The sequence below is a fragment of the Eleutherodactylus coqui genome, chromosome 7 (assembly GCF_035609145.1).
Source record: "Eleutherodactylus coqui strain aEleCoq1 chromosome 7, aEleCoq1.hap1, whole genome shotgun sequence".
Taxonomy (NCBI): domain Eukaryota; kingdom Metazoa; phylum Chordata; class Amphibia; order Anura; family Eleutherodactylidae; genus Eleutherodactylus; species Eleutherodactylus coqui.
The window spans coordinates 107,974,529-108,046,617 of NC_089843.1; the positions used below are offsets into that span (position 1 = coordinate 107,974,529).

At 42.0% G+C, this 72,089-nt stretch overlaps 1 protein-coding gene and 1 long non-coding RNA gene across 2 annotated transcripts; one reads left to right on the plus strand and one right to left on the minus strand.

Annotated features, from left to right (window-relative positions):
• The first annotated feature begins 11,407 nt into the window (after positions 1-11,407).
• Positions 11,408-12,084, plus strand: LOC136573374 (uncharacterized). Its single transcript, XR_010785878.1, has 3 exons — positions 11,408-11,684; positions 11,771-11,912; positions 12,055-12,084. It is a non-coding gene; the product is annotated as an uncharacterized lncRNA (long non-coding RNA).
• Positions 12,085-13,840: 1,756 nt separating this feature from the next.
• Positions 13,841-15,681, minus strand: LOC136573375 (uncharacterized). Its single transcript, XM_066574671.1, has 2 exons — positions 15,615-15,681; positions 13,841-14,908 (listed from the first exon to the last, which is right to left on the minus strand). The coding sequence occupies exons 1-2, from the start codon at positions 15,659-15,661 to the stop codon at positions 14,014-14,016; spliced, it is 942 nt and encodes a 313-aa protein (XP_066430768.1). The 5' UTR covers positions 15,662-15,681; the 3' UTR covers positions 13,841-14,013.
• Between the last annotated feature and the right edge of the window lie 56,408 nt (positions 15,682-72,089).

Here is a 72,089-nt window from a genome sequence, read left to right on the forward strand (position 1 = left end):
TTGGAGCATCTGTTCAAGATAATAAAGGCACCATTACCATCATTAACAATCACACATCTTACAATACAATTAGTTTACAGTTGCTAAATGAGGTGACGGGCCAACCTGGTGAAAACACATTTTTCCATCCCTGCCCTACTCACCTAATAGCTTGTCACATTCTGGAGGTTCCCCTGTATATTCCATCCACTTACTTCCATATACTGCAGCCCACTGTCTGATGCTTATTAGGTACCATCTTGATGATGAGACATTTTTCTTTCATTAGGTATATGTGGCATCCAAATTTGTTTTATTATGCCTGAGGAAGAATTCTTAGAGAATCCAAAAGCTTGCAATAAGATCATTTTTTTTGTTTGCCATTAAAAGGTATCATATATACAGGATTACTTGGTTTCTGTTACTGAGAACAATCACTTTTTTCTTTCAGTTTTACATCTACAATATCTCATGATGCATCAGCGGAGCATTAGCTGAGGCTATACCACTTATGCCTGCTGGGGAGTGTAATTATAATGCTTTTCCATATTCACCTAAATAAGCTACAAACCATAAGTAGACAATTGAAAGGATGAGTTGTGATCTCCTCTATTATAACTGTGTGACAGGAGCTATATGATCATCATCAATAACTGTGATAGGAGTGCCTGTATCCCCCTCTAGGCAGTTTCTGTGGTAGGTTCCATGTCACAGCATAACACACACTGTGAAAATAACTAGTTTCTGAGCAAATAAACCCAAGTATATTTGAGCTGGTCAGAATTGAGAACACATGACCATATGAAGGAAAAGATCTGGGAGTATCAGATAGAAAGAAATAACTAACCAAGGTAACTCAGCTATATATATTGGGCGGATAGCTACATAATGAATGAATAAAAAATCACCAGAGTGGCCCTTTAAAAGGTCTGTAATTAGATCAGCCATGCATGCTCACAGTGTTTCAGTACTGTAACATAAATGTGCCTGTGTCTGAATGGTCCAACTGCTGATGAGGTTGACATCTGGCAGACAGGACACTGGATGAGAGCAAATCAAACTGCTATGTGACTAGTGTCCAGGCCTGAAAAAACAAAGATGGCCAAACCACTAACTGATGCACACTGTGTATTACTATGCATCAGTAGTCTAAGGCACCACATGCTGATGTCACTGGGCAATGCTATTCACCTGTTAAATGAAAGCAAATGTAGTATTTTAGACTAATAATGCATACTAATGCACAGTGTGGCAAATGGGCCTCTATATGAATTTAAAGAAGACAAAAATTATGATGACTGCGAAAAATGGCCAAATTAAAATCAAAATTGACAACGAGGCCATAGAACGTGTGTGAGACTTCATCTTCCTCAATTCAAAAACTGACCAGGATGGAGAATAAATGCTAGAGATAAAACGTAGGATAGCATTGGGACGAAGTGCGATGCTAAACATGGACCAAATCTGGAAAAGTAGGGATACCGGCATAGCAAGTATACACAGGATAGTGCAAATCATCGTTTTCCCCATAGCATGTATGGATGTGAAAGCTGGACTGTGAAAAAAGCTGATAGAAGGAGGATTGATGCGTTTGAGCTGTGGTGCTGACGAAAGCTGCTGCGTATGTCCTGGACGACGAAAGTAACAAACAAAGAAGTCCTGAATCGTATAAGACCTGATATATCACTGGAGGGCAAGATGACCAAACTCAGGCTCACGTATTTTGGCCATGTAATGTGAGCAGAGTCGCTAGAAAAATAAATGGCTGATACTGTCAAAGCTGATACTAGCATGGATATCACACAACTGAAAGAAGCAGTGCAAAAATGAAAAACATGGAGGGCGCTAGCCTTTAGGGTCGCCGAGGGTCAGAAACGACAAAACAGCTAACAACAGCAACAATGCACAGTGTTCATCAAGTAGTCAGAGAAGCTGGTGTGGCTATCTTTGGTTCTGGACTGGATGGTTGCTTAAATAGAGATATTCCACCTATCTGGTCATTACATTAAAACTACTAACAAGTAAAGTCAATAACATTGGTTTTCCCATGGTGATGGCACTTGCGAGGGGTGGAACATATTCAACAGCAAGTGAACAGTTAGTTCTTATTGTTGATGTGTTGGAAGCAGAAAAAAAAACCAGACAAATGTGTTACTTGTTCCAGTGGATGGCTCCCTACAGCCCCCTGCCATGTCAATGCTAGGCAGCTGGATGTCTTGCCCCCGGCTGCCAATCTGTAGCTATTCCAGTGACTCTGACCTGGGGGGGGGTCTTCACATGGGAAAGTCCCCACTGCCTTGCAGGGGTGAAGAGTGAAGACCAAGGGATCCCTAGACTCTGCACCCTAGTTTAGTCAGTACCAAATGGATTGCAACTACAGAAGCCTCATCTACAATACATGACTGTAACAGAATGTAAGGCTCTGAGCGACTTCTCATGGCTAGACAACTGGGTCAGAGCATCTCCAAAATGGAAAGTTGTGTGAGATGTTCCCAGTATAGAATGGTTAGCATCTGCTAAAAGTAGTCTATAAAAGGACTTAGGCCCAATTTCCAGCTGGTTTAGAAAGCATAAAATGCCCCTATACTCACCTCCTGCACAACGCCTCCAAGCCAATCTCTTCATTCTCTAGCTTTCTTCTGGGTCTTACGGGGTCAGTAGGGGCACATGGTACATGGCGTGAAACATGATTGGTGCTGGTCTATTGCTGGCCTGAGGTCAGGGATAGGCTAGTGGTAGGTACATATCAGAAAGAAAGGAGCATAATGAACTGTAATCTGGAGCAGCTTGGGGTGCTGTCCAGGAAATGAGTATACAGGTGTTTGTTTTTTTTAAACCATAAGAAAATGGGGCAGATCAAAAGTGGCAGCTTTATCTAATAAAAAAAAAAAGAAAAAACAGAAAAAAATGGGGTTCCTGCGCTGCTTTGCAAGAAACAAAGACCGGTTCTTTTTTCCCTCTCAGAGAATTGCAGCGGTCAGTAATGATTCATATTAAAGACATTTATTTAAACATAGCAAAATAAGGTCAAAAGCCTTATATAAAATGAGTATAATAAATAAATATACTTGCAACGTAAAAAGTACAATGCGACGCGTTTCGACGTACTGGACGTCTTTCTCAAGCATACATCACTACAAAACAAGCCAGGGATAGGCTAGTGGTAGGTACATATCAGAAAGAAAGGAGCATAATGAACTGTAATCTGGAGCAGTTTGGGGTGCTGTCCAGGAAATGAGTATACAGGTGTTTGTTTTTTTTAAACCATAAGAAAATGGGGCAGATCAAAAGTGGCAGCTTTATCTAATAAGGGAGCAGAAAAGGAGACACTATTAGTAATCGGGACAGAAAAGGCAGCATTTTTAATTATGGGGTGAGAAAGTTGGCATTATTGTTTTTGGAGGCAGAAAATGAGAATTTTTAATTATGGGGCAGTAGAGGCAGCATTATTACTGATTTTACTGTGCAGAGGGCACTAAAAGCACCACTTCCTGTGCAAAGCCTAATTACTGTCTATGGCACTATGTAGGGGAATGGAAAATATAGGGAAGGTGATGGAAAAGCAAGGAACCAAAGATTTCTGTGTGCCATAGTTGTGGTTGGGAGGAATCATTGTGACGGTCTAGGCTCGGATAGAGAAAAAAGATAGAGAGAATGGAACCAATCAGATGATACCACCTGTGATCACTGGAGGTAACTGCACTGCAATCGATGTCACTATGTAGAGATGGTAACTGACTATAATTTAGAGTTATATTATTGCTATGAAGCAAGCTCTAGTATTGTGAGGGGATACAAAAAGTTTTGCTTAGTGCAAAAGGGGCATGACCTAAAAATTTGCTACAAGGTTACTGTGTTGCAGGGGGTTTCCATGTACAGGGAAGGGCATAGAGGAGCCTTAATAATTGACTGCTCTGTATCATGGGCAACCTTAATCTGGCTTTGCATATCCAAGTTGTGTAGCTAGTCTTCCTTTAACTTTGAACTTGCAAACTACATTTCTAACTGTATCTCTAGGAACATATAGTACATTTACTATGTTTTTATATTCTATTCATTGTTTGTGCAAGGCAATGTTCTCTTCTCTTAACTTTATGAACCACTCTACTGACATTGCTTGCTAAAAATATGGCTATCAAACGTCATAGTCAGCAAAATGCTAGCCAGTCCACTAGTTTCTGCTTTATCTCAAGCACACCTGATGCAACTAATGAAGCCATTGAGTACTTCTATCAGGTGTGCTTCAGACAACACCTGATTTGCAAATGTGTGCTCTTATGAGGGATTCTGGTCAGAGGGTTGAATAATTATGAGACTGCGGTAGTTATGAAAAGTTGCATTTTTATGCATTTAGAGAAATCCCTTATTAGATTACCTGTGTTAGGCTATTTAAATTATTTTGGTTTAATGTTTTTTTTTTTTGCAAACAACTGAAAGTTTTTTATGTTGGAAAATACACTTAATTTGCAATGGGGGTTGAATAACTTTGATGACAGCTGTGTATATAGTATATACTCAACTTGCCCTAAAGCATAGTGCTAAATAGTCTTTTAGATGCCTGGTTCCTATTGTTAAAGGGACCCGGATAAGATTATAGAATTGTGATACAGTGTTTTCTACTAATGTTTGTGAGTACAGTAACACGGTGGAGTTTTGAGATTTAGTCATTACAAGGCATTATTATGAACCTCTTCTTTCGAGGATCAGTTGCCATACATTTGCAGTGAAGCGGATAACTGCTTAGAAGATTTCATCCACTTGGCAATTACCTTTCAAAGTAATTTTAAACCTTTGAATACTTTATTCTATTGTTGTGCAGTGTTTTCCTTTTTATTACTTTAAATACACAGACTGGACCTCTTTTTAAATGCCATGTAAATAATATATCTTTTTATTTGTATATCGCCAACTTATTCTGCAGCGCATTTAGGTATTTTTTATTTATTACCCCCCACCAAGCTGGGCACTCATTTCACCAACCTCGGAAGGATGGAAGGCTAAATTGACCTCGAGCCGGCTACCTGAACCAAGTGGAGATTGAACTTTCAACCTTCAGGGTGTGAACGTAGGACTTCATTTCTGCTGCCTTAATATTCTGCGCCACAAAAGACTCTATACTAAGTCTTCTGGTGTTACTGTGACAGAGGGCAATGAGGACTTTAAGGACATCTCCTACTCCAAAGGCCCTTTTACACAAGATGATTATCGGTCTCCCGCAGGGTTTTGAATGATAATCGTCCAATGTAACAGCATGCTGAAACTGAATGACTGGACGGGAATCATCCAGTCATTCACTTTTAAGCAGCTTAAGATCCAAACGACACATCATTCGGTGTAAAAAGGAGCCATTCGGTATTGAATGGCTGCTGCTTACAATGAATAGCAAGGGGCGGGGAGAGTGCAGCGTGAGAACTCTCCTCCAACCACCCCGCCACCCTTCTGGCTATGCTGTGAGCGATCCAGCGATACTCGCTCCTGTGCAGAGCGAGCATCACAGGGACGAGTGTCGGGCATTGTTTGCCCAACACTTGTTATGTGTAAAAAGACTCTTAGAGCAAGCTGTTGCGAACAGATCCTGTTCTTCGAGCAGCCTCCTGACTATAGACAGAATCAAAGGACCCATGCTATTTAACTCTTTGATTGCTATGACCTTTTATCGCAGCATGATTAAAAAGGGCTCCCCCACTAATCGGCTTACCAGGTTCTCCGGTGACTTGATCAGAAAGTGGGATACTCCTCTGCACTCAACCCAGGGGACCTAAAAAGGAACTTGGTTTGTTCTGTAAGTCTGCTCTTTGTGCACACTGAGGGTATTTTCAAATATTGAGGAAATGCTACAGATTTTGCAAAGCAGAATTGGCTTCAAAAAATATGCATCTACTGTGGATGGGATTTCAAAAAATCTAATCCACATGCTGCAGAGAATATCCAAAGCGTAAAGTGATCAGACTTTAAATCTACAGCATATCAACTCATTCTACAGAATTTTAGTGTAGATTTCCCCTTTTTAAATCAAAATCTGTATCAAAATCCACATGTTACATGGAAAACTGACTCAAAATCCACTGTGGATTTTCTACTGTAAAAATTCCACTATGTATGAATGTAGCCTAAGTGTTGCCCCAACAGCATTCTGTGACATAGCAACACAGAACATAATGTATGAGCACATAGGAGTATGCTAATACATTATGAGTTTAAATCAAAGTTGTAAAGTAGTTCACCGTAGCAGAGGAATCAAGTATTAATTCAAAGTATGCCTTCACTGCACTGACTCCTAAAACTTAACATTTATTTCATTCATTTGAAAAATTAGAAGGCTACAATGACGAACAAAACATAAATCTTCACACAAAGAATCACCACCCCTGTTCTAAATCCTAATCGACTTGTACTTTCCAAGGGTGGGAATATAGATTGTGTGCTCCCTCTCCCTTAGGAAGTATATGGGCACCCGAGCAATCATATGGGTGACTCCAGTAAGGATTCTGAGTAGTCCTCATCCGACCCAGACTAAGCCAAGTGGCGGTATTTGTTAATTCAGCCAATTAGGCATTTGTTAAACTGCCAATTAGGCAAAAATGATTACAAAGACTATTGGAGCTATATTTACCATTCTGACATATAGTCAGACAGCGATTCAATTAAATGTTATTTCATTCTATGCGTTTCTGCTGGTCGCCCGACTCATCAAGAACTTTCATGAACCATCATGCCTTGCATAGCATAAAGCCACTGTTAGACTCAAAATAGTTACTTTGAAAACAAAATTCCAGTGGTCAAGAGTACCAACTGGAAAATGCAATGAAAAATATAGTTTTGGAATTCAATAACTCCCTATTATGGTAACTCCTGTCTCAGGTCTAATCAAGGCTACCTCTAATGGAAGCAATGCCCTTTCTTGTAAATATAAGAATCCTAGATTCAAAGTCCAGAACTAGAGGAAAATCCATCTAATATGCAGGGAACCTGAGAAATTGCCCTCATCCCCACTGTTGCTAAGGTATACTATACTATACTATAGCAAAACAGCCAGGAGATTATTGTGAGGTGCACCAAAATAATAAACAGGAAAACCAGCAAAGCCTCCAGCCTTGAAGGTAGACTGGAGGCATAAGTTGTAAAGTAGTAATCCCTTAAAAAAACTAAAAAGATATGCAATAAAAACATTGAAAAAAGTCTGCAAAAAATATATAAAAAGTGATTTTGTATAAATATTTAAGTGTAAATACATTACATACAAACAAAAATCCTCTACTCATTGGCATCCACGCAACCATTTTAACCTGAAGAGTAATTTAACAAGTTATTCAGTGTGAGGCACGAATAGTGTAAAAAAAGAAGCAAAAAAGTGCCCAAACATCTCTCTTAACATTCCTACAGTATGCATGTGAAATGATTATTTTGTTTAGCTGTATATCACTTTCATAAGTTAACATTAACCCTTTCCAATCCCTTTATTTTTTCTCATCCATTCTCCCCAGCTCCAAATAAATTGGAGCTGGGGAGAATGGATGAGAAAAAATAAACTTTCCCTTCACCCTCCTGAACTGACAGAGTTCAGGAGGGTGCAGGTGCTCATTGCTCTGTGGGGGGAATGCAGAAGTAATACTTTCGCATTCTCCTTTCTGCCTCCCGACTTGGTGATCATGTGACCGCTGGGGTCAGGTGGCACCCAGCGGTCCCATGATCACCGGGCTGGGAGGCAGAAGGGAGAATGCAGAAGTATTACTTCCGCATTTCCCCCACGGTGTAGGCTCCCGGCTCGGCGTTCATATGACCGCTGGGGGTCAGATAACACCGGCGGTCACATGATCGCCGGCTGGAATCTCTCTGCATTACATAGCGCTAATTGAGCGCTATGTAATGTGTAAAGGAGAAAGCAGAAAGGGTTAAAAACCCTTTCTGCCTTCTCCTCAGGGGTCCTTGATGAGGATCAGTGCAGGAGTGCATCTCCACCCGATGTGTCTGATGATCGGGTGCAGATGCACTCTTGCACTGCAGTGTCGGACCTGTCCCACCATCGGAGCTGTGGAGGGAAATGATGATGTCGGGGCAGGCCCGACATTGGATTGGAAAGGGTTAACTATAAAAACATTAAGATTTCATCTATATATAAAGGTGAAAGACCTCACTGACTGACTCACCACTAATTCTTTAACTTCCTGGTTTTGTACAAGCATGAAATTTGGCATGACCATTATTTGGGTTCTATATAGGAAAAGTAAAGGGGTCACAACTTGCTTATTCAATGCTAAGTGCAAAAGTATTGGCACCCCTATGTAATGTACCTAATCTAATTCAATAACTTTCCGGTGTCGTACAAACATGAAATTTGGCATGACCATTCTTTAGGTCCTAAATAGGAAAAGTAAGGGGGTCACAACTTGATTATTCAATGTCAAGTGCAAAAGTATTGGCACCATTATGTAATGTACCTAATCTAAGTCTCTAACCTACCGGTGTCGTTCAAACATGAAATTTGGCATGACTATTCTTTAGGTCCCAAATAAAAAAGGTAAAGGGGTCACAACTTGATTATTCAATTCTATGTGCAAAAGTATTGGCACCCCTATGTAATGTACCTAACCTAATTCTCTAAATTCCCGATGTCATACAAACATAACATTTGGCATGACCATTCTATATATTCTAAATAAAAAAGTCAAGGGGTCACAACTTAAATATTCAATGCTAAGTGCAAAATTAAGTACACCCCTATATAATGTAACTTCCCAGTGTCATACAAGCGTGAAATTTAGCACGATCATTCTTTAGGTCCTAAATAGGAAACGTAAAGGGGTTGCAACTTTATTATTCAATTCTAAGTGCAAAAGTAAGTGACCTCCTATGTAATGTAACTAATGTCACACAGCTGAACCTCACAAACATTAAATTTGACATGTCTATTCTTTACATCCTAAATAAGAAAAGTGAATTGGTCACAAGTTGAATAATCAATTCTAAGCATAAAAAAATCCGCAATACATGAGATAGTTCTTTTCTCAGAAACCTTAATGCCTAAGGAAATGATTTGTATACTGAGAAGAATCTACCTAACATCGACGTGTATATACTGAAGACAATCTAATGTTCCTCTATGTGTATATACTAAAAAGAATCTAAGTCACCTCTGTGTGCATTTACTGAGCAGAAGAAAGCGGTCATGAACTGCAGGCATGGAGCATGGCTTTACGGCTAAGAAGGGGCTGCAACCTCCAGTCTGGGGGTAAATTTAAATAAAAAGGGGTGTTACCTTTAAGGGTAAAAAGTGAGGAGAGTGGGAGGGGTGGCACATTCTGCAGATGGACATCGGTACATGCAGTCTGAGGAAAATCTAATGCTCCTCTATGTGTATATATATTTTATTCCTCGGTTCCTCTGAAGCAACCACGACTTCATAAAATCTTCCGTGTGAACAACACGTAAACACCTGTACCAAATTAACTTGGGTGGAGCCGGGTATATCAGCTAGTATATCATGTGAACAAGTTTTATGTATTGGAGAAAATACATACATATAATATATAAAATCACATGATAAAATAGCTCAGAATCCTTTGATTTACTACATCTTTTGTATTTGCAGTGAATATTTCTAAAACTCAGTAATGAAATATATTACAGCCCCATATAATAGTTATTGGTAGTTACATCCTGTTTTTATTCTCTGATGTAATTGTTTTCTATTCCTGATATTGAATATTTTACTTTTTATTCTGTAACTTCTTAGTGAATTTAGGCGGCTTAAACATTTTTAAAGGTACTTCAGAAAATTAAGTTTTCTATGCTATTTTACCTCAAAAGGGAGTTGAAGTTGTTGCATGACCATTATCGACCTTTGTAGGTCTTCTAAAAAGAAAAAAGAGTTTGTTATTCTTTTCCTATTAGCCTGGGTTCACACAGGGCGGATTTGTTGCTTATTTCCCGCGGTTGGCCGTTGCATATCCGCATTGCGGCCATTCCGTCGCGGTTGCAGTGCAATGCAGTGCGAATGTGTTTGGCCAAAATCCCGTTCTCACAGGGCGTAAAATTTTCCGCAGAGCCGCAGTGCGGATATGCAACTGCGTCGCGGTTTTGAAATATGCAGCATGTCCAATCTTTTGACGGTTCCGCAGCGTTTTTTTTTACATAGGGCCCCATGAACGCAGCTACAACCGCAATGAAAACCGCTATTGCTTGTTTTGCAGCGGTTTTCATTGCGGTTCCGCAGCAGATTGTTCGCATGAAAAAGAGGGGCAATAAAGTTTGTTCCCAGGAAGTGGTTCAGCGGCCATTTTAGCTGCTTGGCGCCATTTCAGCCAGGACTTGATGGAGACTGGAAGCAGGGAGCAGGAGCTCTGCCGGCAGAACCCCCCCCAAAGCGGCACCAGAGCCCCCCACAGCGGCACCACAAGAGCCCTCCACAGTGGCACCAGAGCCCTCCACAGCGGGCGTGACCAGAGGCCTCCACAGCGGGCGGCACCAGAGCCTTCCACAGCGGGCCCAGACCCCCCCACAGCGGCACCAGAGCCCCCCATAGCGGCACAAGAGCCCTCCACAGCGGGCGTGACCAGAGGCCTCCACAGCCGGACCAGGGCCCTCCACAGCGGCACCAGAGCCCTCCACAGCGGGCCCAGAGCCCTCCACAGCGGGCGGCACCAGAGCCCTCCACAGCGGGCGGCACCAGAGCCTTCCACAGCGGGCCCAGACCCCCCCACAGCGGCACCAGAGCCCCCCACAGCGGCACCACAAGAGCCCTCCACAGTGGCACCAGAGCCCTCCACAGCGGGCGTGACCAGAGGCCTCCACAACCGGACCAGGGCCCTCCACAGCGGCACCAGAGCCCTCCACAGCGGGCCCAGAGCCCTCCACAGCGGGCAGCACCACAGCCCTCCACAGCGGGCCCAGACCCCCCCACAGCGGCACCAGAGCCCCCCACAGCGGCACCACAAGAGCCCTCCACAGTGGCACCAGAGCCCTCCACAGCGGGCGTGACCAGAGGCCTCCACAGCCGGACCAGGGCCCTCCACAGCGGCACCAGAGCCCTCCACAGCGGGCAACACCACAGCCCTCCACAGGGGGCCCAGAGCCCTCCACATCGGGCGGCACATCGGATAACGAAGGTAATGCACTACTTAGCCTATCATTGCTCTTTTGCGTCCTTTCTCTTTTGCATTGCAATGCATTTTTCCCGCCTTTTTCCTCCCTTGCTTTGCTGCACAATTTATGGCCTTTTCATCTTTTGCATTGCAATGCATTTTTCCCGCCTTTTTCCTCCCTTGCTTTGCTGCACAATTTATGGCCTTTTCATCTTTTGCATTGCAATGCATTTTTCCCGCCTTTTTCCTCCCTTGCTTTGCTGCACAATTTATGGCCTTTTCATCTTTTGCATTGCAATGCATTTTTCCCGCATTTTTCCTCCCTTGCTTTGCTGCACAATTTATGGCCTTTTCATCTTTTGCATTGCAATGCATTTTTCCCGCCTTTTTCCTCCCTTGCTTCTTTCCCCTTCGGCATCTGACGCGAAGATGTGAGCCTCGTTGTTATTTTGTGCAAATTGAAATTCTGCGCCACTGGGCACTAATGTTGTGTATGTAATGAAATGCAACCATTCTCTGTTTACTCACAGGACGAAAAAGATTTTCGGTTGTCGCAAAGGATATATCGGGAGTATGGCGTGGTACCAGCGAATGGGTATAAACGTTGCCAGGATGATAACATTGGTGAGTGTAGTGTGCGCTGACACAACCATATCCACCCACTTGGAATGCTATTCAACTTTTTTTCTTCTTTCTTCCCCCCCCTTCAGGTTGAAAGTAGGCCTGAGATATGGGACCCAGCCGAGACGGGCTACAGCGACCGAGATTTAAAGGCAGACGCCTGGCTATCGGTATGCACTGGCATGTATCCCGATTGGGACTCCGGAACTGCTGCCCTCCACAGTGAAATACGTAAGTTTACACTCCTGAAACTGCTTTGTTGTTTCTTCCTTGGATGTACTCAGAACTGTACTGCATCTAACAACACTCTTTATTGCAGGTGTCGGTGGTACTGCTTGTACCCTGTTTAATTGTCCTTTTTCATTATTTGCAGTTAAAGATGTCAAGAATCGTTGGCGGTCGGTTCGGGACCGTTACAAGAAGCATGAAAAAGATTGTGAAAAAAGTGGCATGTCGCCTTCACAAAAGAAATGTCCATACCAGGAGCAACTGCGCTTCCTCCGAACTAGTCGAGTGTTGCGCGCGTAAGTGCAAATAACTCTCCTAGCTCGGGTTCGATGTGGTGTCATTTTGAGGTTCTAGGTCTCTAATGTTACTCTTGTTTCGCCAACAGATCCAGCGGGAACATTGGGGCCGCGCCTCCCACGGACACCACCGCTTCACCTGACAAAGATGGGCCGGGACAGGAGCCGTGTGACGATGAGTCCAGAGAAGGTACCCCAGCCTTGGAGGACAGCCAGCGTAGCACGCCCGATTTGAACCCCACTTCTGTTTCTCCAGAAGTGGGGGAACAAATTGTGTCGTGTGGCAATACTACTGCCCCTGCCAGCAGAGCATGTGTTAGCAGGGTGGTGACTTCCGCGCGGGCCAGCCGCAGCGTTGCAGCTGGCCCGCGTCGGAAGAATAGCAAGGCAGATGCCACCCAAGAGGCGCTGTCTTTATTACGCCGTTCTGAGACGGCCGACCAGTGGGACACAATGGGTACAGCCATTGCGTCCCGCCTTCGTGAACTCAGCTCAGAGCGGCAGTGGACAATTCCGCCAGTTCTGTACACAGTGCTAGAGATTTTCGGATCGCCAAGAGCCATTGCCGATAGCACTGCCATTATTGTGGCAATGAAAAATGCAGCCTTTCCTGTTCAACACTCAAACCGCATGCTGCCTGCACCCCAATCTTTCCCTGATCAACCGCCCAGGGTTTCTAGGACACCGGTATACCCCATGCACCATGGCTCTCCTGACACTGGCTACGGCGACACTGCCTCAGGCGGTTCCCCATCACAAGCGTCATTTCTATCACTCATGAATAGCCCTCTGCAACAGACATCGCAACAGTCCACCTCACGACTGTGCACGCCACCAAATGCATCTCAATGCATTATAGGAGAAAACTCTTTTACTTATACGACATTGGAGTAATCGCAAACGTTGAGTTTGGGATAACTGCAATGTCCTACAGCAAACCATCGGAAAGTACAGGTTCCGTGGTGCTGTTGCCGTGTCTGCCAATGCACGGATTATGCTGGTGTCCCAGAAATCCAACGGATGGTCATGGGAACGATTGGGGTTGCAAACATCGCTCACTCCCAGCTAAGATGTGCTCTGCGGCAAAAGAGGCAAGGCGCACTAATTCCATTACGGCAGTGGCACGCACGTAAATTTCTTTGCGGCCTGTGCTACTGTACGAGAAGGACTGCCTTTTTTTTTGTTTTCAATTTAACGCTGCCTTACTGTCCTCCAAGGTTGGGGTACATCACTTCTCTTGACTCATAGTCCTTTCTTTCCCTATATTTATTTTCATGTCTGTCTGTTTCCATGCTCGCTCTATGTTTGTAACAGGAGTTCGAGCATGGAAAAAAAAAATGGTGATGACAACAGGGCCATTCTGCGTGCCTGTTGCCATCATCATTTTCGCTTGCGGCATGACCGGCAAGTGTGGCCAGAGCTATACTGCTTGTGGATTGGCCAGTGAAGGAGAAAGTTAGTTGTATTCAAGTAGTGGTAATTGGTATGTGCGCTGAAAAAAAGTAGACGGCTCAACTAAAAGATATGTTTATTTTGCACAAAATAAAAAACCATCATTGTCTAACCAATTCCGTTTCTTTACAATGCAGATTATATGTTTTGTGCGCCAGAAAAATTTGGAGAACAATCTTTTTTGTGAAATATTAAAACATTTTATTATGAAAACTGTTTAACACAATTTTATTGAAGTTTTTAAATTAAAGGTGGAGGAGTGTCCTTTTGTGCCTTCAATAAAATACGTATTTCTCTACGCAGTTTGGTTTCCGCTTCCTTCTGGGGCTGGGCGCCGGGGGAGGGTCACACTGCAGTTAGGGCTGCACACCACCGACACAGGAGAACTGCCATGGCACGGTGCCTTCGTGACTAAGGAAATAGTCAGTGAAGAGTTCGCGTACCTGCACTGCAGTAGCAGGCGTCCTACCTCCCCCCCAGTTGATGACCGTGTCAAAGGCAGGATCAAGTTCTTCGACATCTACCTCTGGGCGATAGTCCCGGAGGTAGTTGTGAAGAACACAACATGCCTTGACAAGGTCATCAACTGTGTTAGGGTCTACTAACAGTGTAGTCCCTAGAACTCTCCACTGACTCACCATAATCCCGAAGGCACACTCAACCACACGACGTGCCCGGCTCAGCCTATAATTAAAAATCCTTTTCCGGGCATTCAGTCCTCTCCGCGGGTATGGGCGCAACAGGTTTGGCATCAACGGGAAAGCCTCATCCGATACCATCACAAAGGGGACTGGATGTGTGGTTCCCGGGAAAGGTTGTGGGGCTGGGAGCGTGACGCCATCTCGGAGAATTTGCATCCCAATCTGTGATGTTCGCAGCACCTGAGAATCCCCAGTGCTGCCATAGGCGCCGACGTCGATGCAAACAAATTTGCTATGTGCATCAGCCACGGCCATCAGGACAATTGAAAAAAATTTTTTGTAATTGAAGAATTTGGAGCCTGAGTGGGCTGGCTGAAGCACACGCACATGTTTGCCGTCGACGGCGCCTATGCAGTTAGGAAATTTGGCAACATCTTGAAAGCCTGCTGCAACACGTTGCCAAGTGTCCTCGGTAGGTGAAGGCATCACGATGGGCTGCAACTTCTGCCAGATGGCGCTGCATGTGCACCTCACAATTTCGGTGATGGTTGATTTACCAACACGAAATTGGAGATGCAGGGATGCATAGCTCTCTCCTGTGGCCAAGAAGCTGAAAAGAAGCAGAGAAGAGAAAAAAAAATTAGTACACAATGAAGACTTGCATTACATCAACACTTCTATGTATGCAGTATTCAGATATTGTTCTCAACACGAAATAGATCGGAGAACGCAGAAGAATTCGTGTGAAGGAAATAAGATTTGCAATTGAAAGGTATACATGGGATGTGGGGGGGGGGGGGGCCGTGAAATTCTCACTATCCATTCCACACATGGTTCAGATTTCCATTCTCCCCATCCCAAACAAAAGGGGAGGGAGAATGAGAAAATGAAAACATGTTCCTGCTACACTCAGAAAGGTAACTTGGTCCCGTTCACTGCCGGTGCACAACAAAGGTTGCCCAAGTTTGCTGGTCTGGTAAGTTCAACAATGTAGCTTCTGACAATGTCAATGAAGTCAACCAGCCACAAGATGATGCTGTTCTAATGCCACGCACGGGCAAATAAAGACCCACCCGTCCCGGTGAGATCGGGGTAGCCGTGCAGGTGTCATGATGGGCGTGGTGCTAATAACAGGGGTGCTTGATAGCCCAGCTGTGAAAAAGCAGTGTGACGTAATGCTATAGCATTACGTCCTACTACCGGAGCAATCAGTGCATAAAAAAAGGTACCGCGCAAAAATCACAGAACCAAAAAAAAAAAAGGAAAAACAAAAAAAAAAAAATAACTACAGTGACACAATAACAAATGTAACTTACCGAAGGGTGATGAGCAGCCTTTCTTCTGCAGTGATCGCCTTCCTCATCTGCGTGTCCTGGTAGGTCAGATCCCAGCGCACCAGCTCCAGAAGGCGGTCAAAGGCCTCCAGAGGCAGGCGACAAAATGAGATGAACTTCTCAGGATGGCTGCAGAGAGAAAGAGAAAGGGAGAGCGGGCTAAAATTAATAACAATTCAGAGTGCAACATCAAACCTATTCCCATGCAACACTTCACTTACTTTTTAAGATCGTGGTAGAGGCTCGCAAAATGGCCCTTCGTCCCCCTCTCGGTTAGTAGGGGATGAACCCAGAAACGTCTCTGACGCCGGGAAGCACGATCAGTCTGAAGAAGAATAAGCACATGAATTTTTAAAGCACATTAACATGAATTAAAGCACATGAATTTAAAGCACATGACTGCAATTACACTCTAGTCCGCAGTGCATAAACAAACAACAAGGAAACTAAGCACACAATGACCACAAATCGCTCATCTTTTCAGATTGTTCTCTATCCATCATAAGCACAAATGTAATCAGTCTGCGTCGGTATGCGCGGCTCAGACGGACTGTTGCTCGGTCCATGTCTGCAGAGAAAATGGCCACAAATACAAAGCTCTTCCTACCCTATGCAGAAATGGGTGGGATCGATGACCTCACAGGAAACAGTTTTTTTAAGAATCTGCACCTAGTAAAATACGCAGGCAAATCTGCAAGAAAAACCGCGCCTCTCCAAAAATAACCGCTGCGGTTTTTTCCGCAACAAAGGGCCTGCGGATTTACCGGCGGCAGAACCGCAGATAAATACGCGGTCAAAAACGCGTCTTAATTGGGCATTGCATGCGGATTTGCCGCAGAAACGGAAAGGTTGCGGCAAATCCGCAGCGGCAAAACCGCGACCTTTCAGCAACAAATCCGCCCTGTGTGAATCCGGCCTTAAAACGGATTATTATGTGTATGTTAATCTTCAAAATAAACGATTTTTACTACCGGCTAGGAATTATTTTAGTTCATCACTAGAGATGAGCGAACGTACTCGTCCGAGCTTGATACTCGTTCGAGTATTAGCGTGTTCGAGATGCTCGTTACTCGTAACAAGTACCACGCGATGTTCGGGTTACTTTCACTTTCATCTCTGAGACGTTAGCGCGCTTTTCTGGCCAATAGAAAGACATAGAAGGCATTACAACTTCCCCCTGCGACGTTCAAGCCCTATACCACCCCCCTGCAGTGAGTGGCTGGTGAGATCAGGTGTCACCCGAGTATATAAATCGGCCCCTCCCGCGGCTCGCCTCAGATGCATTCTGACATAGTTCAGGGAAAGTGCTGTCTTGCTGGAGTTGCTATAGGGAGAGTGTTAGGAGTTATTTTAGGCTTCAAGAACCCCAACAGTCCTTCTTAGGGCCACATCTAACCGTGTGCAGTAGTGTGGAGGCTGCTTTTTGCAGTGTTGCACTTTTTTTTTTTTTTTGTATATCGGCCGTGCAGAGCATTGCGTCCTGCAGTAATTTTACATTGTCCAGGGCCAGTAGTGGTGAGGCAGGGACAGAAGACATATTTAGTGTATATAGGCAGTGGGCCTTTCCAAAAACATTTTGGAAAAAAAATCTATTTGGGCTGCCTGTGACCATCCTCAGTGTACTGGGTCTCTGCTGGGGGTAGTTGTCCTAATTCATATGCAGCCAGCTAAGCTGTTACAGCAGGCTTGCGCAAAATTATTTCCTGGCTCTGCTGTGCGTTCCGTAAGCGAAGTCAGCCTCCAACCACAGGCCAATAAGCGGCACATTTAATTACAGCGTTCTGTTTCTGCACTACTGGTAATACAGCATGCTGAGGGGTAGGGGTAGGCCTAGAGGACGTGGATGCGGGCGAGGACGCGGAGGCCCAAGTCAGGGTGTGGGCACAGGCCGAGCCAGTGTGGTGGCCAGGGGTAGAGGCAGGGCCAGACCGAATAATCCACCAACTGTTTCCCAAAGCGCCCCCTCGCGCCATGCCACCCTGCAGAGGCCAAGGTGCTCTAAGTCTAAGGTGTGGCAGTTTTTCACAGAGACGCCTGACGACCGACGAACAGTAGTGTGCAACCTTTGTCGCACCAAGATCAGCTGGGGAGCCACCACCACCAGCATGCGCAGGCATATGATGGCCAAGCACCCCACAAGGTAGGACAAAGGCCGTTCACCGCCTCCGGTTTGCACCACTGCCTCTCCTCCTGTGCCCCAACCTGCCACTGAGATCCAACCCCCCACTGAGGACACAGGCATGAGTGCCTACCGGCCTGCACCCACACCCTCACCTCCGCTGTCCTCGGCCCCATCCAGCAATGTCTCTCAGCGCAGCGTCCAGACGTCGCTAGTGCAACTGTTTGAGCGCAAGTACGCCGCCACGCACCCGCACGCTCAAGCGTTAAACGTGCACATAGCCAGATTGATCAGCCTGGAGATGCTGCCGTATAGGCTTGTGGAAACGGAGGCTTTCAAAAGCATGATGGCGGCCCCGCGCTACTCGGTTCCCAGTCGCCACTACTTTTCCCGATGTGCCGTCCCAGCCCTGCACGACCACGTCTCCCGCAACATTGTACGCGCCCTCACTAACGCGGTTACTGCCAAGGTCCACTTAACAACGGACACGTGGACAAGCACAGGCGGGCAGGGCCACTATATCTCCCTGATGGCACATTGGGTGAATTTAGTGGAGGCTGGGACAGAGTCAGAGCCTGGGACCGCTCACGACCTACCCACCCCCAGAATTGCGGGCCCCAGCTCGGTGCTGGTATCTGCGGCGGTGTATGCTTCCTCCACTAAACCACCCTTCTCCTCCTCCTCCTCCTCCTCCGCAACCTCTGTCTCGCAATCAAGATGTGTCAGCAGCAGCACGTCGCCAGCAGTCGGTGTCGTGCGGCGTGGCAGCACAGCGGTGGGAAAGCGTCAGCAGGCCGTGCTGAAACTACTCAGCTTAGGAGAGAAGAGGCACACGGCCCACGAACTGCTGCAGGGTCTGACAGAGCAGACCGACTGCTGACTTTCGCCGCTGACCCTCCAACCGGGCATGGTCGTGTGTGACAACGGCCGTAACCTGGTGGCGGCTCTGCAGTTTGGCAGCCTCACGCACGTGCCATTCCTGGCCCATGTCTTTAATTTGGTGGTTCAGCGCTTTCTGAAAAGCTACCCACACTTGTCATACCTGCTCGGAAAGGTGCGCCGGGTCAGCGCACATTTCCGCAAGTCCAAGATGGACGCTGCCACCCTGCGGACCCTGCAACATCGGTTTAATCTGCCAGTGCACCGACTGCTGTGCGACGTGCCCACACGGTGGAACTCTACGCTCCACATGTTGGCCAGACTCTATGAGCAGCGTAGAGCTATAGTGGAATACCAACTCCAACATGGGCGGCGCAGTGGGAGTCAGCCTCCTCAATTCTTTACAGAAGAGTGGGCCTGGTTGGCAGCCATCTGCCAGGTCCTTGGAAACTTTGCGAAGTCTACCCAGATGGTGAGCGGGGATGCTGCAATCATTAGCGTCACCATTCCTCTGCTATGCCTCTTGAGAAGTTCCCTGCAAAGCATAAAGGCAGACGCTTTGCACTCGGAAACGGAGGTGGGGGAAGACAGTATGTCGCTGGATAGTCAGAGCACCCTCATGTCTATATCTCAGCGCGTTGAGGAGGAGGGGGAGGAGCATGAGGAGGAGGGGGAAGAGACAGCTTGGCCCACTGCTGAGGGTACCCATGCTGCTTGACTGTCATCCTTTCAGCGTGTATGGCCGGAGGAGGAGGAGGAGGAGGAGTATCCTGAAAGTGATCTTCCTAGTGAGGACAGCCATGTGTTGCGTACAGGTACCCTGGCACACATGGCTGACTTCATGTTAGGATGCCTTTCTCAAGACCCTCGCGTTACACGCATTCTGGCCACTATGGATTACTGGGTGTACACACTGCTCGACCCACAGTATAAGGAGAACCTTTCCACTCTCATACCCGAAGAGGAAAGGGGTTCGAGAATGATGCTATACCACAGGACCCTGGCGGACAAACTGATGGTAAAATTCCCATCCGACAGCGCTAGTGGCAGAAGGTGCAGTTCCGAAGGCCAGGTAGCAGGGGAGGTGCAGAGATCAGGCAGCATGTACAGCGCAGGCAGGGGAACATTCTCCAAGGCCTTTGCCAGCTTTATGGCTCCCCAGCAAGACTGTGTCACCGCTCCCCAGTCAAGGCTGAGTTGGCGGGAGCACTGTAAAAGGATGGTGAGGGAGTACGTAGCCGATCGCACGACCGTCCTCGGTGACGCCTCTGCCCCCTACAACTACTGGGTTTCGAAGCTGCAATATATAATAAAAAAACTATATCAGGACAGCGCCCACAAGGGAGTTTCAATAGATATAGCCCGAGGGGCTAGAAAAAAATGTATGGATGGACTTACCCGGTGTTTAGCAGGACCCTGCAAAGGGACCCACTAACACCCCTTATCCACGTTAGCTTCAAAAAAATGAACTACAGATGTAATTTTCTCCCGGAGATCCTTTTCATCCTGTCAGGCTAGTGACTAGGAGAGCCAGCAGTGTCCATAAACCGCATCCTTGCAGGGATCCGTGCACAAAGTAAAATGTAAACAGGAAAAAAGGGGGGCACCGCGCTCCTTAAGGAAAATATCCTCCGGTATCCACAATCGATATAACAAACGTTTATTCTAATTATTGCTAATTTTCCTTGATTTCTTGAAATGGTAACAACATCAAATCCGACCCTTCTGTGTCCCTGCCTGACTTCCTCTGTATGAAAGCCATCAACAGGAACTCCGGATGAGATCAGCACTTCAGGAAATTAAAGTTGTCTTTCCAATCCGTCCCTCTTATCTGCTCCAGTTTCGAAGCTGGACACTTGGCCTGAACTCGCGCTGTATGCCCTGGAGGTGCTTGCTTGTCCTGCGGCTAGCGTCTTGTCAGAGAGTGTGTTTAGCGCGGCTGGGGGAATCATCACGGATAAGTGTACCCGCCTGTCAACCGACAGTGCCGACAGGTTTACACTCATCAAGATGAACAAAGCCTGGATTTCCCCAGACTTCTCTTCTCCACCAGCGGACAGCAGCGATACCTAAGCAATACGTAGGCTGCACCCACGGATGGAAGCATCGTTCTCTATCACCATCAAAAACGGTGACCTTTTTGCTTCATCAATCTGTGTATTCTACTCACTCCTGCTCCTCCTCCTGAAACCTGACGTAATCACGCCGAACGGGCAATTTTTCTTAGGCCCACAAGGCTCAGTCATATAATTTTTGTAAACAATTTTTATACGTTTCAATGCTCATTAAAGCGTTGAAACTTGTACCTGAACCAATTTTTATTTTAACTGGGCTGCCTCCAGGCCTAGTTACCAATTAAGCCACATTAACCAAAGCGATTAATGGGTTTCACCTGCCCTCTTGGTTGGGCATGGGCAATTTTTCTGAGGTACATTAGTACTGTTGGTACACCAATTTTTTTGGGCCCTCGCCTACAGTGTAATCCAATTAATTTTTTGCCCACCTGCATTAAAGCTGACGTTACATCAGCTGTGCTGGGCACTGCAATGGGATATATTTATGTACCGCCAGTGGCTTCCTGGGACCCACCCATGCTGTCGGTCCACATGGACTTCCCATTAGGGAGATGTACGTGCCTGTGTATACTTATAAAAAACTCAAGCCTGACTGGGGCATGCAGTTTGGGCCGAAGCCCACCTGCATTTAATCTGACGTTAGCTCTGCTGTCCAGGGCACTGCAATGGGATACATTTATGTACAGCGGGTGGGTTCCAGGGAGCCACCCATGCTGTGGGTGCACACGGAATTCCCATTGCGGAGTTGTACCTGCCTGTGACTATTTATAAAAAAACGCAGTCTGACTGGGGCATGCAGACACCTTGACAGAATGAATAGTGTGTGGCACATAGGTTCCCCATTGCTATGCCCACGTGTGCAGCTCCTGATGGCGGTGGCACAGGATTATATTTCTCATTGCTTCTGTACAGCATTGTGGGCTATCGTCCTGCCCCTTTTAAAGAGGGTCGCTGCCTAGCCGTGCCAACCCTCTGCAGTGTGTGCCTGCGGTTCCTCCTCATGGCAGACGCACTTATAAATAGACATGAGTGTGGCGTGGCATGAGGGCAGCTGAAGGCTGCGCAGGGACACTTTGGTGTGTGCTGTGGACACTGGGTCGTGCGGGGGCGGGGGGGGGGGGGGGTTGGGCAGCATGTAACCCAGGAGAAGTGGCAGCGGAGTGTCATGCAGGCAGTGATTGTGTTTTGTTGGAGGTAGTGTGGTGCTTAGCTAAGGTATGCATTGCTAATGAGGGCTTTTCAGAGGTAAAAATTGTTGGGAGGGGGGGACCCACTCTTGCCGCTATTGTGGCTTAATAGTGGGACCTGGAAACTTGAGATGCAGCCCAACATGTAACCCCTCGCCTGCCCTATCCGTTGCTGTGTCGTTCCCATCACTTTCTTGAATTGCCCAGATTTTCACAAATGAAAACCTTAGCGAGCATCGGCGATATACAAAAATGCTCGGGTCGCCCATTGACTTTAATGGGGTTCGTTACTCGAAACGAACCCTCGAGTATCGTGAAAATTTCGTCTCGAGTAACGAGCACCCGAGCATTTTGGTACTCGCTCATCTCTATTCATCACTCTAAGAATGGGCTTCATGGTTTTATTTAAGTCATCTTCAAGAGAAATTTTCTTTCTTCTCCTCCTTGTCTTTATCTTTCTTACCTTTCTTTACCTTTTTCACCTTATGTACTTATTTTCTAAATGTTCTTATGGACAATCTGGACAACCTCGAGTAAACAAAAGATAGGAGGAAAATTTATTAGAGTGTGTTCCAAACAGGATAGATTCAAAACAGCATGACAGATCCATGCCGCTCTAATGGAAACAAGAAAGAAAAACATGTGAAATCGCAACCTTTAAGTATTGCCTTGTAGCCAATGGCTTGAAGGGATGTGTGGCAGCTTAAAAACCAATTTCTTAGGGCCATTAATAAAAATTATAGGTTCTCATTGAACCATGAGTCAGTGGAAGAAGGTTCTTTTCACAGCCAAATCAAAGTTTGAGGAGTCTGACTCCATGATGCAAAAGTTATTTCATCATGGGACAGGTGAGCACACACTTTATGCTCGCATCAGACAATCATGTAGGAGGTTCCATTAAGCTCTCGGGATGTTTCAAAGGTGGTGTAGTTGATGACTGACTAAGAATTGAAGGAATCATGGCCTCCAAGTAATACCCCAACATCAAGGGGCTTGGAGAATGTCAGACGTGTTGCAGCACACGATTGATAAAATGAATACTACTTTTATTATTTTAAAGCATTCACAGCAGTTTTTTATGTAGTGGCTGGACAACCTCTTTAAATTCGGGAAGATCATAATAAATAGAAAAACATATAATTCTTAAATGATTTCTATTACAGCAAAGCACGATATAACTAATACTTAAACAGGATCGAGTACCGAGTGTTTTATAATATTTTAGCACTGGTTTGACCCAGAAATATCAAACAAAACTTTTTTTGTACTTCTTTTCAGGCATACCTCTATCATGACTGCAGATTCCTACTTATAGGACAGTAGTGCCACATTTGGCTGGTTTGTGATTTTGGTGTGGATTTTCACTGTTCTTATTTGTAGAGTTGTGTTCAGATCCTTTGTGATCTAAATAGGAATTATATGGACTAAAAGGTTTAATGAAGACCAATTACTCCTGTCTTGTGACTAACCCACTTTGCTTTGTTCTACAATAAAAGTGTTAAGCATTTTAGATCTTAGGCCATGTTTTCTTTGGATGTGAGTCACTTATTGCACATGTGCCAAGCCTTGTGCTGTCATGAGCTTAGCTGTCAGGGTATGTTTAATGGCCAAAGGAAATCTTAGTCATGATGCATCATGACGTCTGCACTGCACCAGTTTATTATTGCTCAGTGTCTTGGTTACAGCCACAGAATAAAGATGAAAAGAAAGGCAAATGGAAGTGTTAAGAAAGCTGGAAATTATTTAGACATCTTGTATAGTGAGTGCTGAGTGCTCATCCAAGTTACCACTGGGTTCAGTGAATATATCTTTATTTAGTCAATGTCATCATCTTCAGTAATGCTGTACATTTTCAAACATTTATAGGTGATATGTTTAGGACAAACATATTTGAATTAGTAGCACATTTTAAGAAATCTTAAAGCTAAACTGTTCTAAGGAAGTTACACAACTTTATTAGTGTTAAATACACAGGTAATAAGAACATAAGGACACAGAAAATTAGAAAACAGATAACAGATTTAAACCAGGTCATGACATGCTTTAGATTGATTTATGACAGTCATAAGGGGACAAACCCTATGACATACTATATAAATTAATTTTGAGGACAAAGGTTAGGGATTGCCTTGTATTTAATAGAATTTGTTGGGCAATGGGACTGACAAAGGGGAGAGATATTAACTGGACAGCAGAGTTGAAGGTGCATTGGAGAGATGAAAAATTGTCAGATGGGAGGCTACTGGGAAGAGTGTGACAGTAGTCCAAGCAGGAGATGATGAGGATATGGTCTAGCATTTCTGTTGACCCAAGGTTGAGGAAAGAGGAGATTCAAGAAATATTTTTGAAGTGGTGAAGTGGTGATAACAGGAGGTGGGGAGGACTTGCATGTGCAGTTTAAAAGACAAGGTGTACCGTATATACCGGCGTATAAGACGACTTTTGAACCCCGAAAAATCTGCTCTGCAGTCGGGGGTCGTCTTATGCGCCGGTAATACAAAAAAAAAAAAAGTGTAAAAAAAAAAAATTTTATTACTCACCTCCCACGGCGTCCTGTCGCGCTCCGGCAGGATGTCGCTCGCTCCGGCAGGCTGTCGCTCGCTCCTCGTCCCCGGCGCAGCATAGCTTTCTGAATGCGGGGCTTGAAATCCCCGCTTCCAGAAAGCTAATACACACGCCGGCAGCCATGACAGCATTGAATGGCTGTGATTGGCTAAAGCACACGTGGCTTCAGCCAATCACACTATTCAATGACATCATTGAATGGCTGTGATTGGCTGAAGGCGCACGTGTTAGCAATCACACCCATTCAATGATGTCATTGAATAGTGTGATTGGCTGAAGCCACGTGTGCTTTAGCCAATCACAGCCATTCAATGATGTCATGGCTGCCGGCGTGTGTATTAGCTTTCTGGAAGCGGGGATTTCAAGCCCCACATTCAGAAAGCTATGCTGCGCCGGGGACGAGGAGCGAGCGACAGCCTGCCGGAGCGAGCGACATCCTGCCGGAGCGCGACAGAACGCCGTGGGAGGTGAGTAATAAAATTTTTTTTTTTTTCTCCACTGAATACCGGCGTATAAGGTGACAGTTGGGGGGTCGTCTTATACGCCCCGTCGCCTTATACGCCGGTATATACGGTAATTGAACGTTATTCTGAAGCAGCAGACTTATTAATCTTTGGAAAGTGAACCCATTAACTGTAATAGATAGTTCTAGTGTAGGGGGGATGAGATGTGGGAAACATAATAAATTCAGTTTTCTCCATGTTGAATTTTAGAAAGTGAGAGGAGAAGAAGGAGAATATACTATATAGATACTTTGGAATTCTAGATAACAGAGGAATAATGTCTAAGCCAGATAGGTAAATCTGAATGTCATCATCGTAAAGTCGTACTGGAAGTCAAGGACTTCTATCAGCTGTCCAAGGCCAAAAGTGTAACATAGTAACATAGTGTGTTAGACCAAGAAAACGAAATATGTCTATCCAGTTCAGCCTATTTCTTCCCCAATGTTGAGCAAAGAAAGGCAAAACATGAAGAAGAGTAGGGTGTCTCAGGACAGAGCCTTTGTGTACAATAAAAAAGAGAGGGTGAGACAAGGAGTTGGTGTGTGAATGTGAGACACTAAATGTTCAGTTGGTGAGATATGTAGAGATCATGGGGAGGTCCAAGTCTATCATGGTAAGACCTTAGAACATTTGTAAGATGAGGGTGTGGTTCACTTTGTTAAAGGCACAGGACAGGGCAACAATGATAAATACAGAGTAATGTTATGAGGGTTTGGTAGTTAGAAGATTATTAGTGATTTTGGTTACAGAGGTTTTTGTATAGTGATGGAGTCAAAATCCAGATTTCAGCTGGTCAAAAAGTGAGTTAGATGCGCCATAAAAGGTCCATTCAATTTGGACATGTTGCTAAAGTTCTTTTGAAGCAAATGGAATAGCAAGATAGCTAGACAGAAAGGACAGATCAAGGGGTAGCCTCTTAAGAATGGGTGTGAGGGTTGTATGTTTAAAAGAGAAGCAGAGAATTCCAGTGGTAAGTGAGGAGATTAGTAGACAGGTTTGTGCTGGGATAAATACAGTAGTAAAGTTGGGGATGAGATGGGATAGTAGTGGGCCAGGTACACAGCTAGTGAGGTGGGATTTGGAGACTAGGATGGAAAGCTTTTCATCAGTAATAGTGGAAAAGCAGGTCATGAGGGAGAAGCACAGAGCAGTTTGCTAAAGGTATTATGTGGACTTTCCTATGGGTTGAAGCTTTCTCTAATCTTGTCAAAGGATGAAGTAGAGAGTTAAAAGTGTTAAATAATTAGGGTTGTTGTGAGACAAAGAAGATATGACAGTAGCAAGGCAGTTCTGTTTAGTAGAAGTGAGTGCAGACTGGGAATTAAGAAATGCCACTCCAATCTATTCTCAATTGTGATGCATAGCTTATCCACCTCTCCACTCATTACTCCTCTGCCAATCCATACTCTGAGTACCTATTTTCCTGACAATTTAATGCAAAAAAATAACAATATCATACAAGGCAGTCTACAACATTTCTACTCCATACATCTCTAACCTAATCTTTCAATATGTCCCCCCCCCCATGTAATCTCTTGTCCTCATCAGACTTCTTCTTTGATCTCCTTTTGTCTATTCTTTACGAAATCACCTTCAAGATTTTTGCTGTGCATACTCTGGAACTCACTACCTCAAACAATCAGATTCTCTGTTACATTAAAAATCTTCAAAACGAATCTGAAAATCCAGTTTTAGAATAACCTACAATCTACAATAACCCTGATGCCACTGGACTAGCAGCTACTACACTACAATATGAGCAGCTTTCGCCTCACCTATTGTCTCTTTCTCCCTTCTTTTGTAGATTGTAGGAGTATTCATATGAAGGGTACTCTTCCCTTTGTACCAGTCTGCTTGTCATTTAGTTCATATTTATTGTACTTATTTTTATCTCATGTGATGTACTTACCTCTTTTTTCATGCACTCCTTGGAAGCCCCCCCTCCAGTAGCCCCCCTCCTCACTCCTTGGAACACGCTCTTTCAGCAGACGGGGATGTTTGAATCCTCGCCTGCTAAAAAGAGCTTCAGAGCAGTGCCGGGAAGCCAAGCAGCTAAATGGGCCAGCAGTGAAGAGGTAAGTATATATATTTTTTTATTTTTTAAAACAAGCTAGGGCTTATATTTCAAGCCCTTCCCCGAAAATAACTGCAGTGGTTGCCTGCACCCCATTGCTTTCAATGGGGCGGCAGCAGCGCCAGCTCCATTGAAATGAACGGAAGAGCTTTGTGATCCTCTGCCACAGCTGTGGCAGGGGATTCTTTCATCCCCGCTGCAGTGCCCTCATCACTGAACACTGTGACAGTGCTGTCACAGTGTTTAGTCATGAGGGGACCTTCGTGGAGCAGCTGCTCCAGTGAACGGGTAAAGTTTCATGCACAAAATCTGCCCATTCACACGTGTTCCGAGGTGTGAGGAGCGCATTTTTTTTCGCGCACACAAATACACGCTCATGTGGATGATGTCTAAGGCAGATATGACTCAAGGGATTTTAATGTGTGACTTAGCCCAGAATGTACCACTTTCAATTATACTTAAAGAATGTTGCTTTACATAAATGATTAAAGTTCTATGTGTAATATATGAATAAGGTTAACTGATGTTGATGGCTAGGATTTCAATAAAACAAACAAAGAGGAGCTCTCCAATTCTAAGAATATACACATAAAAGCATAGCAGATGACTATTAGTCATACACATTAACAGTACTATTAACATGTGTTTTTTATTTGACAGTTGTATTTTAGAGGAAAGAAAAACTTTGGAAATAAGTTTTATCTATTTTCTATTTCATTCAAGCATGCTAATAATAGAAATTCTATAAAAAGCAAACACTCTAAATAAAACAACATTAAAAAAAACAGTACTTTCAAAGTTATTCAATGATGTATTTTACTTTGTGTATTGGATCCTCAGCATTTTCAATACCTCTATTTGCTGTCTCAGATATTTGGACAGATTTACTAATGTGATTGTGCCCAGATCCCATCATGAATTGCGCAAAAATTACATCAGGTTTTGGAAATATTTATAAAGCAAATGCACCAAAAAAAAAATCCACCACTCAACAACGGAATGAACCTTAGTTAGAAAAGGGCGTGGCTTTACAAGATAGGGTGTGGCTTAAATGTGATAGTGTGCACTAAAATTGCAGCAAAAAATGTTATAAAGTTAGACAGAAGTGTCTGAAGGCCCAGCATTAACCCCTGTGATAAATTTGGTGCTTTTTTAGACTACCTGGCCTAGGTTTACATTTATTATGAAAGCAACCCTCGGGTTCTGGAGAAGCAAAGATGGCCAAACTACTTCTCTGATTGCCTAATGTACACTGTATTTGTATGCATCAGTAACCTAAGACACTACATGCTGATGTGAGTGGCCAGCACTGTTTATGTGGGCAACAGTGGTCAATCAAAGCAGGTACAAAGTAGCTTAGACTAATGCGCTGTGTGCATCAAGTAATCAGAGAAGCGGGTACGGTCATCCTTGTTTCTGGACTGGAGGGTTGCTTTAAACAGGATTACTACATTTGCTTCATTGGTATTTTCAACCAGAAGCTGAAAACCTAATTATATAGACAGATGCTTTCTTACTTTTTACAATTCCCAATAAAGATAAAATGGGAAAAAGATTTAGGCATATTAACTTAGATAATTGGGCCACAGTGTTTCGTACAATTCCAATAATATCTCTATCTGAAAGTCAAGAAGTATTGCAATTGTATTCAGTGCGTAGAGTTTATCGTATTCCATTAAAGTTGGTTAATATGGGTATTAGATTAAACTCAGACTGCCTGAAATGTTATATGAATGGTGCAGATTTAATGTATATGGTTTGGGTTTGTGTAAAATTGTATGAATTTTGAAACGGGGTACTAGAGATAGTTTGAAAAGTATATCTTGTTGATATTGGTCTTAATCCCAGATTTTGTATATTGGCTATTGTTGATGGGCTTTGATTGGCAGTAGAGATGAGCGAGCACCAAAATGCTTGGGTGCTTGTTACACGAACTGAGCTTTTTGTAATGCTTGAGAGCTCGTTTCGAGTAGCGAACCCCATTGAAGTCAATGGGACACTCGAGCATTTTTCAGGGTGACCGGTAGCTGCCTGACTTGTTTGCAATGGAGCCGCGGCTGCTGCCGGAGGCTCTATTAAAAAAAATGGTCTGCCGGCTCCCCTGAAATGTTTTTCAGGGAAGGGCTTTACATATAAGCCCTTCCCTGAAAAACAAAAATGTTAGTTTAAAAAAAAAAAAAAAAAATTAAAAAAACCTTACCTTTCCGCCGCTGTCATGTCCCGCTGGGATGCAGGACATATCTACCACGTGCGGCAGATGTTTCCTGCATCCCCGCAAGGAAAAAGAATTCCCTGCTGCACCTGCCACATCTGTGACAGATGCAGCAGAGGAATGCTAAGTCCCTGCGGGGAATAAAGGATACCCCTGCGGAAGTCGCTGCTGAGGCCTGGCAGCCGTCAATGGCTTTTCAGGGAGGGGCTTCATAAGCCCTTCCATGAAAAGCCATTTAAAATAGTGTAAAAAAATTAAAAAAAGAAATACTCACCTCCCTTCGGCTGCTGGGGCTCAGCCGCGGCTTCTGCCACTGTCCCTGGTCTGTAGTTCTGAGCTATCAGCATGTGGTGATTTAAAATCTTCGCCTGCTGGTAGCTCTGATTGTGATTGGCTGAAGTGCTCAGCCAATCACAATCAGAGCTACCAGCAGGTGGGGATTTTAAATCCCCGGCTGCTGATAGCTCAGAACTACAGAGCCTGGGGCAGCCAGGAGAAGTCGCGGCTAAGCCCGGCAGCCGAAGGGAGGTGAGTATGTATTTTTTTTAACACTTTTCTTTGTTATTCAGAGAAAGGGCTTATATGTAAAGCCCTTCCCTGAAAAACATTTTAGGGGTGCCAGCAGCAGGATCCTCCACCGCAGTTGTCATGTGTGACAGCTGCGGTAGGGAATCCTTTATTCCCCACAGGGATTTAAAATTCCTCTGCTGCATCTGTCACAGATGTGACAGGTGTAGCAGGGAATTCTTTTTCCTTGCAGGGATGCAGAAAACATCTGCCGCAGCCACGGCTCCATTAAAAAAATATGGGGAAATTTTCATTGAGCACCCGAGCACCCTGTGGTTCTCGTCTCGAGTAACGAGTATCTCGAGTAGGCTAATGCTCAAACGAGCATGCTCACTTATCTCTAATTGGCAGTCTTTTTTGGGAACTCAGAGAACTATGTACCAGGCACCGAAGCTGACCGCTGCCCATTGGATGCAGCCTCAACCCCTAGCATTAAGATATTTTGTTTCAAATATAAGGGGGGTTATATCTCTGGAAAGGGGATTGTGTGAAAAAAGAAGCTGCTTGACTGATTCTGAAGAAACTTGGGGATGATGATATATAATGGATAGTTCACAACAAGATTTGTATATGTCTAAACATTTTTTGTTAGGGATGTGGATGATTAAGAATTGTTTAAATGTAGTTTTAAATCATTGCATTGTTTGAGTGGGGTAATGATATGATTTATGTATATTAGGCTTACTCGTGTAGATATGTGAAAAAAATAACGGGTAATTGTATTCAAAAATCTAACTTCAATAAAAATAATCTGATTTTTAAAAAAGAGTCTGAAAACCTGGACATAACTAGTCCCATTCACAACTGAAATGTAGATACAGTTGTATCCTGTCGCGGAAAATCTGTGTGAGCTAAACATATTTGCCACACAGAGCTCTCGCCCAATCAAAATACATTTTGCAGGCCTGAAAAGTTTCCTGTTGTACAAGTATAATGCAGGATCTCAGATGAATGTTTATAATCAGATTCTAGTTCACATTTTTCAGAGGCCCCTTGTAAATGAAAACAGGAGCTTGCTTGATAGGTATGAGCAACTGCACTGCTTGACCCTAGCACAAGTTATGATAAATCTCAAGAAATGACTTCCTATAAATCCGTCTTCGTTAGTCTTTGTATTTATTTCTCATGCTATTTGCATGTATACTATAATTTTGTATTTTATTTATAGTTATTTACTATCAATTGGACATAATAGAATATAATAATGAAATCTAATTATTCAAATACAATATAATGTATATGTCTTTCTATCTCAAGTTATGCTAGAATTATGAACTTTGGGAAAATACAGACTTGGTTAGTAGTGCCACACTATGTACAAGAAAGTTGAAAATAAGTTAATTGTCTTTGATGATAAAAAAGTGTTCTTCAGTAAGAATGCCAACATCTGCTTAGGCAGCAGACATATAAAAACAGTGTGACAAACAAGACCATTAAACAATCTGATTTTCTTGTTGGGAGGGTTGCATGCTGGAAGGGAGAGTATTAAAATGTAGAATTTGATAGTGTGTCTTAAAGTTTTAATGATGTGTTCATGAATATAAAACATGCGTGTGCTGAGCACTTTATGTTGTCTTTTCTGCATAATTAGTTCTATCTGTTTTATGAGCTTACTGTTGTTACCTTCATCTCATGAATATTACTTGGATTTCTGGACTAATTTGTTTTTCTTTAGTAATCCCCTAACTCTGCCATAATAGTCTATCTTTATTCTTTGCATTACTTAATCTTTAAATGCCCACCTAAATATAAAGGTGCTACTGAAGGAAGGCTGAACGTCAATGAGCAGACAAGATACTGTATATTGGAGGTAAGCTATAATGTCACAAAAGAGAGATGCAGAGCAATCCAAGAAAATGGTATAAACAGAAATCAGTATTTTGAATTGTGGTTCATGATGTGATTGCATTGTTGAGTGCTGGTTTTGGTCTGTGTGGCATAGATCTCGGAAGAAGGATATCGACTCACTAAATTGTAAAGTAATAGTTATGGATGACACAGAAACACAAAATCTGTGGATATTTTATATATCACAGATACACTTTTGAGACTGCACAATGTTAATAAATACAGTACTCTTTTTTCTGATAGACAGGACCTGTGTCACTGCAAGTAGCACATTTTGCATGATTGGGTTGTAAATTCTAGAATAAGAAGCACTATAGACATCACAGTATTTTATCATTATTTCTGTGCTTTTTTATCTATTTGATATGGCTGATATATTACACAGTATCACAGCTATTGACTTCATGGCGATATTTCCTTTCCTGGGAGAGTTCATAAAATCATGACAGTCTTTGAAGCATACCACCATAAATAAATAAATAAAAACTATCAGCTTCAATTGCTGCCAATGCTGCTGTGATCACAGGACTTTATTATCTTGCAAATTCCCTCTGCAGACACACAAGCAGCTTATTATTCCTTTTTTAGGTAAAACTTTAATCTTATCACTTCTCTTCTGGTGAAGGAAAGAACTGCAGTAATTGAAATCTCCTCTGATTCTACCTCATATTGAAATGAATAAGGTGAGAGCCTCAATTAAGCTAATAAACAATATAGAACACTCATTTTTCAATTCTAAATTGAGTTTTCCAACTCTGCCCAAAATCAGACAATCGTCTTCTGACACAAACATTTTTGAGACTTAATTAATGATTCAATTGATGATACTGATTTATAAATATTTCATAAAATAGGAAATATTAGATTGTGTATGCCTCCTTAGGGCTCGGTCAGACGAGCGTGGTTTTACACGCTGCCACAGCAGCGTGTAAACCACGCTTCTATGGCAACCAATAGGTTGCTATGGAAGCGCGCACATGGACCCTTTTTAGAAGCGCAGAATCTGCGCTTCTAAAAAGGAATGGACAGCGTGTGCTGACTCGCCTCTCAGCTCCGTGGTGCGCGCTGTCCAGGATGCTTACTATAGGCTCCTGTGGGAGCCGTGGAAGCAGGCTGCCCGTACCATGGACATGTGAACGAGCTGCTCCGCGGAGCTAGAGGCAGCCCATTCACATGCAGAATTCCATGCATGTCAGCAGTGTGGTTTACATGTTGCTTAGCAGCGTGTAAACCACACTTGCCTAACCAAGCCCTTAACGATGAGTGGAAAAATTTGACAGCATTTTTAGAGTACATTAGAGCCAGTGATATCAATGATAACAATGTTTTAATGTCAAAGGATATTTACAGATATTGATAGATCAAAACATTTTTTTTATCAGCTATTTTTATTTGGTATGGAGAGGGGCTAACACATTTCTACCAGATGCTTTCTTGGAGTCTGTAACAAATTCTAAAAATGTCAATTAATCCACAGTCTACATCCAACAGTACGAAAAATTAAATTAAAACATAACTTTCACTATTGTTTTATTGATAACAGGAATTTACAAATGGAACACAAAAAGGAAAAGCACATCCAATTGTTCCTTAGTCACACTTCTAAGTCACACGGGCGCATCTGGGCAACCGATGCGCCTGTCTTCCTGCACAATAAGATGGCCGCACTGCAGGACGGACGTCTCTGCGCAGCGCCGGCAGAAAGAACACATGACCGGCTCCATTGCTCCAAGCCCGGAGAGAGCAATGATAGAGAAGCTTCCTTGTCAAATTTAAATAAGACTTACATTTTGAATGCCTATAGAGATCTTTTTCCCAATGAAGTAAGCAAAGGCTCCTCTTCCTCAGAGATATATAAAAAATAACCATATAAAATGTTGAGATGTTCTTGGCACTTTATTTAAATTAGAGAATGCTACTTCAAACGTAGTTTTAGGAGAAGAACACAGATTCAGAGTAATAAAATGGCGTATTCTGAGGAATTTATGAAAATCTTTGTTAGGAATGTGAATAGAGATGAGCGAGCGTACTCGGTTCGGGTGTTTTTGCACTCGAGCACCGCTTTTTCTGAGTAACTGACTACTCGGACGAAAAGATTCGGGGGGCACCGGGGGTGAGCGGGGGGTTGCAGAGGGGAGTGGGGGGGGGAGAGAGAGAGCAACCCCCTGTTCCCCACTGCTACCCCCCTCTCCATTACGCCGCCCCCGGGCGCCCCCCGAATCTTTTCATCCGAGTAGTCAGTTACTCGGAAAAAGCGGTGTCACCTGTAAAGGTAATTCAGGCAGTCTGAAGGGGATAAGAGATTTGTAGATTATTATGCGTTTCCATGCTGTTATTCCAGTTTCAATATTAATATAAGGAGATTTAGATACAAAAGAGTTATTTGCCATAATAAAACATCAGCAGGTCTAGTGTTTGGAAACAATTTTTTCCGTATTCACCCAATGCTTTCCAATATCTAGTTTGATCAATTAGGGCCGCCTAGTAGTAATAAGATACTTGTGGTAAACCTAATCTGCTTTCATGGATAGGAAGGTATAACGTGTTGGCTGCTAAACCAGAGTGGGTAAAATACCCGCCAACTTAGTGGCTAAAAACTTCAAATTTATTTTTAGGTCCATGTTAAGTAATGATATAGGGCAGAAATTTTCAGCTCTATCTGGGATTTTCCCTTGTTTAGGGAAAGTAATAATCATGCCAAGCAAAAACTCTTTGGGGATTCTACCTGTTTTTTGTATATTGTTAAAAAGAGAAAGAATACAAGGGGATTAAACATACTGAAAAACTTTATAGTAATTAATTGTTAAACTATCAGGGCTAGGAGTTTTACTGTATGGGATTTAAGTTGAAAGCACTGTTGATTTTTCATAGAGATATAAGTGCAGATAATGTTTCTAACTATGGTGCTGACAACTTAGGGAGTAAAATGGAATTTAAAAAGTTAGATATCTTTGCAGTAGTGGGCTGGGGAGCTGATGGGTCATCTTGGAGATTGTAAAGTGAAGTATAATAATTAGCTATAATATTCACTATAGTTTGAGGGTTGAATATTTTTCCATTTTATGCATTACGACTCAGCGCTGCGGAGAGTCGTCCGTCTTGAAGTACGGCCGTCTTCTTCCTGCAGTAAGGGCTTAGTCACACGGGTGCATCGGCGCCCGTGTACGGGTGCTGATGCGCCTGTGTGACTAAGCCTTAAGATATTTAGAACTAGCAGCTCTAGATTTGAGACACAATGCTAATAATGCATTAGTTTTATTATTTTGACTACAATATGATTGAGAGATGTAAACTTAACTCACTCTTCTCTACTTTATCTGCAGCTGTTAAGATTATAAAGTGTCCCCTGAATTTGAGCACACCATGTTGTTAATGACTATATTACTGGTGTGCAGTTGTTATGAAAAAAATCAAGGAGTAATGAGGATGTTTTGATAAGGTATTTAGAGGAATGTAAAGAGTATGGGCTCCTGCACACTTGCGTCTTTCTTGCACGTTTTTTTCACGCAATATCGCTGCGTTTTTTTCACGCTATTGTCAATGGGACTTTCTAATGTTAAAAACGCATTGCACAAAAATTGCAAAGCACCAACTTGCAATGCGTTTTTAACATTAAAAAGTCCCATTGACAATCGCGTAAAAAAACCTGCAGCGATATCGTGTGAAAAAATGCGCAAGAAAAATGCAAGTGTGCAGGAGCCCTAACTGTTTACTTTCTAAGGAGTTATCGGGGGTTATCATTTATTTCAAAAACAATTAGAGAGATTGGTGCATGATCAGATCAGGTAATTATACCAATTTTAGAAAATACTACACATTGAAAGAACAGATTATCAGTGAAGCACATGTCTATGCCAGTGTAGGTCTAATGTGTGGGTGAAAAAAGTGTAATCTTTTTCAGTAAGGTGTTGCAACCTCCATATAACAAGAAAATCTGTGTCAATTGATATAAATCAATAGATTTATCTGCCAAACAAGAAAAAATACTAGTCTAGAGATGGCCACCTAACACTGTTAAAATCTTCTGCAATCAGGACAGCCCCATTCTTCTAATGGTTAATTTTCTTGAGAAAAGCACCATAAAATTTAGTTTGTTGTTTTTTGGGACTTAAATGACTCCTATAGTATAATTTATATGATTTACTGTACAAACTAAGAGGATATATCTTCCCATTGGGTTGATAAAGGTCTGAATTGGAAAAAAGCTAAAGTATTTTTCAGCACTCTGACTACTTCTCCTTTTTTGTTAATTGCTGGAGCAGCAAGAATATATGGAAAATGTCTACCTGTTTAAGGTGCGATTCTTGTATGCACAACATGTCTGCATTCAAGCTTTTAGCCTTTTAAAAGGACTGTTAAGTCATTTTACATTGAGGGAGATTATGTGGAAGACCATTTCTAGAGTTTATATAAATACAGTAAAACACCCTGTAACCAGTTAACAATATGTGGGTGTATAATTTTCTGTAGAAGCCTAGTTAATTGCAAACACAATTCAAAAACTAATAATACCATGAATTAACATCAAACAACACAAACATATGTTTGCGTATGCAATGACCCTTTAGTGATGATGCAAAGTGGATTAAGAAGTTAAGAACATCTAACCGAAATGTGCGTGTATGCCACTCCTGGGCTTTAATGCATGCAGTATGTAAAGCATCCTGGTAAGAAGCATCAAAAAAGCTGAACAAGTAAGGTAAGAAATACTTATGTATGCCCTTGAACCCACATAAATAGGGGAAGGTGTATGGCCACTAAATTATATAATTTATATCTTTAATGGATTGATTTCATTACCAATTCATCTTCCAGTCTCGTAACTTGCTTTCCACTAGATGAATTTGGAACAGTAGTGAGTCCCCAGTCTTGGATAAGCTCTGCCAGCTTGGCAGGAGAGTCTAAAACTAGTTTCTTTTCCTATCTTGTTGCCACTAATTTCACAGAAAACCCCCATTTGTAGAGGATATTGTTGGTATGCAGAATTTTCTTAGATGTAGTGGCATATTTGTGACATCTCACCAAAGTGGCTGCAGATATATCAATAAATGAGCAATCACATGTTGTTACAGCGAGACCGATCTTCCAAATCTGCCACTTTCAATTTCAATGCTCCTACCCCCCTCTAGTGCATTATTTATATCCACTGTTGAGATTTCTGCCATTTTAGATTCAATATGAGAAGTACAGTCTCCCGGTGCTATAAACTCTGCTTGTATGTTTTTAAAAGCAGCATTAACATATTTCTGGAGTCAGAAATGCTCTTTTCTCCTTAGGGAGAGCAACTATATACTATAAACTAAGTGAGGAGACTCAAATGGCCACGCACGCTCCTCTGGGTAATATGCAAATAAGGGAGATGGAATAAATCCTCCACAGTGCCACCTATTGAAAGGCAGCATTCCTTCGAGTCAAAGTGGGACTTTTTATACAAGTCTTCTTACAATGACTGGGAATCAAAAGCAAAGCCAGACTCCATGTACATACAGCTGTTTCCAGGTTATTGCCCATCATCAGTGTACAGTAGGAGTCTGGCTTTTGCTAGTGAGAGGCCTGGGACAGGGGTCAGAAACGCTCTTTTCTCCTTAGGGAGAGCAACTATATACTATAAACTAAGTGAGGAGACTCAAATGGCCACGCACGCTCCTCTGGGTAATATGCAAATAAGGGAGATGGAATAAATCCTCCACAGTGCCACCTGCCTTTCAGTTAGAAATTCCCAGCACGATGAAAATCAACAATGTGTTCCATAAATCTCTGCTCAAAAGATTCATCAATTCTGGGAATGACTCACCACCCCCGGCCCCTGTGCTAGTGGATGGGGAGGAGCAGTTTGTAATCAGTCGCATTCTGGACTCCCGTCTAGTAAGGAATTCCCTGCAGTACCTGGTGCACTGGCGTGGTTATGGCCCAGAAGAGAGGTCATGGGTTCCTGCAGCGGATGTTCATGCAGATCAGCTGGTAAAAAATTTTCATAGATCAAACCCTGGTCATCCTGGTCCTAAGGGTCCTGGGGCCCCTTCTAGAAGGGGAGGTACTGTTGCAGCCGTTCTGAGGCCTGCACCAGGCTTGCAGGCCAGACCAGGTTTTGGGTGTGCCCTTGCTTCTCCTGGAGCTGAGGGGCGTGATAGATGCAGTAATGTCAGTCAGCACCTGGTGCTGAGTAGCTTGGCTCCTGCTTAAACAGTGCCAGCATGATCTCCTGTGCTGGTCAATCCTTCAGTTACCTTTGGACAGTGACGGAGGAACACACCTTGGCTGAAGCTCTTAGCTAAGTTCTGTTATGCTTTGTTTGATTTTCTGTTTTGCCTTTCTGTTGTGCTAGGGCTCCCTTTCAGGAACTTGTCAGTGGCCTAGGCACGCGTGCGGGCTCGCACTTGTCAGAGCGATCGGTCCGCCGAGTAGGCAGGGCCCCCTCCCGGGTTTGGGGACTATAGGGAGAGAATTCCACTTAGTTTTATGTTTCCTTTGCACAGTTGTGCCTTTGTTTGTATTATTGAGGTTGCACGTCCTGAGGACGCAACACTAACAAAAATACATGATGTTACAGTAAGCTTTCCAACCTCTCAGGGTTCTTCCTCAGAGATAATAAAATCCAAAAAAGCTTGAATAAATATACACATACTTATGATAAGGTATAGACATGAATGTGATTAATTTGTATGTAAAGGAATACCACAACAGGATGAGTTGAGAAATAACTAAATAATTAAATAGTCCACTGATAAATATGTGACAGTTTTATGGTCTCTGAATTAGTATTAGGGGGTCACCAGGCCTGTGTATTATCTCTGCTATAGATTTCTCATACTTCACATTCACACATGAATCCTCTTGAAAAATTTAGCCCTCTATTGAAAGTGTCAAATGTTGTTATAAATTTATACTTCCAAATTCTTCTGTGGCTTTGTGATTTAAAAGTTGTCTGCAGTACTTACATGTCTAGCAGGTTTGGGTCTTTCTTTCTGCACTGGGCTTGAGGAAGGTGCCTGTGTGCACAGAAACGCATTGCCAACTACACTGTTTACCATTATCTGGAATAAAGACCATTTTGAATTAACTGAGAAGATTGAAACGTGATTGCCACCTAATTGACTTGAGGAGTCGACATTTCAGGGAGAGGGCTTTTTGCTTGTCATACCCCCCCCCTCCTCCTGAGTAAGTGCCGTTCTTGTTTCTACAAAAGACCGACTATACCTTGGGTCTATGCTTTACATATTCTAAGAGTGCAGACTTTCCCCCCTTATTTACAGTTTCTTGTATCTTTTATTGGGGATATTCTCTTTTGAGAAAAAAAACCCAACTGTTTTTGCAGCTCTCCCTGGTTTCAGAGGATGTGAAATGTACAGCTAACGGCCTATCAGCAACCCCTAAGGCGCTTTCTTTACCTTGATACTTATGATAAGGTATAGACATGAATGTGATTATTTTGCACTTAAAGGAATACCACAACAGGATGAGTTGAGAATAGAGATGAGCGAACGTACTCGTCCGAGCTTGATGCTCGGGCGAATATTAGGGTGTTCGGGATGTTCTTTATTCGTAACGAACACCACACGATGTTCGGATGTTCGGGTTACTTTAACTTTCTTCCCTGAGAAATCTTTTCTATATGCGCTCAATGGGGCCGGCGGCAGCAGCGCCAACCCCATTGAGAACATATAGAAGACAAATCCTTCTTCTCTGCCACAGCTGTAACAGCTGTGACAGAGAAGAACGATGTTTGCCCATTGAATTCAATGGAACCGGCAATACAGCCGACTCCACTGAATGCAATGGGCTGCCGGCGATCGCGGGATGAATTGTCGGAAAGGGCTTAAATATATAAGCCCTTCCCTGCAATTCATCCAGAAATGTGTAAAAATAAAAAAAATATATATACTCACCTGGTGCCGTCAGACGGAGTTCAGCGCGGCAGGCTGCAGTTCTCCTGAACTGCTCTGAACAGCTGTGAGTAGTATTCAGCAGCCGGGGATTTAAAATTCCCGCCTGCTGAATAAGATGCCTCTGATTGGTCACAGCCTGACCAATCAGAGGCCAGCCCTCACTCAAACCCATTCATGAATTCATGAATGGGTGAGTGAGGGCTGCCTCTGATTGGCTCAGATTGGTTCATCCCGCGATCGCCGGCAGCCCATTGCATTCAGTGGAGTCGGCTGTATTGACGGCTCCATTGAATTCAATGGGCTAACATCGTTCTTCTCTGCCACAGCTGTTACAGCTGTGGCAGAGGAGAACGATCGTTATGCTGACAGTGCGGGGGGGGGGGGTCTCACTCTTGCCGCTATTGTGGCTTAATAGTGGGACCTGTGAACTTGAGATGCAGCCCAACATGTAGCCCCTCGCCTGCCCTATCCGTTGCTGTGTCGTTCCCATCATTTTCTTGAATTGCCAAGATTTTCACACATGAAAACCTTAGCGAGCATCGGCGAAATACAAAAATGCTCGGGTCACCCATTGACTTCAATGGGGTTCGTTATTCGAAACGAACACCCGAACATCGCGGGAAGTTCGTTTCGAATAACGCGAACCCGAACATTTTGGTGTTCGCTCATCTTTAGTTGAGAAATAAATAAGTAATTAAATAGCCCACTGATAAATATGTGACAGTTTTATGGTCTCTGAATTAGTATTAGGGGGTCACCAGGCCTGTGTGTTATCTCTGCTATAGATTTCTCATACTTCCCATTCACGCATGAATCCTCTTGAAGAATTTAGCCCTCTATTAAAAGTGTCAAACGTTGTTATAAATTTATATTTCCAAATTCTTCTGTGGCTTTGTAATTTGAAAGTTGGCTGCAGCACTTACATGTCTAGCAGGTTTGGGTCTTTCTTTCTGCACTGTAAGCTCCAGCAAAGCTGCAGGATGGTGAGTGGGTGAATCAGCAGAGCTTCTTTGAGAAAGGTGATTCAGTGAGCATGCTGCTGACCCCATTTTATGACCTTCAAGAAGGAAAGAACTCTGCCAGTCTTCCAGACTTCAGCTTGCTTTTTGCTTTCCCCATGATGTAGGAGCACTAGAAGAGATATGTGATCCAATTGTGACACTAGGGTCCCAGAAAGGATGCCGCATGGGGAGGCGATTTATAGCTCAAGAAAATGGAGCTAGTGAATGTGCAGCTTACTCCATATGCTGCAGGCCATGCCTCCTTGCTGCAGCTTTTTTTTTAGCTGAAACCTGAAATGCACACAGAAAAGCCTAAAATGTAAAAGAAGGGCTTGTCCTTTATTTTCTATCCATTCCAATGTTTGAATGAAAAGAAAATGCACAAAAAATCTAATGACTCTGATTAAATGTTTTTTTTAGTCACTTACATACACATTTAGCAATTGTTTGTTTTTGTAGCAGCTGTGGGTTGCAATATACTTTTTAGACCTTTTGGACCAATATGTTGTTGACATAAGATATATGCTATATACATTTGTATTGCATTTTATACAGTACTAGAGTCTAAAAAAACATCAATAGTAACATATACATAAGTAATTAATAATTGTGACACCCTCACTACCCACCCCACTCAATTCTGGTCGTCCAACTTACACAGTCATCTTATAATTTATTATATAAGCTGGATAAGAAAAGTATAAATCTTAATACTGTTAACTGCCTATATCAGAAGACCAGAGACAGCAGAAATACACCCCCTCAATTATGTGACTTTGCTGGCATAATCTAAATGTCTAATAAGGGCTCAGTCACACGGGCGCATCGGCGCCCGTGTGACTGCAGGAAGAAGACGGCCATACCTCAAGACGGACGTCTCTCTGCAGTGTTGGGAGAAAGAACATGTGACCGGCTTCAGTGCCGTCTTGAGGTACGGCCGTCTTCTTCAGTGAGGACTCAGTCACACGGGCGCATCAGCGCCTGTGTACAGGTGCCGATGCACCCGTGTCACTGAGCCCTCAGAAGCAGTGATGGGTAGGTTCCTGGACTACTATTACACTGTAAATTGTGTGATGAAAGTCCAGCAGTTGGAGAACTTGTGGAAAGTTGGCCAAAATATATTAAAAGAACATTCATCTAGGCCACATATTTAATAGAAAGCTGAATGAAAAATTGTAACAAATCTTTAAAGGCTCAGTCAGACAAGCGCTTTCCCCCGCATCTATAGATGCAAAAAAACCCCCCGCTGAACGCATGTATAAAAAACGCGTGACCGAAGCTTCCGACGTGTATTTTATCTGCACTTGTTGTGCACTCACACAATGGTAAAATTCACACATAAAAGTGCTGTACCATCGCTATCCCCTGCTGCGGCTGTGACAGCCCCACTAAAAACATAGGGAGAAGATCATGCTCCTCTACCACTGCTGTGACAGCTGTGGCAGGAGATTCCTTCATTCCCGCGGGGAGTCCCCTTATCACTGAACACTGTGACTGCACTATCACAGTGTTCAGTGATGAGAGGACTCCCTGCAGGGATGAATAGCATTCATCACGATCAGATATTTTCACAGAAACATGCTGAAATATAAGCCCTACTTCGAAAAAAGCACTAGATGCTAGAAAAAAAAATGAATGCATCACCTAGAAGCGGTGCCTAGGGCTCTGATGCATCTTCTCCCTGGGTCCCCGCATTGTTCTTCTTTATTTTCTTCTGGCTGGGCATTGAAAAATCCCTGCCTCCTGGAAGCGCTGCCTCTGATTGTATGAGGGTTAAAAATATTCTAAATACAGCACCAATCAGGCCCACCCCACTTGCCTCGTTGCCGGCCATAAGAAGAGACACCACACAGAGGTCTGGTATAGTTTCTCACACGGGACATGGCTCTCGGCTGACGTCGACGTGCTTTTATTACAGATTACATGAGATCTTATACCCTTTGTCCCCTCACCAACACGGGGTGATGGGCTCATAACCATATATGGGCAGTCCGGATTTGCGGACTGAGACAGTGAAAATCATATAACAGTCATTATCTTGATACTGGCGCCTCTGGCTTACGTACAGAAAATCACGTATTCAATTAACTCCAGTACAAAGAATCACCCACTCAATTCTAAGAAGTCCGGATTTCGGGCCTAAGACAGTGAAAATTATGTACATTTGAACATCTTGATATCTTGTTCCAGCGCTTCTGGGAAATCGGCCAAGTACATGCGGCCTTGTGTCTGGTTCCGTATCTTCTCTGAATTTAAAGAACATCTCTCTTGAAATATCTGATGTAAGGCGACATATAAGTTTTTTTCATTTGGAATTGAATAAAACTTGCATATAGGTATAAAAGCATAAAAAACACATATGGCAATATATATATATATACCCTCACAAACCCCCCTAAAAAACTTAATATGGAGATCAAGCATCAGACTTTGCACTCTTCCTCGGTCGTCTCTCCCTTGCGTCAGGGTTTCTCCACTGCCCGTAAGTCCCTACTCCTAAAGGGGAGGGATCCCTACCTCACCTCAGAAGGAGGCCATGGATTCCCTGGGCTTATTTCCGGGCATCCATACCCTCTATCTGTACAAGTTAACACCCCACAGGGTGTGCCCTCGCCGGAACCTAAGGTCTTCTGCACTTTCCCTAGGCAAATGGGAAGTCCACTGACAGTCCATCTTATGAGACTGAGGCAGACACAGTACTAGTCCATCTCTCCATTCTTCTGGTAACGTACCTGGTTGGCATTATCGGAACTGGCTCTTCATCTTTTTCAAACAAGGGAAATTTTGGTCACATTACTCAGACCCTTACTCATACTCTTTTTGATCAAAGGGATAATACACATACAGGAAATTACATACCCCACCTCTTTCTGCTAAAATCATATCCAGGGCCACTCTATTTTGGAACGCCATGGATGCAGTGGGCCCTAACTGGTCAGCTAACCCTTGTAAAGCATCTCTGGTGTAGTTTACAAACCTCTGCTGATTGTAATAGATATAATTCATCCAATCTACATTATTATTAACAGTGATAATAGCAAATAAGGACTCAAAACCTGCTTTGACATTATCTCTAGAATTAAATTCATCTGGCACCCCCCTTGGCACTCCTATTACATCTATGTATAAATGTGGGTCAAAGTTACCACCTGGAGTGTCAATGTCTCTCTTAGCACGATGCGGTGTTGGATTCTCACCCTCAGTGTACTCTACATATTGCACATTTGATTGTATTAATTTGTTCTGAAACAGGGGCTAGTGTACAGTAGTCAAAGGTGTGTGTTAGAGGAATTGTACCACATTATAGCATGTAAAGGATATGCAGGATCATTAGTTCTTTCAGTGCGAAGTGTGGATCCAAGTGGGTTTTCCTTCGAGCTTTACTGCAGTTGGGATGGTGAGCAACATCTGGTAGGGACATTCAAACCGGGTTTCTCTCTCAAACTTTTTCACATAGACCCTGTCACCTGGTTTTAGATTGTGACACTCATCTGTAGGACCTGGGAGAAAAGCAGAGACTACAGAATACATTATTGACAATTCCTTGGAGAGACCTATGACAAAATTAACAAGAAAATCATTCCCCAAACTCTGCTACTGTGGCATGTATCCTCCTAAGAAAAAGAAAAACTAATGGGAGACACTCAATTCAAAATTTGACCATTTCCTCCATTGCCTTTTATATCTACTTTCCCACTACTCCGCGGATGGTAGGGTGTGTGAAAAGCCTGGAATATACCCAAAACAGACATGATGTGTTGCATTATTTCACCTGTGACATTTGTACCTTTGTTTGACTCAATCACTTCCGGTACCCCGTATCTGCGGATTACCTCATTCATGAGCTTCTGTGCGGTTACCTGCTTATTTACTTTGGTAACAGGGTAGGTCTCCAACCTGAAAAGAAATCAACAACAAGCACATATTCATGCTTCCCAACAAGTGGGAGCTGAGTGTAGCCAATTTGCAATCCCTGAAATGGGTAGAGTGGTCTAGGCAAGTGTGATGTGGCAAATTTACTTCTGCCCTGTTGCTTACAGCAAAGATCATGCAAAACTGGACAAATGATGCAGCAGCTACAGAAAACCAAGGAGCCACCCGTCCTTGTTCAAGCGTTGACATCATTACTGCTTTGAGAGGTGCGTCTTTTCGTGCTTCAGCTGGGCCATTATGAGGCACAGGGACTATGGTAAGCAAGTTCTGTTGACTGTTCACCATACGCCGTCCCTTTTTAGTCCATTTGTAGTTTTAGTCAAAGTCCAAAGTTATAATCAAAGTCCAATGCTTTTATCAAAGTCCAAGTTCAAATCAAAGCCCAAAATTATTATCAAAGTCCAAGTTGTTATCAAAGTCCAAGTGTAGTCAAAGTCCAAGTTCATATCAAAGTAGTCAAAGTCCAAAATTATTGTTAAATTCTTCTTTTCTTCTTTCTTCCATGGCTTGAGGGCCGCTGCCTTTGCTGTGTGGTCTGTGATGGCATTGCCTCTTGTTTCTCCGGTGTAGGAATTGGTGTGAGCTTTCCACCTTGTCAGGTAGAAATAGGGTCTCCGTGAGACTCTGCACCGCTGCAACATTTTTAATTGGCTGTCCTGCTGTGGTAAAAAACTGTCTTGCCTTCCATGTTGGGCCTTAATCATGAGCTATGCCAAATGCATACCGGGAGTCAGTGTAAATGTTTGCCGTCTTACCTGTGGCCACTCCACACGCCTCCGTGAGTGCTTTTAATTCCGCTTCTTGTACTGCGACATGCGGAGACATTCTGCTTTTTAGGACATCTTGTTGTGTAACCACCGTATATCCAGTGTGGAGTCGTCAATCACCCTGGGTACCATCTATAAAAAACAACTCAAAATATGCATTATTAACAAGGGCTTTCAGTAACTTTTTAAAACTTAAATTTTCTTGTTGCATCACTGCTAGACAATCAGGCTGATATTCTATTTCAAAAAGATTAGAACCTTGTTGCAAAAAATTTAAAAAATTAAAAAATGGCTTGCAAAAAATTTAAAAATGGCTGAATTTAAAAATGGCTGACTTGCAATACCTAAAATGGCTGACTTGCAATACCTGGATCACCTATGCCTTCTCCTCCCCCCCTTTAAACCAGGGTACTCAATTGGAACAATAGTAGCCGGGTTTAAGTTAGTACAACATTGTAAAAAGATTTGATGGATGCAGATAAGGCCTGTAAAATGTTAACACCAATAGCAGAAACATGAGTTACATCGGGGCAGAATAATCTACAAAACCTCTACTAATATTTGAAATGTGATATCCCTTTAAGTGAATTCATTATTAGTCTGGTCCTGCCTGCAATATCTTTATCAAATTTCAGACAGGAGAAAAAAAAACAAAACAAAACAAAAACTAGCTGCTCAAAATCCTCACCCCCTCCCTTGTACAAGAGGAGGGATGAAACATTATTACGTACTATTACATCATCTAGCTCCACCCCTTCGATATTGGCACATTGCGTCCGTCTTCTCAGCTCCATTTCAGCTTAACCGTCCAAGCATCCACATCTCAACCAAGCAAAGTCCCATGCATGGGGAGGACTTTTATCCCCAGTCAATTATCTGCATCACACATTCCACCACAGCTCACCGCAGCTTGAACACGGGTCACCAACTCTCATCCATCCATGCTCTCAAGTCTGCTCCGTCACCCCCCTTGAAGGTGTACCAGTACATACAGATGCACGGAAAAAAAGTTTGACAAACATACATCAGTTGAAAAACATTGAGGTGAGTGCTTTTAATTTTATAAAGTACATGATTCTATTGAGATGAGATTGTGAATGAGCGCTATCTTTGACAAATTATGTGAAAGAAAGTTTGCTGATACATTCTATATTTCTTATCTACTGAAGCTATTATATGCTGTATTAAACACTAAAGTATTTAGTTTCTGTGACCCTGAATTTGGAGTGAGTTCTGAAAGCCCCCACCCTTTTTTAAAACATCTCTTATCTCTCCGCGACTATGAGACACAGACTGAATAAGTTTTAGCTTAAACTATTGCCTGCATTTTGAAATCATAATTAACACATATGCTGGGACCTTGCAACATTCATTTTCAACCCCTGTATAAGTAAGAATATACATTAGAAATTACTATATTTCCCTGCCTACTAAGACAGTATAACTAATTAAATTCATTTCAATTCATTGTAAGCAAGCCAAGATATTAACCAAGGATGTTATTGCATTTTCTCTCTCGCTGTTATCTTCCTGACCTTGGAAGGCTACACAGAGACTCGCAGCTATATGTCAACAAAACTCTTCTCCCCTACAAGCAATATCAGCTAACTATTTGCACTACAGTATATATATATATACACACATATATCCACCTAGTATGGATTATACATATTATCTATTATCTATCTTGTATTATACACATTTTCTTTCTCTCTTTGCCAACCAATCACGTGCATTGTAACTTACTTATCGACTTGCTTGTTACTCATCACTTTTCTCTCCCCTACCTTACTGCCAATGTAACCTTCAATAGACACTCTCCTGACGCCCTCTTGATCACTTACTGTACTTTTCAACATTTCACTTACGGATACTTTCTTAAACAAATAATGTGTATATACCTAACTTTCTCTGACTGTCTCTCTCTCTCTCCTCCTCCTCCAGCACTGTCTAGCAAAACCTTGGTCTTTCAAGGCACCTCTGGGTCCTAAAGACCTCCTCCCAGACACCATTTTGTAATCTGCCATGCGGGTCGGTGTCACACATTTTCATTAGAGTTTTCTTACATTTTACAGATTCATCCACACGGCGGCAGCCCTTGAGGGGCTCTATCTTCTTTAATAAGATCTTACGCATATTAGAACATCAACAATAATAATAATAATAATAACACGCTCCATAGAGTGCATCCTTCTGACCCGAATTGTCAGCCCCTTATATATGGCAATACAACCGAAGGCATCTTCTTCTTATGGAACCAGTCCCAAAGAGTACATCCCTCTCCTCAGCTAAACCATCAACAACTAAACTACACTAAAACGGAGGGTTCCTTCGTCAATGGGACCTGTCTTACAGAGTGCTTCCCTCTCCTCTAAACCATTAACAACTAAATAAACTCAAACGGAGGGTTCCTTCGTCTGTGAGACAAAATAAAAAGTAAGAGAAGAAAAAATTCTGCAGATACAACAAACAATCAAACAATCTCCACTATCGCTAAAACGCTACGGACTTCAAAGTACAAATAAACTACAGACTAATTTCTGGGTGACCCATTGGTGCGCATATCACGGTCAGTGGTCCATGACGGCAAACCCGAAGCCCACACGAGTTACTGTGTAGAACTCTTAACCCAACCCGTCCGGTCACAAACCACAGATAGTCAGTCTCGCTGCAAGACTCGCAATATAAAACACAACATAAATATATGCCGGTCTTACCTGGAGTTCTAAGTGAGTTGATCAGGCTCGGTTTGCAGCAGGACGGTTTCTCAGTAGAGTGGATCCGGGTGAATTGCGTTGTAAGCTCCGGCTTTACCGCCCCACGTTGGGCGCCATTTATGAGGGTTAAAAATATTCTAAATACAGCACCAATCAGGCCCACCCCACTTGCCCCGTTGCCGGCCGTAAGAAGAGACACCACACAGAGGTCTGGTATAGTTTCTCACACGGGACATGGCTCTCGGCTGACGTCGACGTGCTTTTATTACAGATTACATGAGATCTTATACCCTTTGTCCCCTCACCAACACGGGGTGATGGGCTCATAACCATATATGGGCAGTCCGGATTTGCGGACTGAGACAGTGAAAATCATATAACAGTCATTATCTTGATACTGGCGCCTCTGGCTTACGTACAGAAAATCACGTATTCAATTAACTCCAGTACAAAGAATCACCCACTCAATTCTAAGAAGTCCGGATTTCGGGCCTAAGACAGTGAAAATTATGTACATTTGAACATCTTGATATCTTGTTCCAGCGCTTCTGGGAAATCGGCCAAGTACATGCGGCCTTGTGTCTGGTTCCGTATCTTCTCTGAATTTAAAGAACATCTCTCTTGAAATATCTGATGTAAGGCGACATATAAGTTTTTTTCATTTGGAATTGAATAAAACTTGCATATAGGTATAAAAGCATAAAAAACACATATGGCAATATATATATATATACCCTCACAATTGGCTGAGTGCTTTGACCAATCACAGCCAGAATGAAATTTTATTCGCTTGTAAAAAATGGACATGTGACTGCTTTCATTGAAAAGCATTGGTTCTAGTAGAGCGGTTTTTTTTTTTGCATCTATAGATGTGGAAAAAAAACGCACATCTGAATGAGCCCTAAAGGAGATATTAGTTAGGCATGATCACATTATCTTAGTATTGAAACTTTTTGTTACAGTGTTTGAGATGCCTGGGCAGATAAGTAAATGGTAGATGAATATCTCAGATATAGGGTTTATTTACACAAGCATATATCGGCCGCCGTTTTCATGGCTGGACAATATACACTACTATCTGAGCTATCTTCACCCCCCCACCCCGCCGGCTCTCTGCCTTTCTCCTCCCTTATGACTGTTTGCAATGGGAGGGGCTAAGCTCCATCCCGTCCCACCCCCTCCCATTGCTGGCTACAGACAAGGGGTTGGGATGGGTGGGAGCTTAGCCCCGCCTCTGCCCCTCCCTCTCCCATTGGAAACAGCCAGGGGGGAGGAGAGAGGCAGAGAGCCCGCAAGGGGGGGGGGGAACAGCTCAGATGGTAGCATATATTGGCTGGCCGTTAAAATAGCGGCCAATATACGCTTCTGTGAATAAGCTCATAGATGGCAGGATGGTTTCAGACTTGGTTTGTCTGCTTTTGCCAGTTGTGCCATGCATGTTTTATGAGCCCTCAAATCAGTTATTGTCATATTTTGTGTTCATGGGAATACTTCTAAACTTTACTGGTGTACAGCAACTATTATATTTCCGGTATGGTGCAAGTGATTCTTACAATGTACATTTTGTGGGCACAGTTGGGCGATTATATTTTGTTGCCCCAACAATAATTTAAAAGATTCTGCCATGGTAACATATACATTATATCTGTGATGTAAAATCCCCTCCATCACATATAATAAACTTTGACACTGTGTATTATCAGATAATGCTAACACGCTCTGGTTTCTGTGTTTAGTGCCAGGCAGCAGATACACAGACAAGAGCATTACGTCCATACCTTTTCTATCAAGCTTTCATCCCTGGCTGCAATTTGTTAACATCTGAAGTTTTAAATAATGAAACTAGAGGAGTTACACTTCATAAAAGATTTCCTTTTTTATAGGTCTTTTCCTGCTGTATCCAGTTTACAGGTTCCTTGATTAAATCCATTTGTGATATGTTGTCCTTTCATCCATTAGGTGTGCTGCAAGCCACAAATCATTCCTGGAATGGTCCAGACAATACTTACAAGTCTCTCCTCTCATTTAGAAATGTCATTTATATCATCCATTTCCTTTGGCCTATTTGCTGTCACGATCATTATCTTCATCAACATCACACTGATAATCTGGTATTTCTTGCAGAAAATAAAATGCATAAAGCTCTTCTATTGTGTGTGTCAAGTGCCATGAATTTACAGATGATGCATTAAAATAACACTCTATTAACATACAAGTCATTGGGAAACAGGTACCAACCAGGCCACATTTCCTCACACTCTCTTCTTTTTAGGGAGAACTTGAGAACTCGTGTAAAAATAATACTTTCATATTAAACTTCTCTGCTTGCTCTGGGGGGAGATCGAGCGACGTCAATTGACATGTTTTTAGCATTATATGGTATCAATACTATTTAAAGCCAGATCAAACAATCAGTTTTCTCTCTATTCATAGTATACGCATGATAGTTTAGTATGTTGTACTGATTTAATACATAGCATATGTAATACATATAAATATATATATATGTATATAAAATGTATATATATATATATATATATATATATATATATATATATATATATATATATATATATATATACACACTTATATATATATGTATATATATATATACACATGTGTATATATATATATATATATTTTTTTTTTTTTTAACTTACCTTTTTTTTATACATAGTTGAAGGTCAGGAAGAAGTGCAATAATATCTTAAGAAAGTTGAGTAACATTTGCATTTATACTAGTGAAGTAGATGAAAGGAATCTCTACTATATATACTGTATTATTTGTCTCTATACTCCGCATACTGCTTGTGCATAATTTCGGTTTCAGCTCTATTTTAAGGGTCAGTTATTTTTCTCAAATTCTTTTTTTTTTTTAAAGCAAATGTTAGTGATAGAAAATGTATCCCCATATTACATGTTAATATTGAAGATTAATATGAAAAACTGATCTGTGTACAGCGCTGTAGCCCGTATGTGCCATCTAAATGGTTCAAATAGACAGATAGATGTGATTAGAGATGTACTCTAATGAAGATTAGAAATGTACTCTAGTGAAATCTATAAACTGTTGTATTAGGCAAACATTGAAGTTGTCCAATAATTTTTATTATAATTTTTCAAAGACACGATGGAACATCCCCTTTAATTGTAATGCTATTACTTTCAATGGTGTGTTAATTTACCTGGGGTAATTTTAAACATAAACGACTCTCATTTTAATATTGTTCATTAATGAAAGTAGGGAAAAATATAAAATCTGTACATTTAGAATATCTATTTATCTATCTATCTATCTATTTATCTCACATCTATCTATCTATCTATTTATCTCATATCTATTTATCTATCTATCTATCTATCTATCTCATATCTATCTATCTCTCTCTCTATCTATCTATCTCATATCTATCTATTTATCGATCTATCTATCTATCTATCTATCTATTTATCTCATATCTATCTATCTATCTCATATCTATCTATCTATCTATCTATCTATCTATCTATCTATTTATCTCATATCTATCTATCTATCTCATATCTATCTATCTATCTATCTCATATCTATCTATCTATCTATCTATCTATCTATCTATCTATCTATCTATCTATCTATCTCATATCTATCTATCTATCTATTTATCATTTTCCTCCCTACTCAACGTGTTTATTCAACGTTATGTATTAATAGTTTTGTTATTATAGGGAATTTTTGCACTTTTGTAGCATGTTACTGTGAAAATATCTGATCATGATGAATGCAGGACAAACCTGCTGATAAAGTGCATTACGAGAAAACATACTTCAAAAGCATTAGCGTGCAGGAGCCATAATAATGATTCATTTTACATGATATAATTATATTTTTTCAGTTTTTTTTTAATGCTATGGCTTTTATATTTTGTTGAGTTTCTGGAACAAATTAGAATTTTTTGAACTAGCCTTAACCTTTTCCAAACACATTAGAAAGATTATTAAAATATGTATCAATAGTTCAGTGGAAACTTAATTAAAATGTTGCATACAAAGCGGTCTAAAAGTGTTCCAACATTACCCCTTCATATACAATATTTACTTCCAAATCTAAAATCAAAGACATGTTTTTGGCATATGTGTATTCTAAACATATTGTTCATGTGTATGAGTAAACACATTAAACTTATCTTCTCTCTTTGTAAAAGTTTAATAAAAGAATGTTATATAGTGTGTTATATTTTTTGCTACAGCCAAAATCACATAAGAAATACAGTATTCACTATGAAAGACCTAATCCATAAATCACTCAGTTTAACTTCCTTTCTTCGTGTAATTATTTGGACTGGTATTATATGGAGCATTGGGCTAAGTAACTGGTTAAACTTCTTTAAGTTGTTGAGTGAGGCTATTGGCAATGTTGGCAAGTATGTTAGGACAAATTAGCCTGGTTTAACTAGGAGCCATTCTTTTTCACGCTTTTAATGAAGGCCAATGCCACACACTAGAATACTTCTCACCTCATTACTACCCATAAAAAGCAATGATCCATTCAAAAGCCATATGAGATGTAAAAGAGACCAGCCCCTCTCCATCTAGCACATAAGAAAGAGCTCTTCTCTCCACATCCTTTGAAGTCGATCATTAGGATGTTTAGCAGATAAAAGAACTCAAACACTTATCTGCATAATCTCACGTCTGACAAATGTTCATGTTTCTCTCTTTTCATTTAATTCCGTGTGGCTGGTGCCTAGCGTCAGTAGTTTGATTGTGATGGTTATGTCTGAAACGCAGCTTTCATTTAGCAAGAAAAAGGACATGTTTTAAATAAAGATAAATGAATGTGATGTTGAAACGGAGCTCGAAACCTCAAAATCATACATTATTACCATTTGTGCTATTTCCATACAAGCCAGGACTTTATGATATTGCATACTCTTATAAACACTGTAACTTTATATCTTTACATAAATGTAATGACTTAGTTATATCTGAACTTGTTATTATGCGCTACAAATTATTTTTGAACCAGCGTAATCTGGAAGTATCAAATAAAACTCAGCATAAAATACAAGCAATAAAGGAGCTCTATAAATGTATCTATGAATTTGGCATCAATAAGGGCAACATTAAGAAGGTAGCAGAGTTGTTCTGTGGGGAAAACTACACCAATGACTGCTACTGCCCGTGTGCCCTGAGTTGCTGTTTTTGGAACACATTTTTTTAATGTATTAAATTCTTCATGTGTGCAGGAAGCTGTAAAAGAAAATGTCTCACATATTTAATTTTGGTTCCACTAATCCCTTCTCCCTAAAGGATGTACATGCATGTCCTCGGGTACAGGGTTTATATGGCGCAAGATTTGGAGCCGATCCTGTTCCATACATGGTGGATGGCGGCTGTTTTTGACAGCTGACACCTGCCACAAACATAATCAGCACTCATGCTGACTGTGGATTTTAACCCTTTAAATCCTGCTGTCAAGTCTGACAGTGGCATTTAAATGCCCCAATTAGCATTGGGGGGTTCTAAACGCCCCTTGGGATTACATAGAGAGGTACTGTTAGGCTGGCATGGCAGCCTAGGGCCTTCTTATGGTCCCTAATACTGTTATTATTTCTGCCGATTAAAATGGATCCTTCGCCTGTCCTAATAGAATGCCAACAGAAGTACTATATACTGCAATACTGATGCATTGCAGCATATGGAATAAGCAATCAAACAATCACAAGTTCAAGTCCCCATTGGGAATTACAAAAATTGAAAAGTTATTAAAAAAAGGTATTATTTTTATGAAAAAATAAAAGATACTAGAAGTTGAAAAAACCCCTTTTCACATATTTATAATAATAAATCAAAACACAAAATGTAAAACATAATTGGTACCGCTATATCTGTAAGAGTCTGATCTATCAAAATAACACATCATTTATTCCGCATGGTGAACGTTCTCAGAAAAAAATACACAATGCCAGAATTGCGCTTTTTTGGCTACCCTGTCTCCAAGAAAATATTTAATCAATAGCCATATATACTCCAAAATGGTACCAATAAAAACTACATGTCGCCCCTTAGAAAATAAGCCCTCGCACAACATGACGGAAAGATAAAACAGATATGGAAGTGAGAAGATGGCAGCACAAAATATATATATATTTTTTTTTAAGATTTTGTTCTTTAAAAGTAGTACAGCAAAAAATGAAAACCTACATACATTTGGTATCATTGTAATCATACTGACCTATGGAATAACGTTATCAAGTCATTTTCACCACAATGTGTACGTTGTAAAAACGAGACACCCCCTGAAGAGGGTGGAAATATTTTTTTTCAGTACATTATATGTTACATTAAATAGTTTCATTGAAAAATACAACTCATCCTTTAAAAAAGAAGTCTTCAAACAGCTACGTTAATGGAAAAATAAAAGGGTTAAAAAAATTTTAAAGTGGGGAGGAAAAACCAAAATTTGAAAATAAAAAAGCCCTATGTCATTGAGGGGTTAATTAGATGTGAGTATGCGGTAATGCACTGATGTCTTTGTTTCTTATTTAAATGTTGTAGTTATGCATTCTTAACTTTTTTTTTTTAATTTCCTTCCTACATTGTCTGAATAGACAGTGTAGCAGAATATGTGCATTTTATGTTATACGTTTGCAGGAATTAGATTTTTACCATCTCCGGGAATCCAGGAAGTGATGGATAACAGTCCCTCCCTGATAAACTGAGTAGTGGCAAGTGAGATGCATACAGAGCCTTATGTGTGCACTGAAGGAACAAGTGGGGACTGTGGAGGAGCTGAGTTTATTATTTTACCATGGGGGGCAATGTGGCTACTACTACAGGAGACATTATGACTACTATTAGGGCGAGCACCCACTGGCGTTTTTTTACCTGCGTTTTGCGTTTTTCCTGCACAGGCATAGAGATAACATGTGTTCCTGTCCACTGGCGTTTTTTTTGCGTTGCGTTTGCGTTTTTAACATAGGAACTGTCAGTTGCATATGTGTCCCTATTTTTCTCCTAATGCACCCATGAATGTCAATGGAAATTAACGGAAAAGCCGCGAAAACGCAGCGAAAAACGCGTGGAAAAATCGCGGGAAACGCGGCGAAAACGGACATTATAGCTACCACAGAGGACATTATGGATAGTGTTACTCATCTCGATCGGGCAAGTGCTAAAATTGTTCTGCTTTTTGTCAAATTCAATTGTGCAAGTCTAAACAGATTTTCAGCAATAATCGCTGGAAAATCAAGCTTCTCCAAATGTCTGCTGCAAAGGTCAGAGTGCAGCCAATCAGTAGCCAGGGCATCTTGATGATGTCATCAAATATACCCTCCACATGTCCTAGCCATACATGACCTAGTATACAACAGCAGACAGAGAAGCTAAGCTTTAGAGTAAGGAATATTGCAGTACACTGTTTGTGGCCTCAGATATTGTTCAAAGTTACCAGTCTGTTCACTACTAATTATTTGTAGGCCTTACACAGTTAACAGTAGGGTGAGGGAAATTCAATTATACTGTACCAAATAGGGACAGCTCACAAATATACAAGCTATTCTCTGTGGCCTTCTGTTCTAACATATTGTGCCTCCCAAGGACTGTTGCCTATTTACTTGTTCTTGTTTTTTTGTTAATATAAAATGAAAAGAAATTCAAGCAGGGAAACAGCAAAACACACAGTGTGTGTCAGCGACCTCAGACATTATTCAAAGTTGCTAGTGCGGCCACTATGAATTATTTGCAAGCCTTACACAGCTAGCAGTGGTGTAAAGGGAATTAAATTGTATTGTAATAAACAGGTATAGCTCATGAAGATACAAGCTTTACTCCGTGACATGAAGAAAGCAAGGGGTAGGGGACGTGTTGGTAGTTGTGGTGGTGGACGTGGTAGAGGAAAGTTCAAGTCGGCACTTCAAGCAGCTCCCACCAATGAAGCAATAGCTCTATGTTCTGCAGGAGGTGAGGCAACCCCATTGCCATTCCCTACAAGTGGTTCTACCCATGTATTACATCTACAGCATATAGAACAGGTCATAGAGTGGATTGCACAGCATACATAAAGTACCACCACCTACGCTTCCTCTCAGTCACAAGTACACAGCAGTCACTTTGCACCAGTTGGACATAAGCATTTCCCCATATTTCACCCCATGCCAAATCCCCCATACCTTTGAAACAGTCAACATAGATCAGTCTGAGGAGCTGTTTGATCATTCAGTGTTATGGATGTCAACGGGGCAGTCAAAGTAACCAGAGGGAGAAAATAAAACAATGTACGCACTTATTACAAACCATTTTTTTCCTCTGAAGAGGAAGATGAGTGTGGGTCAGTGTGTGTGGTCAGTCCTATACAGGCAATTTGTACTCAGGAGGATGTGGAAACAGAAATGAAAGCTCCCGATGCTCACTGTGATATAGAGTCCAATCTGGAGCAGGAGGATGATAAAAAGGAGATGGAAAAGGATGAAATACTTGATCTAACATGGAGAAGCAGGGAGAGTCATGATAACAGCTCATATAGTAAAAAGGATGGGCAGATGTTGCAGGGGCAGCACTCTACTAAGATAGGGAATAGGGTGCAACAGATAAACAAAAGGACAGTGCCACCCCTTTCAGCTACTACTAGTCACAGTAGCAGCAACGTCAGGCCCACAACTAGTTCTGCTAACAGGACTTCTGCAGCCTGGGCATTCTTTGAAACCGCAGGTGATCTAGAAGACTGCGGAAAAATGCTGTCTTCACAGAGATGGTGTCCACAAGCCTTTATTGAATGAAGTGCTGCATAAAAACAGTCAGACGTCTGGACAGGACGCGTTTCCACTCCGTGAGGAGTCTTGATCACCTGATTATGGGTGATCAAGACTCCTCACGGAGTGGAAACGCGTCCTGTGTAGACGTCTGACTGCATTTTTCCACATCTACTAACCTGTATGCCGCAACTGGACGGAGCGGTTGAAGCAGTCTGAAAGAGATCCCCAGCTGATGCATAATCTTTCCAAAGGAGGAGACACCTAGGCAATGGGTGAGCAAAAACCTTTTTAATACGGATCTAAAAGACTGGTCATCTGTAAGATCTGTGGTAATCATTTAAAAGTAGAGATGAGCGAGCATGCTCGATCGAGCATTAGCCTGCTCGATGTACTCGTTACTTGAGCCGAGCACCAGGCAGTGCTCGGGTGCTCGAAAAAATTTCACCCTCTCCTCCCCACATGTTTTCAATGGAGCCGCAGCTGCTGCGGGCGGCTTCATTGAAAACAATGGTCTGCCGGTTCTCCTGAATTGTTTTTCATGTAAGGGCTTTAAACGTAAGCCCTTCCCTGAAAAACAATCATTTTAGTGTAAAATAAATAAATAAATGTCGCTGCCGTGCCCCCCAAGGGGATGAAGAACACATCTGCCGTATGCAGCAGATGTTTCCTTCATCCCCGCAAGGAAAAACAATTCCCTGCTGCACCTGCCACATCTGTGACAGATGCAGCAAAGGAATTCTTCATCCCTGTGGGGAATAAAGAATTCCCTACCACAGCTGTCACAGATGACAGCTGCAGCAGATGTTTCCTTTATCCCCGCTAGTAAAAAGAATTCCCTGCTGCTACAACTGTCACATCTGTGACAGATGCAGCAGAGATATTCTTCAATTCCCTACCGCAGCTGTCACCCATGACAGCTGAGGTAGAGGATCCTGCTGCCGGCACCCGGTAATTGTTTTTCAGGGAAGGGATTTAAACATAAGCCCTTCCCCAAAAAACAATAATTTTAGTGTAAAAAAAACCCGAAAAAAACCCCAAACTTTCCTATCCGCCGCTGCCATGTCCCCATGAGGACGAAGAACACATTTGCCGCATGCGGCAGATCTTTCCTTCATCCCCGCGAGGATAAAGAATTCCCTGCTGTACCTGACACATCTGTGACAGATGCAGCAAAGGAATTCTTCATCCCTGCGAGGAATAAAGAATTCACTACCACAGCTGTCACAGATGACAGCTGCAGTAGGGGATCCAGCTTCCGGCATCCTGAAATTGTTTTTCAGGTAAGGGCTTTAAATATAAGCCCTTCCCTGAAAAACAAGAAGAAATGGTAAATAAAATTTAAAAAAAAATACTCACCTTTCTTCAGCTGACGGGGCTTAGCTGCGCCCAGCCGGCTCTTCTCCCTACACTGCTCTTAGTAGTATTCAGCCAGCGGGGATTTAAAATTCCCGCCTGCTGAATGGGCTGCCTCTAATTGGCTGAGCGCAGGGACCAATCAGAGGCAGCTTTCAGCTATTGAATGACAGCTGAGAGCTGCTTCTGATTGGTCCCTTCACTCAGCCAATCAGAGGCAGCACTCACCCATTCATGAATTCATACTACTGAGAGCAGTGCAGGGAGAAGAGCTGGCTGGACGTGGCTGAGCCCAGGCAGCTGAAGAAAGGTGAGTATTCTTTTTTTAAATTTTATTCACCATTTCTTCTTGTTTTTCAGGGAAGGGCTTATATTTAAAGCCCGTCCCTGAAAAACAATTACCGGGTGCCGGCAGCAGGATCCTCTACCACAGCTGTCATCTGTGACAGCTGTGGTAGGGAATTTTTATTCCCTGCAGGGATTAAGAATTTCTTTGCTGCATCTGTCACAGATGTGGCAAGTGCAACAGGGAATTCTTTTTTTCTCGCAGGAATGAAGGAAACATCTGCCGCATGCGGAAGATGTGTTCTTCATCCCTGCGGGGTTATGGCAGCGGCGGAGAGGTAAGTTTTTTTTTTACACTAAAATCATTGTTTTTCAGGGAAAGGCTTATGTGTAAAGCACTTCCCTGAAAACCAATGACGGGGTGTTGGCAGCAGGATCCTCTACCACAGCTGTCATGTGTGACAGCTGCGGTAGGGAATTGAAGAATTTCTCTAATGCATCTGTCACAGATGTGGCAGGTGCAGCAGCAGGGAATTCTTTTTACTAGCGGGGACGAAGGAAACATCTGCTGCACGTGGCAGATGTGTTCTTCATCCCCGCAGGAGACACGGCAGTGGCGGAGAGGTAAGTTTTTGTTTTTTTTAAATAAAATTATTGTTTTTCAGGGAAAGGCTTATATGTAAAGCCCTTCCCTGCAAAACAATTCAGGGGTGCGGGCAGACCATTGTTTTCAACGGAGCCGCCAGCGGCAGCAGCCGCGGCTCTATTGAAAACAATGCAGAGCATGGATCACCTTGAAAAATGCTCGAGTCTCCTATTGTCTTCAATGGGGTTCGTTACTCGAAACGAGCTCTCGAGCATTACAAAAAGCTTGGCTCGAGTAATGAGCACCCGAGCATTTTGGTGCTCGCTCATCTCTATTTAATAGAAATCAAGAATGTAAACAACCTCAACCTCATGTGTGAACAGCCACAAAAATTCCACCACTTGCTGCCTTAGAGAGCCCACCTGGGCTGGAAGGCAAAGAGTCAGCCTCATCCTGCTTCCTCTTCCACTGCTGTAGCTGCCTCTTCCTCCAACTCTCTCCTTGTTCATTCAGTAACCATCTCATGCAATAAAAATGCTGCCCTTCAGGCTACTGGACACAGATGCCTTCCACAACGTGATGCTCCATGCTAATCCACAATACTTGATTCCCAGTCCCCATTTCTTTGCCCAAAAAGCCATCCCTGCCCTGCACTCCCATGTGAGTAATTACATGTAACTGGCATTGCAGGACTCTGTCAGTGGCCGGCTGCACCTTACCATGGATACATGATCTAGCAAACATTACTGTCACACCATGACTGCTACACCATTATCACTAAATACTTAATGAATGATATTACCAATATCAGCAATAATACCACTATACCAGGCCCACATATTAGTGCCATGTCATAACCACTACCTTTATTACTGCATATTCTCTGAATTATATTACCATACTGTTAATTAATAAAAAGCACTATGCAGAGACCAGCATTACCCCCATACAGTGAGCATATATTAGTTATCATTTCTACATAGATGCTCTGTAAACTGTCAAAATAATTACAATACCAATATATCCGGTGATCACAGGGCACATCTGCTCGGACTGAAGTCATTCACTTTTCTCATGTTAACCATCTGGCCCACATTGCCATGATGACCTCTTCCAGCCATGTCTTGTCTCTGTGAAGTTTGCAACACAGACATCTTTGGTTCCTTTCTTTTCCAGTACTCCACCAATATTTTCCCAACCTACACAAACTCTCCATCATGTTACCCCATCTGCCCCTATAACTTTACCTACTGTATGGCACAGGGTCCTCCCACCCCCCCAAAAAATAATAATAATGTCACACAGACAACACCCTTGAAACCAATAATGTAAAGTAGATAGCACCCTATATTGTGCCCCCAAGATTAATAGTGCATTGCATGGTAAAAATGTCCTCTTTTGTACCCCACAGAGTGATAGCGATATTCTCACTACTAAACACTAATAGTTTTGTCTTAGTGCTCCCACATAGCAATACGCACTGTTGTGCCCTTTTTGTGTTCTCTCAAACGCAATAATGCCCTGTGTCCCCCCTAGAAAGTAGTAATGTCCCTTGTGTGGACCCTAGAAGGTAATTGGGCCCTCATTTTGCACTCTATGCAGTAGTAATGCACCTAAAAAGTTATAATGTCCCCTGTATGACCTCTAAAAAAGTAATAAGGCCTGTGAGTTTTCCCTGAAAATGTAATAGTGCCCAATGTGTGCTGCTTTAAAGGTAACAATGCCATCTATGTAACCCTTTGAGTGCAATACCATCTCCTTAACCCTTTCCAATCCGATTTGTATCCTGTTTTCCTAGGGGGCTTCCTCTTTTTCTGCCATTATACAACAGCGCTATCTGCTGGCTAAAGCCAGTACTGCATGGGGTGACACATTGGATAGGCTCCGACAGCAGAGAGGCTGGCAATATACAGTAAAAGAACCCTGTGGGACATCATCCAACATCGGAGCTGTAAACCCTTAATCATAATGTCTTCAGATGTCAGACAGTGGATTGGAAAGGGTTAATTCCCCCACGCAGTATAGTGCCCACAATCAGTATAATCCGGCGGCAGCCGCTGGCCCCAGATTCTGCGAATCAAATCCACCTGTGCGCAGGAGCCCTATGAGTTCTGCTTTTGTCATGCAGATGCTATGGGTGTTACAGAAAGAATCAAGAACAGCGCTTTGGTGCCATTAGTGGTCTAACACTTATGACCCATCCTGGAGATAGGTAATAAGAAATGTTTATTATGAGAAAATCATTGCAAGTTACATCCTACGGACATATGAGGACATTATTTTGGTTCATTTGCTGGTCTATACATACATTTATTAAAACACATTAAGTTCGTTCTCAATATGGAGTTGGCATGATAAACTAATAAATACTGTGGACAGGTCTTTTTCCTAAATGTACAATTCTGTATTGCCATGGGAGTGGCACCTAGATAATAAATTGTTAAGTTCAACTTTAACTCTACAGTTTTCTTTTCCTTTTGAGGAAGTTCTTTTTATTGAGACACATTGATTTCTATTGTTTACTCCATACACCTGTTAGATAGATAGACGATGGTGGATAATCAGCTTTTTAACCGTATTAAAATGACCGAATCACCACTGAAACAGGAAATCAATGAAGCACCTGCCTGGAATTTTGTGTGTTCTGCATGTTCTCATTCCAGCTGCACCTGCACTTGTGAGGGGGAGGAAGACGACTTCACTGAAGGAGAAAGTAACAATTGTATTTAAACCAGATTGATAGGGAACAGATCTCCCCAGATTCATGAACTGTGACAAAACATCTTGTCTATTTTTAAGATAGATCATAAATCAGCCCCTAAGTAATGGACAAAGATGACACCATTAGTGGGAATTTAAGTGTAGTTGTAGGATTTCAGTTTCAGAAAAACAAACTTCAGAACAGTCATGGAGTACGATAGGAACTGCAAGAACTGTGCAGAATCTTTGGTGGGGGTCTGCATCCCTTGTGCATTTGGCAGCTTCATTGTGTGTAGATGATTTCAAGGCAGGTTTTGTGGTAGATTAAATCAGCTGCCTGAAGGTCAAAAACGTGTTTTGCTGCTCTAAAAGTACAATCGCATAAATTAACAAAATAAAGTATTGTCTAAGTGAAAATTAGCATTTAAATGTAATTTCTCCAGTGAAACAAATCACATCGGTGACTGCTCAGGGTCATCCCACTTTTCCACTCTTGGTTTTATACTTGTTATCCACCGTCCACTTATATCTCTTTATCACATTCTTCTTAACGAGGCAGGAAATTGGAAAGTTGTCTTCACATGTTCTGCCAAAAAACCTGATGTTCCTTTTCTCCTAAGCATAAAAATGTTAGTACTTTCAAAGTTTCAATGTGTCAATAATGTTATATCATACATGGATATGGTCATGGCATATAATATTATATCATTTTAATATATTTTTGACCAAATTTACTTTTTGCAACTAGTTTTTATGGTTGCATAGCATCGCAAATAAAAACGCAATTTTCCATAGTCTTGACCAAAAATCTACTATTTTGTGTATGCAGCTCCTATGCATAATCTATGTGTTTTCATGGTTACGCACTACAAACAAACCCTGTGTGTTGTTTAATCTTGCATTTGTCACTTCCTTGAAACTTCATTTTCTCTACTTACAATAGATTAGCAAACAGATAGAGTAGGCAGAACGGGAAGATATGAATGCAAGGTCAGACTGTACACCGAGTTTTTTTTGTAGTCTGAAACCATGGACACATTGGTCTACATTGGAGGTGTGTACACAAAGTGATAGGATATTTTAATTAAGTCTATATGCAAAGCTGTATCATTTCTTTTTAGTTTACATGCACTGGGGCAATGAAAAGAAGTGGTTACAAAAGAATATATAAGGGTGGCTTCACACGAGTGTGTTTTTGTGCGTACTTAGGTGCGTACATATGTGCGCACCTAGGTACCAGCAAAAACACGCGTGTATGCAGCTTCGTGCATTGTTTTCAATGGAGCTGCGGCTGCTGCCAGTGGCTCTATTGAAATCAATGCTCTGCCGACACCCTTGAATTGTTTTTCATGGAAGGGCTTTACATATAAGCTCTTCCATGAAAAACAATCATTTTAGTGTAAAAAAACAAAAACAAATGATGATTTTCAGGGAAGGGCTTATATTTCAAGGCCTTCCCCGAAAATCATACTGCAGGGTTTGCCAAAAACCACTGCTTACAATGGGACCAGCAGCAGTGCAGATCCCATTGAAAGCAATGGGATAGCATGCTGCACTTCTGCCACAGCTGTCACAGCTGTCACAGCTGTGGCAGAAGTCCGCGGTATTCTCTATATCTTTTCAATGGGGCTAGCGCTGCTGCCACTGGCCCCATTGAAAAGACTGGCAAAATTCCAGTCTCATTTCTTGCGCTGCAAGGTGAGTGTTTTTACTTGCACTCGCAGCGCAAGATAGAAAATATCGCCAGTGGGTGTGCGCCCTAATTCCTACAAAGGACTTGTACTAGATCCGGTGGTACCATATGTTTAGGAGTTGAGAACCATAATTGTTACTTCTAACTACATGACTGAAACATGAATGAGTAGTAGAAGGAGTAACATAAGAATGAATGTTGTATGTTGGCTGATTGTAGCCAGCTGGGTTCTTTATTTTATCCAAAAGACAAAATAAAGCTATGGAGTGAGGGTACTTAATGCAGAATCTTTTTGCATACTGCATTTGTATTTTTATTTTGTCTGCTTACATTTTATTTGTTTTAATTATTTGTTAATGTTGATTATTGAATATAGTTTCTTCGCCAAGATGAGATGTGCCACGGAAGAAGCTGACAACGGCCCGGCTCACACGAACGATCTGGATTCCACATGTGTACCTGCTTTTCTGCACTGCGGATGACCATGGATGCTTGCCGTCCGTCATGTGCAGTAAAGATTTTTTTTAAGTTAATATTTGCTTCTCCCGCACTGTCGCTATGCAATGACATGGGTAGCCGCAGCCCATCCACAATGTCAATTGCAGATGGGCTGCAGGTCAGATAGCTTCCATTGACTTCAGTGGAGGCCGTCCACATGGAGTCCGCAGCAAAATAGAGCATGCTGCCATTTTTCCTGCGCAATTCATTTCCGCGAGTGTGAAGGAAAAAATGATTTTGCATACCATTAAATGCATGCCATTTGCTGCAGATTCTCCGTGCGGACGCCAACCGTGGATTCCGCAATTGATATCCATTTGTGTGAGACCCGCCTAAGTAGAACCTAAGATGGGCTAGTTTGGAGTAATTGCCATGTGGATTTTTCTTGTTATGTGTTTTCTGAAAAATGCTCATTTGTGAGTAAAACAAAAAGCTAATTTTATATTGTCTTCTCTGAGCTTTTATTGCACTTTGAATAATTCTAATCTTTTGAATAGAAGGTGACAATGGTCTGGAAGCATTGGATATATTCGAGGAACCAAAATCTGACAAGGAGTGCTTGGTTTTTTCCTCCGGGGAGATAGAGTAGAGGCTAACATTCAGCTGAGACAACGTCTGAAGTTTTTTCCAACTGAGGCTGATCACCATGCTCTGGACGGTGAGGGCCATGTAGAAAAACATTGTATAGACTTCTCAATAGATGCAAACAAAGAGAAAAGGCTCAGCACTCTGGCAGTATCCATAAAAATGCAGTGGGTGAGAAGTTATATGACTTACTTCACGGAGGTGCCCATGCTCAGGCATCCCCAAATCCCGGCAGGTATAACAGAGGAAAACGGCAGTTGCAGCAAAGGTTTCACAATTTATTAAAGTACAACGCGTTTTGGCCTTGGCAATGGTAGGCCTTTTTCAAGTATATACGGTTGCTGCAAAGGTTCCACAATTTATTAAAGTACAACATGTTTCGGCCTTGTCAATGGTAGGCCTTTTTCAAGTACATATAGAATGTATAGAAACAAAATTCACAGGTAATGTTTTGACAGCAGAAAACAGCACCACAAAATATGGTAAAGATGTGAAAAATAATGACAAATTTGTATCAATCAGTCTGTGAAAGAAATAACGTAAATATTTCCAAAAATATGATGTTCAGAACCTATACTATATTTTCAATGTATCAAGTAATTTTTCTTTCCAAATACCAACAGCTCTGATCATTAGTTTTTTTTTTAACCCCTTAAGGACATGGTCTATTTTGGCGTTGAGGACCAAACGATTTTTAGTATTTTTTCATCTCCATTTTTCAAAAGCCATAACTTTTTTATTTTTCCGTCGACGTGGCCTTATAAGGGCTTGTTTTTTGAGAGATGAGATATAGTTTTTATTGGTACCATTTTGGGGTACATACGTTTTTTTTATCACTTTTATTGCATTTTTTGGGAGGCATTAAAAATTTGCATTTGCCTTAGTTTTTTAACGTTTTTTTAATGCTTTTTGCCGTGCAGGATAAAAAGCATGTTCAATTTATTGTACGCATCGTTACAGATGCTTCGATACCAAATATGTGGGATTTTTTTATGTATTATATTTTATTTTTTGTACTTTATTTTGCTCTTATTTTTACACCATCTGTGTCCCTCTGAGGGACTTACAGTGCAGCACTAATGAGCGCTACGATGAGGCATGGTAGGACTTCTCTCCTGCCATGCCTTATCCCTTATTATAGTGATCTTAGGCAATGGCAATACAGGATGCCGGTATCCGGCATCCTGATGCCATAGCAACCAGCCGGGCTCTCGCGATGTTATCGCGAGAGCCAGCTGAAGTCACAGAGGGAGCGCGCTCCCTCTGTGAACCCTTTCCCTGCCGCGATCCACTTACATCGTGGCAGGGAAGGTGTTAACAGCGGGTGGGCACATCTCCGATGCGACCCGCTGTCGCAGTGGGAGGCCGGCTACCTGTGACAGCCGGCTCCCGCTGTGGGATAGCCCAAGATCTGCTATGATCTTTCGCTATCCCTATGACGTAAGGGTACGTCATTTTGCAGGAAGTACCCCTTACGTCATGGGGCGGGAAGGGGTTAAGCTTATTTGCCACCTTTCTGCTCAAGCCACCAACGTATCCAGATCTATTTATAATATTACTGTCCTATTTATGTTAAAGGGAAACTGTCAGCATTTAAAGCCCTGTAAGCTAAATGTATTGGCTTATAGGAGCTGAAATACTTGCTGAGTTGAGTATAAGTATTATATTTACCCTCCTCTTCGTTCCCCTTCTGTGTGCTGTCAAACCAGTCACTACATGCACTCATTGGACTGCCTAGGCCTGCATATAGAATGAGAGGAATAGCAGCTGGAACCGGCAGCTGGATCCTCTAGCACAGCTGTCATCTGTGACAGCTGCACTAGGGAATTCTTTACCCCTCGCTGGGATGAAGAATTCCTTTGCTGCATCTGTCACATCTGTGACAGGTGCAGCAGAGAATTCTTTATTCCCTGTGGGGATGAAGGAAATATTTGCCGCATGTGGCAAATGTGTTCTTCATCCCCGCGGGGACACTGCAGAGACGGACAGGTAAGTATATTATATTCAATGCTCTTCCCTGAAAATCACTTCAGGGGTGCCGGCAGACTGTTACCTTCAATGGAGCCGCCGGCAGAAGCCGTGACTCCATTGAAGGCAATGCACGGAGCTTCACACATGTGGGTTTTTGCGCATACATGGGTACGCACCTATGCATGCACATGCTCATGTGAAGCCACCCTTAGCTGTAGAAAAAGATAAAAAGTTCATCTACATTGTTTGTCATCTTAGGTTTTGTAACTAAACTTTTACTAAAAAGGTGATTTTTATGCATTGAAGAAAAGCTAAACCACTACTACCCAGGGAAGTAAAACAATAGCACTTCCCAATTGACTTCAGTATGACTTTTCTGGTGGCAAATGCCATCAGTGTTTGAAGGGCAGTATACTAAACAAATTGGGTCCAAGTCAGCTGGAAACCAAAGTGGAAATCAGTACTAGGGTTAACTTGAAATCACAAAAAAACGTCCCCATACATTTAAAACAGCAATTGGCTGAATATTTGTTCACCCTATAGCTATTCTTACTAACCACCCCATAAACATATACTTTTGGCTGAGAAAGGTTTTCTTTCAATGAGACAAGTTTCTGAAATCCAACAAAGCCAGTCCTATTCCCCTCAACATGTACAGTAAGAATGCATTCACACGAGCGTGTGTATACATAGGTGTGCATAAAACCGCGCACCCACGTACGTGCACAAACACACGTGCACTTGCTGCACCATTGTATTGTTCCACAGAAGCATTACTAAACAAAATATCTGTTAACCTCCTCCTAGAGTCATCATTGTGGTTTTTCCAAAGAACCGTCTTACAACATGACTCTATATAGAAGATTAGAACATGTGATTTAAAAAAATACTCCCGCACCCCTATAATGATATATTAGGAAAGGCTTGTTAGATAGCATTTTTAATCTTCATATGAAGATAAATCAAACCAAATATTTACAGTAATATTTGACGACTTCAAAGTCCCAAAACGTTCTGCAACAGCTGATTTTTTTTTCCAGTACAAAACATATTTAATTAAAGTATGGAATTTATTGCATATATTTAATATTAGTATCTAGTCTGTTATACCAATTAGCAGTGAAGTGCATATTCCAATTGTGACTCATTCCAAAATGGGAAAGTAATATGACTACTATCTTTATTAGTTATGCTGTTAAATCAGGAGCAAGTTGCTGTAGTCCAGCTGTGACCTGAGGGCAAGAAGTCTCTGTTTGCTGTCACCCTCTGACAGTTTCAACTGTTAATTACCTCAATCAAATAGAGCACAAGCACCTCTGTGTCTGCCTGCTGGCAGCCCAACATTAGACGCTGGCAGCCACAGAAGATTTAAAACCTGCAACAAAGAATTTCTATGTAAACAGTTTATTGTACCATAGACAAGCACAACAGCAGACCCACATCAGTAATCATTGGCGGACAATGCTTTGAATCTTGACTTGCATATTATCTAACACCATTATTCTTCTAGTTACAGTACATAGGAGTGAAGGCATTGGCTCTCACTCTTATTATGGCAAGAATGTTCATCAAAACCTTGTTCATACCACCATAAGAATTGGAGTTGTAGTAAACATGGTGCTCGGCTACATACCAAGGTATTGCAAAACACATGTCAAATGTTCAATAGTCCAGAAACATGAAGATACAACAGATAAGCACAGGTCAGTCATTGTATACATCAGTAAGATATGGTACCAATATGTTTGAAATATTTCAGCAATATGTGTTCTGAAGACATTCAGTAGAGTAAATAAGGAATGCTTGCATATCTTCTTGGAAATAATTGGACATCATGCAAGTTAACATTCTTGTTCGGGGAAAAATTGTTCCCCCGAATTTCAAATGTCTGATCTTTTTAAGACCATAGGTGTAATATAAGACTTTGAGATATACCTATTAAGAAGTCTATGAATAAATAACAGGTCGCGCTCCGAGTAGGTTAGAAAAATACACTATTTAGATCACAGAATAAAGAGGTAAAACATATATAAAGAAGGATATTCTTATTAGCTTGGATCCTCTTGATTGATATAGATGAGGAGAGCATATAGTGGATCCGCCAATCAAATACAAATCCTGTGCAGAGTAGGAGAGCAGCCTGAGGATACTCCAATCATAAAATATGATGGAGAGATAGAATGGATGCAAACAAAGAGAAAAGGCTCAGCGCTCTGGCAGTATCCATAAAAATACTGTCTTTGAAGGGTCAAACATGAAGTATAAAGTATAATAATCTTCAACTCATTAGTCCTATAGCGCCTTTACTTTATTAGTCAGTAAAACAAATTAGGTGGTGATTATTTTATTCATTTTTACCTCAGTCCATGCAAATAGAGAAGTAACTTAATCAGTATTTGATACAAAGACCTACATATAATGGTCCAGTATTTGCAGAAGAGAGAATGAGAGTAGGATATTGAGCTGATCTATAGTCAGACTATGTTTTTTCAGATGTTGGGTCATGTTAAAGACCATATAAATAAGCGACTTACTGTTCACCCCAGGGGAATTAATTTTTCAATGCATACAGCATTTAGATTTATTATAAAGTAGTGTGCAAAGAAAAAAATACATGAGGGTGAATCAAAAAGTAATGGCTTAATGTATGTAACTTTTTATTCATTCAAGTTATTGTGAATAAATGATGTCTTATTGGTATCCTTACTCTACTACTGTATGCTTTTCTTTTTCAGACTGAGTCATTAGGATCATGGATCTGAGGCTAAAACAAACAGCTGTCATTAAATTTGTGACGAGGGGGGAGTGTGCACTTAAGGAGATCCATAATTAGACAAAGACTGCTTATTGGGAAGCTGCAATAGACATTAACAATGTGTGGCATTGGGTGAAGAAGTTTCAAGTAGGAGAAACCAAAACTGCAGTTCAGCCAAGTAGTGGCCGTCCATCAACATCAGTCACCAATGAGAGCCAACAATGTGCTGATGAGTTGATTTGAGGCGACAGACACAGCACAGTTCAGGATGTTGCTGCTGCATTGTACGTGCCATTTGGTTTTGCACGAGCGATGATTACTGACTTGGGGTATCAAAAAGTTTGTGCTAAGTGGATTTCCAAAAAGCTGATAGTTGACAATTAGAGGAGACATTTAGAGGTCTGTCAAGAGCTCTTGGATGCCTTTGAAACTGAAGAACAGGACTTCCAAGTAATGGCACCATAGTGATTCTCTATGTCCCACAAAATTCAAGACTGCTATATCAACACAGAAAGTAATGCTAACAGTTTTTTGGGATACACAGGGCTTTATCCTAATGGGCTTTTATGATAGATGTCACACGATCAACAGTGAAACCAACATTACAACACTTAAAAAGCAGAAGGAGGCCATGAGGAAGAAAAGACTTGCTAAACATTTGTGCAATACAACTGCATCACAATAGTGGAAGGTCTCGCGCATCATTCTTCATGACCCAGGTGATTGCCAAAATGGGGTGGTCTGTGGTGCTTCATCCACATTACAGCCCCGATTTGGCCCCTTCTGCTTTTTTTTGCTTGAGCCTAAGACGAACAGTCTATGTGGCATCAAATTAAAGAAATCGAAGTTAAATCAACTGTAAAATCATGGGTCAGTAATCAGGATGCAAACTCCTCAATTTTTACAACCTGGGAATTGGGACTGACACTTAGGTTATACAGATGTGTCCTGCTTTAACTTGGCTCTTAACCCGAAATATCATGAGATTTGTGGTGCAAATGGAAAAAAAATACCCGACTGACGTCTACAAAAATAAGCCATCTGTTAGCAATCGGTCACCATATAAGTCAAGGACTACAGGGTTATCACAGAAGAATAACAAAGGCCTGGCAGATGCCACCATTGTTCTTTACTGGGTGTAGAACCTGACTGTAAGGGCCACAGCAGTAAAGTGCAGTCTTAGAATGTTACATGGCCAGTACGGCCAAACTGACAGTGGTAGTATCTTCCCTAGTTGTTAGCAGCACACTTGGTCACACGTCACTGTCATTGATAACTTGGATAAGGGTGATTATAAAATGCCCTTATATTACTCTCTTTGCTAGCGCAATGGACATTTGATCTCACTGCAGTACCTTCCATTAAGGTAGCTGTCTCAGGTCTTTCACCTTAAGTGTAGCCACAAACTATCACACTCCACTGCAACACTTCCCTTTAGACACTTCTCTGAAAGTTTTTAGCATCCAATACTATGCCCCAACCATGAAGGCAGGAATAGTACCCCCTATTTATATTCACTCTCCAGCATGTTTGAGGCACACAATGCTGCTGCAACTTTGTGTGCTCATGCTGTCCCGGCATCTAGGTATCCCTCCTTTCTTGACTATGACAACTGGGATAAACTATCAGATTTTCTAAAGAATGCTACCCTAATTGGATACCATTGCAATAATAGAATTATGGAACAATTGTTAAATTGAACAACAAACTTTTAATATATGCACAGATAACGACAACAACATCCAAGCATAGGGTCCAATGTTAAAACAAAGTAAAGGTTTAGTATTTAGATATTTTTACTGGATGGTTGTAAGGAATAGATCTGTCAGCCATTCAGCAAATGCTCCTATGTTGAAAAAGATGTATATGTTTAATGTATACATTTTTTACTGGATGGTGTGAGGGTTTATCTTTCTGGAATCCTAAGAAGTTAATGGTGGACACATCAGATCATGGTACACTGGCCTGAACCTGGACGCTAGAGGACCTAAGGTTGTGTCTCCCTTTCAGCATAGCTAAGGAAAACTAATTGTGGAGTGCTTAGGGCAAATTTCCATCTAAGTTCTTCTCTTATTGTCCTCTAGCTGGAAATACCTCTCTCTGGCCTCTGAAGTAAAATATATCCATATGGATACAGTTTTCTAGGGGGTCAAGGAGAAAGCAGGTGACATGGGAGTTGTTGGAGATCAAGGAAGAAGACCCTGGGAAAATATGTAACATTTAATACAGAGTGATGTAAATTTGTTTTTTTGTTATCCTTAAATGCTGAGTTTGGGGATGTGGCTGTTTGTTTTCATATCTATTGTTTATGGTAAAGACTGATGTATATAACTATTTATGTACATATTCCTTGTCTATAGTTAATTAGTATGCAAACAAATATTTTTAATAATTGACTCTGTAGTTAAGGTTGTAAGGTGGTTCCCCGATAAATCCTTTCAGAGCACATAACCATATTTGTAATGACTAACATTCACTTTAGCATGCATTGTTTTGCATTGTGCCTTAAATACAGGTTACATTAAGTCAGGGGACACCTGTGCAAGATGTAGCATAGCTGTAGCATTGTGCCACATGGCCTACATCCTAGGATTGGCTTGGTAATAAACATTAGGAATTGGGAGTCAGTGGTGTTCATCTTTATCGGCTGGGCGGTAAAATTGCCCATATTTTCGCCAAATTTAAGTGGGTAAGTCAGTTTTTTAGAGAAAATCACAGTAAAAATTTACCAAAATGCTAGCTACAAAAGTTAAAGTGCAGCCAATCAGCAGCCAGGACACCTTGATGGTGTCACCAAATGAGTTCTTCATCTTGCATATGAGTAGCAGTTTCATTGGATTCCTGCACCACATGTCCTAGCCAATATAACATTGGTACAGTGTATCCAGTGGCCATTTTTTAACTGAGTACAGGACAGAGAAGCTACATCACATTTATATTTGTATATAAAATGTGGTTTCTTC

Excerpts from the sequence above, each read along its gene's own strand:
- LOC136573375 (XM_066574671.1), bottom strand. The coding sequence starts at position 15,661 with ATGAGGAAGGCGATCACTGCAGAAGAAAGGCTGCTCATCACCCTTCG. Across the intron at positions 14,909-15,614 it reads AGGCTGCTCATCACCCTTCG|CTTCTTGGCCACAGGAGAGA; the intron begins GTAAGTTACATT and ends GCTTCTTTTCAG.